Here is a 58,391-nt window from a genome sequence, read left to right on the forward strand (position 1 = left end):
GGTGGGCAGTTTGATGTATGCGATGGTGTGTACAAGACCAGATATTGCACATGCTGTTGGTACAGTTAGTCGATTTTTGTCAAACCCAGGTAGAGAGCATTGGAATGCTGTGAAATGGATTTTGAGGTATCTTCATGGTACAGTTGATATGAAGCTTTGTTTTGGAGGTGATAAACCTACTTTGATGGGTTACTCAGACTCAGATTTGGCTGGGGATATTGATTCCAGAAAGTCCACTTCTGGCTATTTGATAAAGTTTGCAGGAGGAGCTGTGGCTTGGCAATCAAGACTACAAAGGTGTGTAGCGTTGTCTACTACAAAAGCAGAGTTCATTGCTATTACTGAAGCATGCAAGGAGGTGTTATGGTTGAAGAAATTCTTGCAGGAGCTTGGTTTTAGGCAAGATAACTATTCATTGTTTGTTGATAGCCAAAGTGCTATCCATCTTGGTAAGAATCCAACTTTTCATTCTAGATCCAAACATATTGATGTGAGGTATCATTGGATACGTGATGCTTTGGATGCTAAGTTGTTGGAGTTGAAAAAGGTTCATACAGATGATAATGGTGCTGATATGATGACTAAAGCATTGCCAAGAGGAAAGTTTGAAGTTTGTTGTGAGATCGCCGGTTTGGCGGTTATCTCCACATAGTTGTGAGGGGGAGATTTGTTGGGTATTGGGCTCCCTTCCTATGTGGAGAAAAGGCCCAAAATTTGAGAAGCCCATGTCTCACTTAAACCTAGTGGAGAGGAGGCTATAAAATAAAGAGAGAGGCAGAACAATAGAGTCAGAATACACTGAAAGCCCTAACACATAGAGGGAGAGGTAGAGGGAAAATTCTGTTCACGTTTTTCATAGAGCTGTCGCAGTAAATTCGGCGCTGCGGATTCGTTCACCGTTGGATCGGGCTGAAATTTTTACAGCAGGTTCGGAACTCATTGCTCTTCATTCTGACCGGTCGGATCTTTGATACGAGGTCTGAGTTGGGAGATATTAATTTCGCACTGCAGCAGTGATTTGTAGAGGTTTTCCTCTCTTGTTCTTCTCTATTTGAAAGCTTTGTTGCTTTGTTATTTGGTTGGGTGTTGGCACTAATTTGTGCTATTGATTAAGACTCTTTTGTACTCTTGTTGATCATAGTGAAGCTATTTCTTTGGTCTGGACGACTCGTGGTTTTTACCCTTGATTTGAGGGGTTTTCCACGTTAAAAATCTTGGTGCCTTTATTTGTGCTTTTGGTGGTTTATTATTGCTGCTCTTTGATTATTGCTCCTCATAGATTCTTGCAAGTTAGGGGAAATTATATCCGCTGCATTCTCTGGTATATTGTTTGTTATTGTTTTCCCCATCAGTAAGGTACGGGTAGTAGCTCCCCCGTACCCTACCCGCTGGATAAATATTTGCCCTGTACCTGTACCCATATCCGTCGGGTATCCGTTATGCGGGTATCCGTCTATTTTTTTCATATCCGCGGGTATCCACGAGTACCCGTAGGTATTTGCAAAATTATTTAAAAAATAAATATTTAATCATAAATTCAAATAAAATAAAATAAAATACATCACTGTCATAAATTTTAAATAAAGTTCAAATAAACTCAAGTTGATACAAGTCCAAATAATTGTAAAAGTAAATATAAAATGACATTCAACACAATGGAAATTCTTTAATCAGTGCTTTGATCAACAAACTCATCCACCTTCTCCGATTGAATACTGAAAAATAAACAAAACAAACAAATAATAAACCTCAATTGTCACGTGTCAAGTATTCTTATTTTGATTCCATCACTTGACAACATGCATACCATAAACTTCATTGTCTATATAAGGTTTGATGTATATGTCCAATTTCAAAGAAAGGAGAGAGAAAAATGTCAAGGGGTAAGTTTAGCGGGTACGGGTATCCACGGATACGGATACTATGATACCCGTACCCGCCCCGTTAACATGCGGGTATCAAAAATACCCGTACCCATTGGTAACGGGTATCCATTTTTAATATCCATTTTTTACCCATTGCGGGTTTTATCCACGGATACCCGCGGGTACGGATTTTTTTGACATCCCTACTCACCACCACGGTCAGATCTAACAGACTTAATTCTTTTGTTGAGTTGATTTTCAACTTCAACTTTAAAAGATTTGAACACATCCAAAGACCGTGACTTTTCATGAATAAGAAATAAGTATGCATATCTTGAGTAATCGTCTATGAATGATATAAAGTATTGTTGACCATTCCAAGAAGGTGCAGGAAATGACCCACAAATATCCGTATGAATCAACTCTAAGACGTCTGAAGCTCTATATGCACCTAATCTCTTCGCGTTGTCTGTTTGCCCTTAATGCATTCAACACAAATATCAAAGTTTGTGAAGTCAATGGACTCTAAGATTCCATTTGACACAAGTCGTTCAACTCTATTTTTAGAGATGTGACCTAAGCGCTTGTGCCATAATGCTCCTGATTGAGTATTGTCAATTTTACGTTTAGTACCATGAGATTTTGTATTGAGGATTTCATTATAGGTGGTCACAATATCAAGCAAATATAGATTATCATAAGCCAAAAGTGAACCAGTTCCAACAATATTTGAATTAAAAGACAAACTAAATTCATTGTTTCCAAATGAACAAGAATAACCGGATTTGTCCAAATAAGAAACTGAAATTAAGTTCCGTCTAAATGACGGCACAACAAAAATGTCTTTCAAATCCAAATAAAAACCAGTACATAACAATAATCTAAAATGCCCAATAGCCTCCACCTCCACCGATTTACCATCTCCAACATATATCCATCTTTCAGAATTAGTTGGCTTCCGGTAGTTTAGACAACCCTTCATAGAAACACTGATGTTAGTAGTAGCACCTGAGTCTAACCACTAAGTGTTACTAGGTACTGACGCTAAATTAACCTCAGAACAGACCATAGCAAGACTATGCTTTAGACTTATGCAGTTGAGAACAATTTCCATGTTCCTTTTCCAGTCCTTAAAAATTGTTCCGTTGAGGATCGGAACAGAATTCATATTAGTAGATACAAAAGCAACTGAAGCTATATATATATATATATATATATATAAAACAAGAGGAATAATTTATTATGCTCACATAATAAAATAAATCATTATAAAAATATTCAACTAATGGTTTAACCCATCCCAAAACACCCAATGCACCATTAATATCAAGTCTTTGGACAGTAATATCAACTGCTAGAGGTATCTGGTTGTAATGATCAAACATTGATAATAAAGCACGTCCAACAACAAACTAATCTTTGGATTAATTTATCATCGACAAAGCAAATCCTTATAATTATCATATGTCTATCATCACAATTGTGTATGCAATCCGACCAAATATTAATCTTCCTTTGGACCGATCAATACTGCATGAACGTACATAAACACCAACATTCAACATTTTTTCACGAACTATCTACTCAAGAGAGGTCACTTTGGTAACTTCTTGATTCAATTAGTTCATTTAAAATATTAAACAAAACCAAAATTTGATTATATATTTATTCCAAAACCAAATATATTTATTTTATATATTAAACAACCAAAAATTATATAAAATAAATAAAATTATTTATATTCTAAAATATAAATCCTTATGTTCAAATGTCTTGAACCCAAAATTCAAAATTAATTAAAATAATTTACTTCAATTAGGCTTTTAAGAAACCCTAAGATTCTCAATTTGGGGTTTTTCTCCCAAAAAAAACAAAATTGGGATTAAGGGTTTCAGAATTAGGGATTTAGCATTCTGAATAGAAATTAATTAAATTAACCAAAGACAAACATGAATCAAGTATGGGTGGCTCTGATACCACATGTAAGCATAAACGCAAAATATGATCCTAATAATCAATCATAAACTCATACACAATATCCCATATTGATAATCATGCTATAAAAAGTAAACGGAAGCGTACCTGAATTGGCCATAACGATAATATTAGAGAGCACTAATGATACAGTGATCTTTCTCCTGTAGAGCACCTTTATTTCCCTTTGGTTTTCTCTTTTGATGGGGATAGGGAGAAAGGAACATGAAAAGTATGTTATGACTCTGTGTGTGCTCTCAGAAGGGGACCACGACCATTTATAAGCTGAATTACTTAAGTTTTAGTATTTCTAATTTGGTCCCTCATCAAATTAGAAATTACTAACTGGTCTCTACTCAATATTTATTTTCATGATACATGCCTTTAGCCAAATCTTTAATTTAGTCAGATCACTTTATTATTTGGCTTTATAAATAATGGTCCTAACACATTTAATTATGTGTCATATATATGCATGACCCAAAATTACTAACAAATATAACATTGTTCAGCTATCCTATCGAGCATGTAATTTTGACCGATGATAAAAAGCTTGAGTGTTTTTGAAGAAGTTTAGGAAAGTGAAGAAAAGGAAAAGAGTAGGTGGATATGAAATGAAATCTTTAAATGACTTTGTAAAATTGTTTAAGGACAAAAAAAAAACTTTAGAGAACACGTGGATATTCAAGATGAAACAAGAGATTAATTCTACATCTTTAAAGTATAAGATTATATCAGTACTTAAAAGTTTTAGAAAAAAAATAATGTTGATTTAATTGGGTCAAGTACATAAATTTAAAACTTATTATAAGATCGTCGAATTTACGGTCACATCCACATATTTGTCAGGAGAAGATGTGTTGGGTTAAGCTTCCAACTATGTGTCTAAAAGGTTTAAATTAATTAAGCTTATTTGTCTCACTTGATTTAAGGGGATATGTGTCTTCTAGGTTGATATTTTCATAGTTTTTGAAAAAAAAAATGAGTGGAAATTTGTTGATATATTCACTTACACGCTCTTGATTTTCACTTTGTCCACTATTGGATCATATTGGAATTTTGACCACATTCATGACATATAATTTTTATACTTTGATCGTTGGGATTGTCAATTGAATGTCTATGGTTAGAGAAATTAGTATCATAACCTTACTCTATTTTTAGGTTTATAATACTTTGTTTTAGCAAAAAAAAAAAATAGTATTGATTTTAATGAATAAGGCAGATGTTAAAAGATTATTGTAAGATCATCAAATTGATGATTGCTTTCACATATTTATGAAGGGGAGATGTGTTAGGTTGAACTCCCAACTATGTGTCTAAAAAGTTCAAACTAGTCAAACTTATTTTGTCTCACTTAACTTAAGTGGAGAAGGTTCATCTAGGTTGATATTTTTATAACTTTTGGAAAAGAAAAAGGAGAGAAAAATTTGGTAACATATTCACTAAAACATCTCAATAAAATTGTGATTTTTGCTTTGTCCACTATTGGATCAGACTGAAATTTTGACAACATATTTAGCACATGTGAGTTTTTACTTTGATTGTTGGGATTGTCAATTGAAGGTCTATTGTTAGAGAAACCAATCTTATATATTGTTGTTTTATATTTAGGTTTATATTACTATGTTTTTCATATTTGAGAACCTTTTCTCTTTATGTATTCGCTAGTTGTAGACACTTGTTTGTGTTTTTTATTTTGGTCTCTTGTAATCATATATATGGAGTTTGATTAACTAGCTTATGCATAAGGGTTTTATTTCTCACACCGAAAGGATTGTCCTATATTAAAAATATTGATATCTTTTATGTGATTATTATTGTCATTTTTTATTATTGTTGTTCTCATAAATTATGATGAGTTTGAAGGAATTATTTTTTTATGTATTTTGATATTTTTGGTTATTAGTTATGATGCATCGATACTTTAATTTATCTCATATGTATTCATGTCGGACACATATCTATATTTGATACTTTAGGATACTTTACATATATTTATCAATAAAGTATCTAATATATAAACCAATACTTTTATGATGACAATAATTTATAAAATTTTGTGTTGAAAATGTTTAATACATTTGATTTGAGTTTGCATTCACACAACAAAAAATCATGTATTTATAATGTTTTTAAGATTTTTTTACATTTTTCAATATGTATATCACGTATCTTGTCCTATTATTTTTTAAATAACCGTATCAATGTATCAATACATGTCGTATCTGATACACGTATCGTATTTATACATCATATATTATTAATGATGTTTTCCATCAAACATTTGTATCATTGTTATTTTTTAGTTTCTTACATTTGTGGTTACACCTAGGTTTTTTGTGCTATTTATGTGATAAGTAAATTATAAGCTATTCCAAAACACTTTTTTAGTGTACGAAATAATTATATATTATTAAGAATTTGTCACCTTAGGTTAGGTAACTTCTTATAAATAATGTTAGAGAATAAAGTGAGTTAAAATAATTTATGGTTAAATTAATTTATAAAAATCTCATTATTTTTTCAGAATATAACTTTTTAACTCTTTTACAAGTTAAATTAAAATAAAAATATTTCAATTTTTATTTCTTTTTTCTAGTAAAGGATTTTGTAAATTGTTTTTTCTACCTAAACAGACTCGTAACTGAATTTAACTGAATTATTTGTAGAATTATTATAACAGACAAATTCTTTCTCCAAGTATTTAACTGAATTGCATGTTCATATTTGGAGTTTTAGATACGATCATGTCCCTGTTGATCACGTCTTGGCGATACACATAGAAAATTTTAAAAAATAAATTTTTTAAAATTGTTATACTGCAGTTTTTGTATTTTCCTATTTCGATGAATAATTAGATATTTTTTTAATGATGAGATTACACCTTTAAAGCAAAAAACTCTATTCTTCTAACTCGAGAGGTTCATGAACATCCAACGAAAGAAATATAAAATAAAGAATCAAATAGATAAAATAATAAGAGTGAAAATAACGACAGAGATATTTGATATTTTATTATATATCAATTGAGTAGGACACGAGCAAGGAAAGAACAAAATGTGGTTAGAGTCGAAGCTTCGAATGAACATAATATGATTTTTCAAAAAAAAAAAAATTATGCTACAAGTCCTAATTATATATATATATATATATATATATATATATATATATATATATATATATATAATTTTTCAATCCTAAATTTTTTAAATATTTTTTCTTTAAATTTAACATTTTACTATTTCAGTCTTAATAATATTCCATCAGTTTTTCTTTATGCTGTAACTTGTATCTATTATAAATTTTTGTTTGCTTTATTTTTTTCTTCAATAACAAATACATGATATCATTATCCAAAATTTGACATGTTAGTTAGTTAAGAAAAATCTTGGGAGTTAGTGAACTTAGAGTTATTATAGTGGTAGAGACCCATGAAAGGTGTAACCAATAATTCAATGCAACTTTGTTCCACACTTCAATGGATCCATTATGATCATGCCCATGAAAACGAGGTACCCACTAACTTCTCCTTTTGTTCAGAAAGACGGAAAACTAATCCATATTTATTTCACACAATTTCAGCAATAAATTGACGTCAATATTGTAATTATTATTATTATTATTAACACATGAAATTAGAAAAAAAAAAATCCAATGTTTCCCTTATTTCACAACTGAACTCTACCAATGGGATATCAGCATCATATAAGGTACATAGACTAGTTGAAAATTATTTAATTAAACTAATTTGAGACCACCAACTAACTTTTTGGGAAAAGAAACTAAAGGAAAAAATGTATACATAAACAAGAATAACTAGTGGACCCTTGACCTACTTGAAAGCATATTTGAAGTGAGTACTTTGAGAGTAAGTATGAAAAACTATGTAGATTGTCTCTTGTGTGATTTCTACCTAAAACATTTTTGTAATAATTGGATTCCTACTTTCCATCATATATTAATAATAAGATGAAATTTTTTGGATAAACTTTATTTGAGATTATAATAGATTAGTTTGAAAAAATTAATTATATTTTTAATTCTCTAAATTTTCAAGTAAAATTGAATTTTGTTCTTGTGATAAATTTTGTACCAATTTTATTCCCACACTTCATGAATGCATGTATGATGTTCTTAATAGCCATTAACGTTAAGTTATTGTGCACCGATACTTCAACTTGAGTCACGTATCCGTATTTGATACTTTAGAATACTTTATTGATATTTATCTGTGAAGTATATAATTTATAAAGTCGTAGTACACTACAAGACAATCTTTTAATAATGATCAATTTTAGTGACAAAAAATAATTAGTCATTATATAGTGATCAATTTATGTACCAATTTAAAAACTAAAAATTATTGACAATTAAAATAGTTCCAACAAATTATAATTGGTCTCTAAATTAATAATTAAAATAGTTTTTATTATGAATTAGTTTCTAAATTTATCACTAACATCAACTACCAATGTTTTGATTAACAAAATAATTGGTTTCTAAATTGGTCACTAACATTGACTACCAAGGTTTTTGGTTATCAAAATAATTGGTCTCTAATTAGGAAATTGGTCTCTAACATATCTTTGGTTACTAAAATTAGTCATTATTTAAGAGTTTTCTTATAATGATATTTTTATGATGGCAATAATTTATATTTTTTATGTTGACAACTTTAGTACATCTTGTTTTAATTTGGATTCACACAGTACCAATTATATATTATTATGTTTTTAAGAATTATTTCAAGTGAGTATTCACCAAAGTCTCACATTGAGAAATATGAAGAAGAGAGCATTAGAAAAGTATTATAAAAATAAAGAGTTGCTTTTGGAATTGTCACCACAAATTAATAGGTCTCTTGGGTGGTGTAAGGGGGCTTGGATAGTTGTGTGTTATTGGAAAGTTTTCAATATTTGCTAAAAAAATTGCACTATTAAGGGTTTACAATTTTGGTTCACAAATAATTGCACTATGAAGTGTTTGCAGTTTTGGTCCATAAAAAATTGTATACTTTTTGTTGAGTGTTTATGGATGTAGGCCTTGAGGTGCCGAACCACATTAAATTTCTTATATGTTTTTTTATTTATATTTTATGCTCTTATTTGTGAATGTGCTTCCACTTGAAGAGATTATTTTATTAGTGCATAGTTTGGCATATTGACCATAATCAACATTGCGTCTTGTGCCTTTGGAGGGAGTGGAGTTTGTGTGTGATGAGATGCTCGCATCTTGTGCCTTTGGAGGGAGTGAAGTTCGTGTGTGATGAGATACTCCTAGATTTGCTCGCTTGACCCCCCCGGTAAGCAATGTACGATGAAAATCTGATCTGTACGAGTTGTGATTTGCGTGCTCTGTGCTTTACAAATATGCTCTAGATGTTTTATTCCATAACATGTGAGACTTTTGGTGAAGAGAGAATATGTTAGATCTCAAGTGAGTATTCACCAAAGTCCCACATCAAAAGTATTACGAAAAACACAATTCTTAATTATTTTTTATTTTGCACGCCTCTAAAATATTTTTCCATTTTAATTTACTTTACAACACCATTTGTTATATCATAAATTGCTTAATCTTGTGTTTGGATGAGTATTTCAACAATTCTAAGAAATTGAAATACATTGCATTTGAAATTCTTGCAATTGAATTTCCTTCATTTTCTAAATAATCTGTTTGGATAAAGTAATTGAAATACCTTACATTTCAATCTCTTGTTTGGATAAAATAATTGAATTTCTCTTATGAGATAAAATTTAGTTTTAATAATATTTATTTAATATATAATTTTTGAAATTAAATTTAACAAATATAATTGTAACCTTAAAATATTTAAATTCGGCCAAATTTTGATTGACCTGACTCGACCAAATTCGGTCAAATTTTTTGTTGATGTAAACTCAGTCCAATTTGGCCAAATTTAGGTCGGAGCTAACTCAGTCACATTCCGCCAAATTTTGGCTGGTGCAGACTAAACCAAAATTTTCAAAATTTTGGTCGAGGTCAACTCGGCCAAATTTGGATGAATTTCAAAATTTGGATGGCATGGTCTGTATGGGTTGTTAGGAATGCCTGGTTTATTAGGCCCCCAAACCCGTTTGAGTCATCAAGCCTGCTTGACTTGTCTTGGTTGTCGTGTCCGCTCGACTTGTTTGGGTTGTCGGACTTACATGGCTCGTTTTGGTAGTTGGGTCCGCTATTTCATTGGGCTTGTTTGGTTTGTCTAGATCATCTGGTCGGCCCAGCCCGTATGGGTCGTCGGACCGGCCCGACCTGTCTAGGTCATTTGGGTCGTCTAGGCCCAATTGACACTTTTAATATTGAACAATGAGGAATTCTACAAATTGTGAAATTTCAATTTTCTTGATTTTTGAGTAAATTTCAAATGCTACTATTGTAGTGATTTGAAATATCTTCTTAAAATTCCTTAATTTCAATTCCCTTTTAATTTCCTCATCCAAATAAGTCATTTTACTCCAAAGAAATTCAAATTCTCCAAATAAATGAATTATTCTCTTAAATTGCTTATCCAAACACACTATAAAAGAAATCATATATCATTTATAAAATGCGGTGATGAAATCTGTATAAAATTTATGAAAGAAATGAAATTCAATTTCGTTTGAAAGTTTAGAAATTAAAATATAATTAACTCTTAAATATTGTTAATCTATTTTGATTCATTACAAATTTAAATTAATTCAACTTATTTATAAAATATAATTCATTCATTAACAACTATTTTGCGTACACCCGATCCATATATAAAATAATATTTATAAAACAGTAAAATGTTTTTTCTTCAAATTATATTTTTCTTAAGTTTTCAAAAATATATTTTGTAAAACAAATTTGAAAATGTACCATCGAAAAAGAAAATAAAAAATATTTAATCGAAAATTACTTTTTGAAGTTTGTTGATTTGAGTAGATTTTTGAAGCATAATGAGAATTTAATTATTTGCGAAATTGTACTTGAACAGCAAAATGATCTAGTTCAAAAAAAAAATCTAATAAACTATTCTCGTCAATAAAATTCGAAATAGTCTATAACAGTAAAATAGTAAAATTTATTAACAAAACCATTGTTCTCTAAAGATAAAGATTCAATATAACAACATATACAGCGCCAACTTAATCAAATTCTTCTATAATAAATGAACAGATTAAGCTAATTATGTGTTTATGGCAAATTTTACTTGCAATATTTATGCTTAAGTGACCGAAGAAGATTCTCTCTCTTTTTTTTTCTTTAAACAAGGAAAATCATAGAATGATGTAAGACTAAACCTTTAAACATGATATTTCTATGACGCATTTAACAAGATAGCTAAAGTGTAATAACTTTACAACAATAAATTTACCAAGTAAACACATTTCAACATCAATTTTCACTTGGAATTATATTTGGTTTCCCTTGAGTTTATTGTTTTTCTTCTTCTATATTCATCTTTCTTATTTTACAAAATTAATTCACATACATAATAAATAAGCACGCTACGCAGGGAAAAGGTTAACATTTTTTTAAAGTAAATTGCTATTTTGGGTGGAAAAATCATTGACAAGGCTTAAAACAATGAATTTATTTTCTCTTCTCTACGTGATATAAGACTTAAATTTTCTTCACTATTCAACCTTTTGTGATGGTGAATATTTCCCAATGTAGTGAATTTGTTTTGATGAAAAACAAAACAGACCCATGTGACAATAACTTTACACATCGTATCCTAGGACCTTGATGTTGTGGAAGCAAAAAAGGAAGGGGTAATATACACATAAAGTGACACAAAAAACTTAACATATATAAGGTAAACAAGAAGAACTGAAACAAAAAAGAGAGACATGAAACTGAGTTATACTATCAAATCAAATCATCTCAAAATAATAGCAGAAAAGTCTTGTGATGCAGAAACATGAAAGGACCAAGAGCTCAAATGAGGAACTAAAAGAACACTTGAAATTATCATGCAGTCCTACAAGCACATGAAGGTCCTTATTAAGGACAAACATATGGGGCATCTTCTTATCATATCTTCCACCACCTTATAAGTACATGTAAATATACTAAGCAATCAAAACCTATTTTATCATATATATATATATATATATATATATATATATATATATATATGAAATCTATCAAACCAATCAAAAGCCAAGAAAAAAAAATAATCACTTGCTTTCTTTCTATGCATGTGTTTGAGAACAAATTAATAAAGAAATTAATGGAAAAACAACAACACAAGCAATATACCAAAGAATATACCGGATATAATTTCTCATAACTTCAATAATTTATGAGAAGCAACTATCAAAGAGGAACAATAATAAATCACTACAATCACAAATAAAGACACAAAAATTTTTAACGTGAAAAACTCCTTAAATCAAGGGCACGAGTCATCCAGACCAAAGACATAGTTTCACTATGACCAATAAGAGTACAAACGAGTCTCAATCAACTGCATAAATTAGTGACAACACCCAACTAAATATCAAAACAACAAATGTTTCAAATAAATAAGAATAAAGAGAAGAAAAACCTATAAAATCACTACTGCAGTGCAAAATTAATTTCTTCCAACTGAGATTTCGTAACGATGATCTGACCGGTCAGAATGAAGAAAATTGTGTTCCAAACCTGGTATAAAATTTTCAGTACGATCCAACGGTGAACAAATCCGCAGTGCTAATTTTATGGTGACAGCTCAGTGAAAAACGATTTTTCCCTCTACCTCCCTCAATGTGCTAGGGTTTTTAGTGAATTTTAACTCTTTTGTTCTATCTCTCTTCTTATTTTGCGGCCCCTCTCCACTAAGTTAACTCGACTCTGTTAAGTGAGATATAAGCTTCTCAAGTTTTGAGCTTTTTCTTTTTACGTAAGAAGAGAGCCTAATACTCAACAAAAATTGTTGAATTACAACTTTAATTTATAAGAATGAAAAATGAGAAACTTGTTCCTATTATGTCCAAAAACTCGCATCGTTTAGAAGTCAAAACCGATTTAAATACTAATTGATAACAATTTTATCATTGAACTTAAAATCGGAAAAGACTTAAACATATATTATTGAATTATTGAAAAGAGAAGAATGTTATCGATGAGAAATTTTTGTATATCAGTCATTATATATTTGTATGTATATCAACTTTATGAAAATGGAGTAATTAATAAAGTGATCAAACATTTGTTGACAAGTGGTTACGTTTTCTCCTTGAAAAAAACTGAGTAAAGGAAGGAAAGCTTTTTGTAATGTTTGGATAATGCCCAATAAAAGAGGGTAATGGCTCCTCCACTTCTCTATTTTTTTTAATGATTCTTTTATCATATTTTTTAACTTCCTTTTTGTATTCTCTTAAATTATATTTTGGATGATGTTATACCAGACGACCACACAAACCAATTTGACACATTTAATTTAAAGAGTGAGGTTTTTACCTATGAAATAATGCGATTTCAATAGGAAATTTACTTTCTTATTAGTTCATGTTACAATACATTAAAGAACAATTGAAAAAATTACTATAATAAGGCTTTGTCGATTAAAAATTCACAATTGAAAAACTTACAAAATTGTTATGATTGAGAGAACAACATAAACACTTGTTTCTTGTCTTTTTGTCATAATACATGTTGAGTTTTAAAAGTAATGTGAATGGGAGAAGTTTGTGATCTTTCCCTTTGAGTAGAGCTTTTGAAGGTTGGAAGAAATTAAAGGTTTTGTTCAAAGCTTTGTGATTGAGAGAACTTTGATTATATGATAGCCACTTGTTTGGTTGTGAACATTTGACATCTTTGGGTATTTTGTGATTATGATTGTTGTTGTTTAATTTAATGCATGGAACCACTTCTGAGGGGATAAGAAAATGTCAACCACTTTCTATCTACATGCTATGATATGAACCACTTTTAATTTTGTAGGGCAGAATAGCCAAACTAACGAAGCTTTTACTTCCAGCACCTCCAACAATTTCTTAATGTACCCCACAAAATTTTCAAAATGACCATTTTGTCTTTTTCAAAAGTGACTTCAAAATTACATAAATGTACGAGATTATTTCGAAATATGTTTTTGGAATGAAGTTTTCAAAATAAAATTTTCGAAATAAATATAATACCTTTCAGAATTAATTTTGTAGAAAAATATTATATGAAATATATTTTGAAAAGAGCTTTTCAAAATATAAAGAATACATTATAGAAAGAATTTTGCAAAATGAGTTTTTTTTTTTTCACATTTCTCTCTTCTTCTTTTCTTTTAGTGTTCTTCCACTCTTCTTCTTCCTTTGTAGTAGTGGTGATGATAATTATGATGATGGTGATGGTGACAACAATGCCATTAATGGTGTGGTGCATTATTGAAAGATATTTGAGTCATGCTCTTTTATTAAAGAGGTGTATCTAGTGATTCTGAGAGTGTAGGAAACAATAACTATCTAAGTAACATATAAAGTCCAAGAAACTGACCCAATTTCTACAATATCTAAAAGTTGATGACAATTTCTTTTTCCACCCTATACTTTCTTTGTATACTATCGTGATATTTTTTGTCGTATACTAGTATGAAGTTTTCGAAATATTTAAACGTGAAAGCTATAAGAGACTACTTTCATTTGACGTTAAAAAGGAAGAAAGAATATTTTCTCAAATTGAACGTCCTTGAAGAGAAAGAAGAAAATTATTTGATTAATGGATGTTTTTACTTCTATAAAAGTCAAATAGTCTACAAAGAAAAGAGACAAAATATTATTGATCTAGTTTTTATGTTTTTTTGGAAGTTTAATATATTCTTTAAATGATTCTCCTTAAACATGAATTTAATTAATTTTACTCTTTATAACTTTTTGATTTTAACCTTTGTGACCGCTTAATAATAACGCGAAACATGTATTAAATTAAAAAAATATACATATTTCTAAAGTAACGAAAAAAATAAAATAAATATCTTCTATACAAGAAAAGTTCATAACAGAAGTTTCCTAGTGTTAAAACAGTATCGTTAGAGACTTAAATTAGAAGAACCATATAAATGAAATAAACATAAACTCAACAAAAATCTTAAGCAAGCCCAACAATCTTGTAGAGCCTACAGAAAAGTACACTAAGAAAAAGTTAATTTTTTATATTATTGTTTTAAAGAAAAAAAAACTAACCTAATTTTCATTTTTTTAATGTGTAATTTTGGTCATGTCAATTAAATTAAAATATATAAAAAAATAGTTTTAATTTTGAAAAAAAACAGTAAATTAGTTCAATCAATCATATAAATTTAGAAAATATTAATTAAAAAAAAACAAGCTGTGAAAATATTAATACCAACAATGGATGCAATGTCCTAATAAGTCTACTGTTTATTTATTTTAAGATGATTAAGATTATTTTAACATTCATATATTAAATTAAATATATATTTTTAAATTTCTCTTTGGCTTAATCTTATAATTTATTTTCTCTTTTAAAAAAGGACTAATATTACGATTGAAAAATAATGCACCAATGCACCAAAATTGTATTTTAGAAAAAAAAAAGGTGAAAAATGAAGATGGAAGAAAACAACACACTCATGCGCACACTCAGGTAGCCCTAGCTCTGAACATCGAACACAAACACAGTCGAAGGTGTTGCCTTGGTATGTTCTTCTATCGTTCCTTTGTTCATCTTTCTCGTTTTTTTCCTCTTCCAAACACCATTTTTTTTTTATCACTGCACAAACTCGAGAACCAGTGGATTTTCTCAATTGAGTATCTAACTACACTATCTCTGTTCCATTCCACAGACCAAAGATGGTGCAGTGGCAGAGACACATTTTCCCCTTCCTTCGCCACCTTCACAAGCGAGTTGTGGATCCCCACCATGCCAATCCTTCAGCTCCAAGCCTTGTCATTTCTCGCTTAGCCTCTTCTCTTTCACAAGGTTAAGACTTTTCTCTATTGCCCTTATTCATGTTTTTACTTTTGTGGTCTTAGTTATGTGGAAGTTGTGACTTTTAAGGGTTCGTTAGGATAAACCTTGCTTTGGTTTTGTAGGTCAGGTAGGGAGGAGAGCGTGGACAATTACGACACCAACTTTGCCCTGTTTCTCAAGACCCATTTTTCTTGGTTTCCAACATCAGGTAAAATTATGTTTTGATCGCATGATCACTGGTATAGTAAAACTAAGCGTTGTTTTGACTGAATTGTTAAATCATTTTGTCACTAAAATTTATGGTTTGGAAAAAGTTCGGACATCCATTTGCGGTGTTTATACCCTGAGAGAGAGAGAAGTGGGACATGCGATGGTGATGTTATAAAAAGAGAGCGATGAAGGGAAATAAGAGTGTAATTGGGTGTGAGAGGTGTTAAAAAATTGGGGTTCTTTGGACGTCATTCAAATCACAAGTGTCAGTTTAAGTTTTTTTTTTGTCAAAATTAATTCTGCCAAACTTTAAAAGTAATGGATTCCAAGGCATTTTCTTAATCTTTCAACTCTAAAGTTTGAACCGGGAAGGTAGAGCATTTTCATGTACTATAGTGAATTTTATTTTTCCAGCAAGGATGTATGTAGTAATAATAGTAACCCAGTTAAAGTTAACTAGTGTATACTAAATAATTGCAATGGTTGTCTCTTGCAACTAAATAGTAGATTCTCAATGTTTTCTCCTTTAGAGAGGTTATATCCAGGCTAAAGATTCATCTGATTGAAAGTTAATAAAACTACTCATAAAAGAGATAAGAAATACTCTTGTAGGAAATAAGCAACCTCAGAGATGGATCAGCAACAGAACATTGCAGTATGTGTGAATATATACAGAGAGAAGACAGATGCCATAAAAGAACAGATTGGCCTTGGGATCAAGCTTCTTTCTATGAGTTTTAAGGGGGTACTGATGTATTAAAGATATTTCAAAAGCATGAAGTGAAGTAACATCGCATGGTTTGCCACAGTTTTCCTAAAGGGGAAAGATGTTGCAAGTATGGAGTAGGAATACAATTGATGAGATATGCAGTATTAAGAGAGCAAAACACCAAAAAATAGATTGAAAAAGAAGAGCATGTGTAACATTTAAAAGATGTTGGTGTTTTTGTTCAACGATTCCATTTTTTTCAGTGGTCTGTTCGGATAGTCTTAACACATTTTCCAAATTGGGTTTCAATATGTTGAACAAATTTCATATGAGCATGAATTTCAGTCTTAGCCACTAAAAAAATCCATGTAAAACAGGTATGATAATCTACAATAGTGAGGAAATACTTGTGACCATGCAGAGAAATTTTGGAACATGGTCCCCGTATATCAATTTGAATTAAATCAAAGGGATGAGATGTATAAAAATCACTTAAACTGAGTGGAAATTTCTTTTGTTTAGCATGATAACAGGTATTACATGTAAATGTCGGTCACTTGAAATACAAAGATAATGTTGCTGCATAACTTTTAATCTATCATATGACAAGTGACCCATGCCATAATGCTACAAATCAATAGGCTGAACATGACATTGTGGATGAACATGACAGATTACAGGGAAGAGGGGTGGACAAGAGTAGTAGTCATGGTGTAAAGATTATCATTCACATAAACTATATCAATCTTCTCTTTGGTTTTCACATCTGGATAGCACAAGAATTTGAACAGAAAATGAGTTCACAATCAAGAGAGGCAACCAATTTCGATATCGAAAATAAATTGAAAGGGAAATCAGGAATATACTATACATCAGTTAAGTAAAATGAGTCATTAAATTTGACAGTTCTAGAGTGAGTGGCATGAATATGTTGACATGAGGGTAATTTTGCCACAATGGGATTAATAGGTGTATACATAAGAAAATTAGAAAGTGAAGAGGACATGGTGAGTAGCACCAGTGTCAAGGATCCAAGAAGTGACTATACATAGATAAACATGATTGAAGGCAGAACAAAAAGTACTTGAGGAAGAAGGTTGTGTGGAGGAGAAGTGATTGAACCAATTTGGTTATTGTGGGAAGAAAAAGGAGTTGAGTTGCCTTGAGTGGACTGTTGTATTAAAGACATCAAGGCTTGATACTGCTGAGGAGTGAATAGAAAGTCCTGAGTCTCTGAAGTTTGCTGTTGATCAGATTCAGTGGTGTCTTGTCAGGGATATCTTATCCTCCTATATTTGTTGTCACTTTTTCTTTATGAATTTGTTTTTTATTTCAAAACAAAATTACCTTCACAACAATTCTTGTTGCTGCTCCCTAAATTGTGCAAACACTTTCTTAGACTTTGTGATCATACTCAGTTATGTTTGGAGTTTTAATAAACAGTTGTTCATATTTAATATTTCCCAAATCATCAAACTAAAACCTCGGGGCTTACTGAGCTAGTGTTATAAGTTTCATAATTTTATGTCTCTGCATGGATTGTTGTTGCTTTCCTACTCTCTTCTTTCATAATTTCATATCCGTTTCAGGGAATTTCAAGTACTGCTCCATTACTAGCAAATTCATCTGAGGAAACACCTGTTTTGTCACCTTTAGTCCCAGTTTCTTCTTTGGGTAGTTCAAAAGGTGAAGACCAGAAGCAGAAAGCTGTTACTAAGCCAGAAAAGGTTCAAGCAATATTAAAGGGAATAAAGCAGGTTTGAGATGCATATCACTGTTCATGCTTGTTTGCTTTTGGTTTTCTTAGCTGCAGTTTGTTTTCCTTCATTTAGGGCATGTTTGGCAGACCTGAACAAGTATATGTTGAGTGAATTTTGTTTGAAATGATTCTAATTTTAAGTGCTTAAAAGTACAATATGAAAACTTATAACTTTTAATATACCGAACATGGCAACATCAAAGGAAAGAAAATAGTCTTTTAATTACTTAAATAATTGAAGAGATTTCACTTTATTCATTCAGTATAATGCGTGTGATGAATGTATTTAGAAATTGTAGCATTCTCCAGCCGCTCCACAATGGTGGTTTGTGATTGCACCACTCTATGAGGTGCTATTGACAAGGCAAATAATATTTTAAAAAGGAACAACTTTTATTTTTTAAATTTAACTAATGCAACTGCATACTATTACGGAAACTGCTTTTCTCCTTCAAAACAGTTTTGAGAGTGGATAAAGTAAAAGAATTTGCTGTACTCTATTGGACTGGACTAGTTTAATCTTTCCAAGTGGAACTGCCACTGCCAGACGCAAGAATTGCACTTTCTTATGTGACAAAATACCACACATCTTTATATATGATAATATGACATAATAATGATGATGACGATGTGAATATATAACACAAATGACATACTTTTAAACAATGCTTGCACTTCTACAACCAAGCTAATAAAGGGCACTTATATAACTGTTGATTGAACGATCAACAGTTGAGTGTTGTGACAAAATCAAGGTTTGCACCCCACTTGTATACCCTAGCTATATCACTAAACAATGTGAGACTGAACCATCATCATTTAGGTACCAATCGGGGGTTCTATACTTATATACTATAGATTGGATATATCCCTAGTCCATGTGGGACTAAAGTATCTGCTTTGAGGTCACAATTTTGGTAATCCCCAATGGCAAGGTAGGGGTGATTCTAACAGTAACAAATTTTGAAGTTAATTACAATCTCAACTTTCAATATTTTAATCAGAAATTGTTAGTGCTGAAGTGCATTCCTCTCACTTTAGAGGGCTAGATTTTATCGACATTTCCCCCATGAGTCCAAATAATCCTAATCTGTTAGATAAATAACAAAAATAAGGTTGAATGTGTCTCTATATAGCATTCAAATAATTATATTCCATTTTGCCCCCTGGTTTCATAGTTCCCATCCCTGTTCTCCTTACCAATCTTTCTTTAACTGTATCTACTATATTGTTTTATCTCTCCCTTCTAGCCTTCCATGTTTCCACCCATTTGTGCGTTTTCTAGTAAGCACTAATGCAAGCTAAAAGAAAACCATTGATTTGATAACATCAATAAGTTTCATTGTATCATCACAAGTATATTCAGCATCGCTATAATACGAATATTAAAAAATTATAATGCTTTATTTCATTTATGTGGTGCCCTGCATAGCTTTTTTTAAAGAAACTTCTGTTATTTTAATCAGCATGTCAATTTTTTCTGACATGTTAGAACATATATTTTTAGCTATTGAAATACCTTCCTTGATTTGATGTGTAAACTATCTTAAATGATTGTTTAGTTCATATCTGATTGATGGTGCTTTTTACATACCCTGTCTTCGATGGTATTTTAGAGTCCGAAGAAGGTCAACCTAGTTGCTGCTCTGGTTCGTGGCATGCTTGTCAAAGATGCATTGATGCAGCTGGAATTGACAATAAAAAGAGCATCAAAAACTGTTTATCAGGTAGTAATACTAGGTGTTTTTTATTGTCACCTCATTGGACAAGATTGCAAAACCTATACTTTTAATTGCTTCAAAGTTCCTCTTTGATTGCATCAAATTTTAATACTTTTTTTTCTCAACATTTTTTCCTCCTGCCCTAGCCATTTTACATTTTCCCACTTATAACACCAATATGAAATTCTAAAGTATCATTACTCTTCTGTGCATTTTGCCTGCGTTTAACACAACAAGTTGTGATTACTTAGATTCCGGTTATGTTCAATTTCAGTGGAGAGAAAGGTTATTCTATTACTTTCTATATGGTAAAGCAAAATTGCCAGCATTTGTTTTAATATCCTACACACTGCAGGTTATTCATTCAGCCCGAGCAAATGCCTCTCACAATCATGGGTTAGATCCAGAACGTCTCATCGTAGGTAATATCTTGAAGTTCATAATTGTTAGAAATGAAGTTGTTTTGTTACATGATTTGCAATGCAATAGAACATTGCAACGTTGTTTAGTCCATGTAGCTGACCTCATCTAGTGATGAAAGGCTTAATTGTTATTGTATCTCTGATGATCCTGGTTCCTTGTTTCTCTTGCAGCGGAAGCATTTGTAGGGAAGGGATATTTCAAAAGGAGAATTGCCTACCATGCCAAAGGAAGATCAGGAATCATAATGAAACCAGAATGCAGGCTAACAGTTGTAGTGAGAGAGATAACTCCAGAAGAAGAGGCTGATATTGCTAGGTTGAGAGTTCACAACTTTAAGAAACTAACTAAGCGGGAGAGACGACTTGTGCCTCATCAACTTATTGAGACCACTCCTGTTTGGGGCCGAAAAAACAAATCTAGTGCTCAAAACTTGAGTGCTGCACCTGCATGAGCCTCACTTTGTTTCCAAGTTTTCATGCCTCATGGCATTTTTTGTGTAATAGATTATTCTTCTTGGCCATCACATAATATGGAAACAGTTGAGAGCTTTGTCTGGCCCTTGTTGCAAATGATAGAAGTTTGTGCTGGATCATGTTCAGTATTATTCTCATTTAGTAGCTTATTTCTCTTCCTGATAGGTACTAAAAGGGATATGCCCTGTTCAATTAGCAGCATGAATCTCCTCTTGTTTGGAGTTGAAGTATAACCCTGTGATTTACAAGATAAGGGTATTCTTTCATCATTTTTATAAAATGTGCTTTAATTATTTATTAACTTGTTAGCAACATATATCATTCAGCAAATGAGTTTTAGTGTTAGGTGTAACTTTGGTTTGATATGTCAAATCCTGGTTAAGGAAATGAAGAATTGGTAATTTAAAACTGCCAAGAAATGAATTCTAGTTTTGAAAGAAAGGATGATCCACTTTTACTTTCATAGGATAAAAGAGTTTATTTGGGTTCTCTTTCAAACCAAAGAAAATAATTTATGTTAACTTGTCTGTTAATTTAACTGATGTTTTCAGCATGTTATTTTAGTGAGCAAGTTCACGTAGTATTTGGAATTTCTGAATGTTGATTGCTAGTAGCAATTGCTTGTGAGCACTGATGTGAAAGAAGACTTGATTTAATGTCAATTATTGAATTTATTTTATCCCATTCTTCATGGGGTGGATCATTTAATGTAACATCTAACTCATGGTCACACATGACTTTTTCTTCATCAAGTAAATGTATAACGGTGTTTTTACAGACTCAACTTCGCCATACAGAGAAAACATATTTTTTAATTCCAATTCAGGTATTTATTTGTTGCTTTTTTTCTTCCCTTATATTGCTTTTACGACGCAAAACACAATCACCATATTTTTCTTTTCTGCAAACAATTTTATTTCTCCTTTTGTAGTTCTATTATTGCAGAAATCATTATGACTTCTGGTGTTGGGTTTCTAACATTCTCCTTAGAGATGGTGTTGTTCCTGTCAACAATGATAGGCCCTTCTCTTCCCTCACAATGTTCACGGTAAGAAAGTGGAAAAATGTTTCGAGTAATAGAATAACTTTGCTTGAAAGAATGAAATATGTATTGATGAAGATCTAATAAAAAATTCAGTACAAATTTTGTTTAGAAACCATAACTGGAGGAATATATTGCTTGAAACTTGACTAGAACCGAAAAAGCTATAATTGCTTGGAAAGATGTGACTGAAGGAGTAAAAAACAAATGTTTGAAGCTATCAGATTACTGAAAAAAGGTTTAACTAATAATACCAACGATGATCACCAATGTTAATAAGGCGGGTAAGATACAATGTCAACAAAGCGGGTAAATATCCATATTGAACTCGTTTTTATATCTGTGCGAGTATCTGTTATATGGATACTTGCATATTTTTTTAATATTCACGGATACTCGTGAATATTTATATCAAAAATAAAAATAAAATTAAAGTATTTAACAACATAATTTAACTATAAATTCAAATCAAATACAACACATAATATTTATAAATTTCAATTAAAACTGAAATAACCTATTTAAATAGTGTTAAATGACAATTTATAAAAGAAATGAAAATTTAAAACCAATTGATAAAAAATAACCATTCAAAATGAATGTATTAATATTTTAATCATATTTTTTTAATTTTTTAAAATTTAGATTAGAGTATAGCGGATATAAGTATCCACGGGTACGATATTATGATATCGGTACCTACCCGTTAATATGTGGGTATAAGAAATATTCGTATTCATTGTTCACGAGTATATATTTATAATATTCATTTTCTATTCGTTACTGATTTTATCTGCATATATCCACGGATAATATTTTTGATATTTCTGATCACGTAGAAAATTGTAAAATGAAAAAAAGGACTATTGAAGAGAATGTAAACTACAATAAAAAACTTATCTCTTTCAAAACCATGAACATTCTTTCATTTTGTCGCATAGGTCTTACTATACCCGATTTTTGTGCAATATTCTGATCACCAGCTTGATGTTCCGAAACTTTAAAATCATTCTTCAATGGCTGACAATAATCCCTCTTTCTGCAAGAATTTGATCCGATATTGTTGTTTAAATCTATATCAACACTAGAAAAATCACGGTATGTCATTTTTTGTAGCCATTCTATGTCATTTTCAACTCATAATGAAATTCTTACCTACAATATATCCTTGAGACAAACCAAAAACTCTTAAATGAGAAAGCTTTTGCTTAAACGGATTGAAATTAGGAGACCAAAGACATCTTTTAAGAATTTCTGGTTTCAAACTTCAAGAACCTGCCTTTATATAACCTTTTGAAGATCATTCATAGCCCCAGATACAAATTCAAAGACTAATATAGAGATTTTCCAGACACCAAGTTTCCTTTTTAAATCAAGAACTATGAAAGGTGCGTCTGCATGCAAGATAAAATAAACTTTCCATGTAAATCACTTTTGCAACCTTCCTAACCAGCTACATATTCCTCTTATGAAATTTTAATTCCAATGTCTACCTTTAAAACAAGTTAGAGGAAGCAATTCTGTAGTAGATACCTTTAAAATCAACAAGTTTTTCTTTCTACACATCATCAATTCACATAGATGAACTGCACAAGGTGTATGTTGTTGTTAGATAGAAAAATATAAGGGTAGCAAAACTTCAAAAAATAAAATTAAAGGATTAATCCAAAAACACAATAATTAAGGGATGGCCGCAAAATTTATTTTGAAGTCTCAATTCAAACACATTTATTTTTAGGAGGAGTGCCGAGAACACATTGGTAGGAAGTTCAATCTTCAAAGTATTCAACTTCAGACATACATACACACTTAATATATCATCTCACTTAATAGCACACAATACACAATAGATGGCTGTGTAGTTATTCATATTTCAACCACTTGAAAATCTAAAAAAAGACAAACTTTTCTTCTTCGTAATATTACTATGAAATAGTTATCGTCTTTCTTTTCCTCCACCTCTGATTGAACTGCGGAAGTCCTGGTTAACCTATAAAATTAGGAGCACAATTACATGTACAATTTTAACTAATTTGTTTCAAATAAAGTAAGCAAAATAGAAGGACATGCACCGATGTGATATGAGCGGGGTTGTTATGTAATATCTTATTATCAAATAATTTTGAGTTGAATTGTGATTTTATAACATTAATCTTACAAAATAAGAATCATTGACTTTGATACCACTGGATTTATATATCTTATCATATATGTTATAGTTATTGAAAGATTATGGTGTTATATATATATAATAATCTTACACATATCAGATATTTGATTTCACTCTTAATCCAAAACCTTAAGAATAATATTACGAGTCTTTTATACTATTTAACTTTCTATTTTATATTTGAGATTTTTTGACTCACTTGAATTATTCTCAACATTTTACTAACAAAAAATATTAGTCAATGTCTAATTTAGATATCAATTTATAAATTTTAAATTATTGGTAACTAAAATAATTTTTAAATTAGTGTTTAAATTATTCTAGTTACTAACATAAGTCACCACAATTTTAACTACAACAAAAAAATAATTCTAAATTTTTATCTAAATTAATTGCTAACTGTTATAAAATAAAGGTAATAAGAGAGACAAAGGAGAGGAAGAATAGAGAATGAGAGAGTAGGGAGCAACTTCTGTTTTTATGTGTGTCTCATTACTGATAGGACGAGTCCTATTTATAGGTACAATATGGTAACCCAGAAAGGATATAAAATCAAATAGTAAATACAAAATATTACATCATAAAGAGTAATGAATAATATGATTATCAATCATATGAGTGATTGTATAAATCAATGGACGACCATTAATTCATAACACTCCCCCTTGGGTGTCCATTGATAAAAGAATGTGCCTCGTTAAAACCTTACTAGGAAAAACCCTTTGGGATAAAAACCTAGTGAAGGAAAAAGAGTACATCATTCTATATAATATTGTTCTTTGCATCTTCTAATTTCTCCCCCTCATGTAAACTTACATCATTAAGATGGCGGAGTCCAATCCTATGAACCAATTGCTCAAAAGTTCTCCTTGGCAAAGACTTTGTAAATAAATCTGCTAGATTTTCACATGAGCGAATCTTTTGGATCTCTACATCACCATTTCTTTGAAGATCATGAGTGAAAAAGAATTTTGGAAGAATATGTTTTGTTCTGTCTCCTTTAATATATCCTTCTTTCAATTGAGCAATGCATGCACTATTGTCTTCATATATCGTTGTTGGTTTCATTTTTCCCAAGGATAAACCACAAGTTTGTCGCACATGTTGAATTATAGACCTTAACCAAACACATTCACGACTTGCCTCATGTAATGCTAAAATTTCTGCATGATTTGACGATGTTGCTGTTATTGTTTGTTTCACAGATCGCCATGAAATCGCTGTGCCACCACATGTGAACAAATATCCTGTTTGTGATCGACCATTATGAGGATCTGATAAATAACCTGCATCTGCATAACCCATTAGATCTAATTTTGAATCATTTGGGTAAAACAAGCCCATATTCATAGTGCCTTTAAGGTAACGGAGTATTTGTTTTACTCCATTCCAATGTCTTCTTGTAGGTGAAGAACTATATCTTGCTAACAAATTTACAGCAAATGCTATATCGGGTCGAGTATAATTAGCAAGATACATTAGTGCTGCTATAGCACTAAGATATGGTACTTCAGGACCAAGTAGTTCTTCATCTTTTTCTTGAGGTCTAAAAGGGTCTTTATCAACATCTAATGACCTCACCACCATTGGAGTGCATAGTGAATGTGATTTGTCCATATAGAACTTTTTAAGCACTTTCGTTATATAAGCTTCTTGATGTACAAGAACACCTTTGTTTAAATACTCAATTTGTAATCCCAAACAAAACTTTGTCCTTCCAAGATCCTTCATCTCAAATTCTTTCTTTAAACAATCAATTGCCTTTGTGAGCTCATTAGGAGTTCCAACTATGTTTATGTCATCTACATAAACAGCAATTATGGCAAATTCATTCTCGGATCTTTTCATATAAATACAAGGACAAATAGGGTCATTTTTATACCCTTCCTTTAATAAGTACTCACTTAGACGGTTATACCACATACGTCCTGATTGTTTCAATCCATAAAGGGACTTATTCAATTTTATTGAATAATCCTTTTTAGAATTTGCTTTGTTGGGCACATTAAATCCTTCAGGGAGTTTCATATAAATATCATTTTCCAAAGAGCCATACAAATAGGCTGTAACAACATCCATGAGGTGCAAATTCAAACCTTCTTGTGCAACAAGGCTAATTAAATATCTAAATGTTGTTGCATCCAATACTGGAGAATATGTCTCCTCAAAATCAATACCAGGTCTTTGTGAAAAACCTTGAGCAACTAACCGTGCTTTGTATCTAACAATTTCACCATTCTCATTTCGTTTTTGTACAAAAACCCATCTGTACCCAATAGGTTTTACACCCTCAGGTGTGCGAACTACAGGTCCAAAAACCTTTCGTTTAGCAAGCGAATCTAATTCTGCTTGGATTGCATCTTTCCATTTTGGCCAATCATTTCTTTGCCGACAATCTTCAATTGTCATTGGTTCTTGATCATCATTGTCACTTATGACATCCTTTGCTACATTATATGCAAAAACCTCGTCAATATTGACTTTATTTCGATTCCATATTTTATGATTCATGACATAATTTATTGAGATCTCATCATTTTCAACAATTTCAGGTACCTGAGGTTCTTCTGGAACCGAATCATTGATTATGTCAAAAGAATCTTTTGGGACTTTTACCCCCTCGATTAGGCCATCTTGCCTTTTTTCCCTTTTTCTCACACGAGGATTTTTATCTTTGGAACCCAAAGGCCTACCACGCTTTAGGCGTGTTTGAGATTCATTTGCTATATTAGATTGTCCAACAGGAATATCAATTCTGATTGGAGTATTAGCAGCGGGTATATGCGACTTAGTTACCCTTTTTGTGTCAGTAAAAGCATCTGGTAATTGGTTGGCCAATTTTTGTAAATGAATTATCCGTTGAACTTCTAGTTCACACTCTTTTGTACGAGGATCAAGATGAGATAATGATAATTCATTCCAACCAATATCTTTTTCCAGTTTCTTTCTTTCTCCCCCTAACGTTGGAAAAATTGATTCATCAAAATGACTATCAGCAAATCGAGCTGTAAATAAGTCACCTGTTGATGGTTCAAGATATTTTATTATCGATGGAGAATCATATCCAACATATATTCCCAAACGTCTTTGAGGACCCATCATAGTCCTTTTTGGTGGGGAAATTGGGACATATACAGCACACCCAAAAATTCTTAAATGAGAAATATTTGGTTGTTGACCAAAAACCAACTGTAAAGGAGAGTATTTGTGATAACTTGTTGGTCTGATGCGAATCAATACTGCAGCATGCAGAATTGCATATCCCCAAGTAGTCATTGGAAGATTAGCTTTCATAAGTAAAGGTCGTGCAATCAATTTTAGACGTTTTATCAATGATTCTGCAAGTCCATTTTGAGTATGAACATGTGCTACTGGATGTTCAACTTCAATTCCAATTGACATACAATACTCATTAAAAGCATGAGATGTAAATTCACCAGCATTATCAAGACGAATTTTCTTAATTGGATAATCTGGGAAGTGGGCTCTTAACTTGATCAATTGTGCTAATAACTTAGCAAATGCTTGATTTCGAGTTGATAGTAAACAAATATGTGACCATCTAGTGGACGCATCAATTAATACCATGAAATATCTAAATGATCCACATGGTGGGTGTATTGGACCACAAATATCACCTTGTATTCGTTCTAAAAATGAGATTGACTCATTTCTAATTTTTTCTGGTGATGGTCTTATTATCAATTTTCCCTGCGAACATGCAGTACATGAGAAATCATTGGACTGAAGAAGCTTTTGACTTTTAAGTGGATGTCCACATGAGTTTTCAGCTATTTTTCGCATCATGATATATCCAGGATGACCCAACCGATCATGCCAAACAAGAAATTCATTCTTATTTGTAAGCTTCTGGCTTACAATAACATGCGTCTCAATCGCATTAATATATGTGTAGTACAAGCCATAAGAGAAGGCTGATAATTTCTCCAATACACATTTTTTATTTGACTCAATTTGAGTGATATAAAGATATTCAACATCTCCTTCATTATTTGTCTCAATATGATATCCATTTAGACGAATATCCTTGAAACTTAATAAGTTTCTATTGGACTTAGGAGAATAAAATGCATTTTTAATATGCAATCTTGTACCTCTTGGCAGAAGTACTGTAGCTCTTCCAGAGCCTTCAATTATATTTGTAGTACCAGAAATAGTACTAACATTGACTTCTCGCATTACCAAAGTAGAGAAAAATTTATTACTCTTGAGAATTGTATGAGTTGTTGCACTATCAGCAAGGCACAGATCCTCATCATTGGTGTTAATGCCAATATTCATTCTTCATATAAACATAAATATCAATATTAGAGATTACTTTGTAAGAGGAGAGAAAGAAAAAAAAAATAAAATAGAGGATTTTATTCATAAAAACATAAAAACTTGTACATATAAAAGCAACATGAATTAAATATAAAACATTGTCTTAAAAATTAATCATAAAATAAAACTATTTTCTAACACTCCCATCACCAATAAGGTGATCAATGCTTCCATCGGGTTTAGAAAAGAAATCACCAATATCAAGATGAGTAGTATCCATATGACCATAATCAGAATCACCATCTTCATAAGCAAAGTGTGTTTCTACATTCTTCTTTTTAAGTGATTCTTGGTAGAGTTCAACAAGATGCTTTGGTGTATAACAGGCACGGGTCCAATGACCTTTACTACCACAACGGTAACATATATTTTCAGCCTTTTTGCCATTATTTTCACCCCTTTCTTTTTCCTTTTTCGCATTCTTGTTCCACTTCTGTTGATGAAGTTTCTCTTTGAAAATTTCCTTTATAACCATGTCCACGACCATGATTAATAGCACGACCACGACCACGACCATGGCTACGACCACGGCCAAAATTACGACCACGATTATTATTATGGTCTTGACCTCGTCCATGATTATATGGATCAGATGTTGCTGCATTCACTTCTGGGAATGGAGCAGAACCAGTTGGTCGGGCCTCATGATTTTTCATCAAGAGCTCATTATTTTGTTCAGCCACAAGAAGGCATGAAATCAATTCATAATATTGATTGCTCCATTCACTTCTGGGAATGGAGCAGATTAGGCGGATCTCATGATTTTTCATCAAAAGCTTTATTGCTTTGTCCAGCCAGCCATGCATAGGCATGAAATAAATTCACAATATTTGTGAAGTCTCTTTTCACAATATTTTTGTTATGAGCAAATTAGTTGCTTTATTTCTTTATTTAATGGTATCCCAATATCCATTGCATCTAAATATATTTCAACATTTAAAATCCAATATAAGGAATTCTTCCTTACAATATCAAGGGTCACAAATCCAAATTTTGCAACGTTTCGCGTGTTTAAAACTAACACATAAAATAATAATATTAATAATAATCATCATCATCAAAATAATAATATTAATAATAATCATCGTCATAATAAAAATATTATGACAGAGAATTTTGCAACGTTTCGCGTGTTTAAAACTAGCACATAAAATATTAATATAATCAAATTTCATGTATGAAATTATTAAAATCAAATAATAATAATAATAATATGACAGAGAAAAATAAATCAAACAATTATCATTACACAAAAAAAGAAAATGAGATAAAGTTTGTGAATGAGAAAAAGATTAGAAAGAACCTCGGTTAAGGAATATAGAGCGTTGTTCTTAGGGAGAAAAATAAAAAAAATATGCCTTCACGCTCAGTTGGATAACCCTCGTGCTGATAACGTGTTATAAAATAAAGGTAATAAGAGAGACAAAGGAGAGGAAGAATAGAGAATGAGAGAGTAGGGAGCAACTTCTGTTTTTATGTGTGTCTCATTACTGATAGGACGAGTCCTATTTATAGGTACAATATGGTAACCCAGAAAGGATATAAAATCAAATAGTAAATACAAAATATTACATCATAAAGAGTAATGAATAATATGATTATCAATCATATGAGTGATTGTATAAATCAATGGACGACCATTAATTCATAACACTAACAATATTTTAAATGAGTTTTGCATGACCGAACTTCAGCATACTCAACTTTTTCGTAACTTTTAAACTAATGATATGACTCACCTAATATTACGTTTCATGAGGTGTAAAAACCCTTTACATTTTTTTTTTTCTAAAACACCTTAATTCAAAATACAAAACTTATATTTTAAAATATAAAATGAAAAAATACGTTACAAAATTAAGTAATCTAAAATACAAAAGAAAAAATACATTTTAAAATATACAAACAAAAATCTATTTCTTTTAATAAAATAAAATACATGAAATGATACTTAACATTTCTCACCACACCTAGAGAGGAGGAACATACTATGGATTTGTAGGATAAAAATATTAATATTATGATTGGTGATATTGATATGTGTAGGAAAAAAATTTTAATATTGTGATCGGTGATATTGATGTGTAGGGAAGAAATGTTTATACTGTGATGAGTCATATTATAATTCATTTGTGGGGTTGTAGGAGTTGTTGAGGAGGGTTTATCATTATCTATTTTCTTTTAGAATTATATATATATATATATATATATATATATAATTTTATTATAATTAATTATAATAATTCAAATGAACATATTTTTTTTATAATATATATTTATTAAAATTTATTTTAGTTTGTAGAAATATTAGGCTTAAAGTTAAATAAAAATGAGAAATATTCTTTATGCAATGATATAAGTGGTTGGAGAAACATTGAAAGTTTCGGTATATATATATATATATATATATATATATATATATATATATAAAAGATGGAGGAGCTTTATTCCCGGTTTCTGTAATTAAAACTAGTGAAACAATTTATCAGAATTGTATAGCTATATTGAAAGCAAATTCAAAAAACTTAAGATTTGTTCGGATGTAAATGATTGATCTAAAGGCTAACCTATCCATATCAGCAGCAACTTCGTTTGTATTCAACCTCTCTTCTTCTTCTTTATGTTAATATCAACCCTAGAAAATGGAGACAACAATGCAGGATTGGAAATTTTCTATAATATAACCAATAAGATGGAAATTATGCCACCATCATTGTAAACTACAAAACCAATGTCGGTGAAAAGTGTACTCTGTGTGAGAATAAGAAGCGTGAGATTAAGATGAAGGAGGATTAAGATGTAAACAAGAAAAATACTTTTAATTAGTTTTGTGATTATATTTAATTATAGTGTAGACAACATTATTTACAAACTTTAAATTCTATTATATGTCAGAAATGTTTTAATTAATAATTTTAATTTTAATAATTTTATTTTATTTCTATTATTTTAGTAGGATACATTTATTTTAATTAATATATCATTTAATAAAGGATAGCAGGAATGCATAAATGAAATTCAAAAAAATATTGTAAAATTCAAAATAATATCCTAATTTACATAACCACATTTTTATAATTGTGACTTAAAAGAATAAATAACAAAAAAAAGTTGTATTATGGGCTTGGAAAAATGTTGTCTATCATCATATCTTATTAGGCAATTGTTTTTTCACTATTGTATGCTAGGCAATCATTTTACAATTTTGTGGGCTAAACGAAAAAAATTATTGTCTATAGTAGGTCACATTATCCTTGCAACGACCGCAAATTTGTTATCAATTTGTTGTCTAAATTATTTAGCTTTAAGCCTTGATTTTTTATTTGTTGTCTAAATTATTTAGCTTTAAGCCTTGATTTTTTATTGTTGCCTATAGTCATTTTTCCTTTAGTGAGATTTTCATATTAGCAATCAAAAATTTTTGATCACTAAATATAATGCTTTTATTAGTGTAAAGGACAACCGTCATATTGAGGACAATTGTCACTCTATTGTTTGCTATGTTTACACGTTTCCATTTCTCTATATAAAGGAGAGTGATCTTTTATTGTAATGCATCAAATCAATATAACAAAGTTTTGTTATGTTCTCTTCAAAACTCTTTCTTTTGTTATTCTTCTGTAATATGGTATCATAACCAAGGCTTGAAGCCTATCCTCGTGAAATTTGATAATTGTTTGATTTATTATTCTACTTGTTACGCTATCAAATTATATATTAATGTCTAGTTCCATATCGTAGGAGATAAATGTGTACAAACCTTACCTTACAAATCGATTTTTTAAGGTTGTGTTAGACTTAAAATCCATATATTAACATTGTATGCGGAGCCATTAAGATTCATTAATGGAGTCTTCTCAAAATCATGTATTCTCCATCATTCCTTCATTTCATCCAATATTTGAGAAAGTCAATGATTCCAATTTTCTCTTATGGAGCCAACAAGTTGACTCGATGATTAAAGCACACAAACTACAATGTTTTGCTACGAATCTAGTTATTTTGACGTGTCTTCTCATCGAAGATGATTGCACACGATGAAATGAAAATCCAGAGTATTGTAGTTCGGAGGAGCAAGATCATATTCTCTTGTCTTGGCTTCAATAGACTCTTTCTCCATCTATCTTATCTCGTTTAATCAATTGTGCTCATTTATATCAAATTTAGGAGTAACTTCATGAGTATTTAAAAAAAAAAATGTTTAAAACCAGGATAATCATGCACTGAGCTTTGCACTACAATGCTTGACACAAAAACTGTGTCCAAGTATTTTCTTTGCATCAAATGTATTGTTGGTGCTCTTGGCTCTTACGATGATCTTGTTCTACCTCGTGAGTTAAGTTTGCCCGGATTAAGGGTTGAATCGAGTCGATGCAGGCCAAGAGTCGAGTATTATAGGTGCGGACTGAGGGCCAAGTTTAGTTGGCCTATACTAGGGTCAATCTAAGTCAGCTTATGCTAGGGTCGGACCATGTCAGCTCTGGTCGGGGTCGAGTCGAGCAGGCTGACCCGAGGTCAAGTCAAGTCACCCGGGGCAGGGTCGAGCCGAGCCGACCCGAATTGAGGGTCTTGTCAAGCCATCCCATTTGGAGGTCGAGCCGAGTTGGGTTCAGCGAAAGTTCAGCTGTGTTGACCTGGACAAAGGTCGAGCCGAGTCAGCCCGGACGGACGAACGTTGAACCGAGTAGGTCCGTGTCGATTGTCGAGTCGATTCGACCTGGGTCGAACGTAGAGCCAAGTTGGTCTTCGAGTGGAGTCGATTCTAGCTGAAGTTGAGGCGAGTTGGCAGAAGCCGAAATCGAGTTGAGTTGGCTTGGGCCGAAGTTGACCCAAGTCGGCCTGGGTTAAGGTTGAGTGGGGTTGGCCCAACCAATGGTAGTCAAGTTGGCTTGGATTTTCTAGTCGAGATGGCTCGAGTCAAAGGTTAAGTCGAGTCGCCCTAAGCTAAAGGTTGAGTTGAGTCGGTTCGGGCAAAGACTGAGTTGAGTTGGCCTAGGTCGAGGAAAGTCTAGTTGGCTTATTTCGAAGTTCAAGCCGAGTTGGCTCGTGTTGAAAGTTGAGCTAAGTCGGGCTCAAGGATAGAGTTGAGTTTGCCTTAAAATATTAATTAAATTACTTTATTCTAATAAGAAGATTGAAATCTAAGATATTTCAATTACTCAATCCAAACAAACTATTTAAAAAATGAAGTGAATTCAATTATAAGTAAATACTATGTATTTCAATTTCTTGGAATTATTCAAATCCCTCGTCCAAACACAAGGTAAAGCAATAGTGAAAGGGTAGGTTGCAAGCATTGAGTATGGGGTTTATCCATGCAAGTGAACTAAAGCAATACAAACATACTATATTTACATCAGTATTTTATTTAAGGTATGTTTGCAAGAAACCAAAACAAAGATAATAAATGATGCAAAATGTTATGCTTTGTGGGGTGATAATATAAAATGGGCTTATGCTATTCCAGACAATGGTACATGAGGAAATATCTGTATGTGGCATAAAAATCTATTCACATTGGAAAACTATAGCATAAGCAAAAGCTTTCTAATCATAAAGGGTAATTGGGGAGAGAAAAAATACCTTGTGAACGTTTACTCAACTTGTGTGTACAATGAAAAAAAGAAAATATGGAAGGAAATAATGAAGTGCAGAAGAAGTGATAACAATAAATTGTGGTGTAGGAATGAAAAGGGTTAGGGTTAAACCACAAGAGAACTGTTCCGATCCGACCCAAATTTGTCTGGCAATAATGGTTAGGAACAATGATCGTGTTTCTCAGATATTGTCCGCTTTGGAGTGGCGTGGAGCTTCGTCACGATTTTGTCTTTAAAAGGCGCCTCAGAAGGTGAAAGGAAAAAGGAGTATTTAAACTGTGTTTAACCTTGATTCCTAAGCGATGTGAGACTAATTGGGTGTACAAGAACAATATATAGGAGATACATTGAGGCAATACAATTGTTTGAATTACCAATTATTTGGAGAAAATGTACTTGATATAGAGCGGGTGGAATGACAAAAAGTAAACTAGATAGAGTGCTAGTGTCGCTCGAATGGATCGATATCTAGCCTCATAGTAATTGGTTGCTAAATGAGCAACAAAATCTGTGGTGAAACAAAACTCTAGAATTAATTGGTTGGAGTCAGGTGATTTTATCGCAAGGTTCTTTCACTTGACAACTCATTGGAGAAAGGCAAAGAACCAGATGATTGGTGTGACCATAAATGGTGAATTGTGTGAGGACCTAGAGGTGGTGAAAAAAGGGATAAAGGCTTATTATGCAGAAAAATTAAAAGAGAAAATACAATTCATTATAGGCCTTGGAAATGTTGAATTCAGTGGAACTTCTGATGAAGATAATCAACCGTTGACAAAAGAATTTTCAGAAGAGGAGGTTAAGATAGTTGTATGGAAGTACGAAAGTAATAAGAGTTCGGGCTCAAATGGATTTAACTTTAATTTTATGAAGAAATTATGCAACAAAATTAAAGGAGACATCCTAAATGACATTAATTGTTTCTTTTCTACTAGAATATGGCCTGTAGAATGCAATTCATCATTTTTAGCTCCTATACCAAAATGTGATAACCCATAACATGTAGATGAGTATAAGACTATTTCCTTAGTAGGTTGCATCTACAAGATCATATCTAAAACTTTGTCCCTAAGGATGAAAAAGGTACTACATAAGGTTGTGGACCTATCTAGTTTGCATTCTTGGAGAGTAGAAGGCTACTTGATAGTGTGGTGGTTACAAATGAAACTATAGATGAAAATAGAGGAAAATGATGGAAATGAGAAAGTGCACGATTCAATTACATTGGAGTTCTTGTTCGATATGATGGAAAGGATGGTTTTTGTAAGAAATGGATTAAATGAATAAAGGAATGCTTACAATCATCAATCATCCACAAATTGATCATAATTTGAAAGACATCTAAGATCATAATGTGATCAAATATGACTCAGTGAGGGGAAACATAAAGTTTTCTAATTTTGGCTAAAGTATTGTTGGATGCAACTAATGGTTCTTATTCTGTTCTATATATTTAACCATTAGTTTTAATTTCAATTTCTAGTGTTGTATATAAATATTAGAAAGGAAAATTAGGCTGAATAAAATACCAAACACTATAAACATTTATATCCTAAAAGGGAAGTGAAAATTGTAGTATGCATGACATTGAGGAATGGATGTCTTGTACTTACCAAACGCCTCAGGAAGAAGAACTTCATATACTCATTACTGTCATGGCTGATAGATTACCTGAACATATGAGAAAAACTGAGTTCATAGGAAAAACTATAATATAAGGATTCATTGTAGCAAGATATGTTCACGAAACAACCTTTGGATAGTTGTGTTGAGATCATCGTGAAAGGTTAAATCAGAATCCTTCGATGTTTTAATCTCCAAAAATATTGGCACTTTTGTGACTCCTTCAGAGAAAGTTTTCATATTGGGGCATTTAGCTACCATCACAGTTTTCAAATATGAAAATTGCAATGTGGCATTTCCTGAATAAAAGCATATTAGCTTTGGTAAGAAATTCAGCTTAATTGATCTTAGCCGTCCAAATACCATTTCATCACACCCATCTTCATCTTCCTCTTTTGCAATTTCTTTGATTGATTCACACTCCTTTATGCTTAGAGTCTCAAGTTTCACCAAACTTTTTAGTGTTGCGAATGTGAATAAATACTCCATCTTTTCACAGTGCTTCACAGACAACTTTTTAAGATTGATGAAAGACACTGCACACGAAACTATTTTTTCTACCCGAGGGCAAGTTCCAAGCTTTAACCATTCAAGCTTTGTGGAGTACGGTTGTACCCACGTGTGCTCTAAACCTATAGACTCTAACTCACTTAATTCCCACAAAGATAATTGTTTCAATCCAGCAAGTACATTGTCGTGAACTTGAAGCTTTTGAGAGGGAAATATCTCCTTCATGCCAAACCATTTCTGTACTGTAAGATAAAATAAATTGGGTACCTTGTGAAAGAAATCAAAAGGCAAACTATCTTTCCCATTGTTATCATCCTCAAAGGACAGTATAAGAATGAATAATTTAGAAAGGTCTTGTGGCCAACGTGCATCACTCATAAGCTTAATGTTTTCCTCATTCAGTGTCAATCCCATTAGTTTGGGAGAAACCTAGCAATTGAAGTCAAACAAATTCATAAGACAATGTGTTGAGCTAGTTAATGAAAAGAAAAGGAAACACAAAGGGTTAAATTCTAATGCTTCATTACCTTTTCAATCGAGAATAAAGGTTGTTGTAGCGGCTTAATTGGAGCCTCTATAACTTCATCTTTATGACTGTCATCAGAATCTGATGTGAATAGCTTCAGCTTAGGACAACATTCCACAAGTAACGAACCTAACAAGGGACATTCTAGATAATGTTTTCTAGGGTAAAAGCAACTCAACAGTGGCATGTTTTTAAGATATAGAAATGACAAACGAGGGAATTCAAACATTATTGTTGTTCCATTATCTTCCCTTCCAACTATTTCTACCATTTTCTCACACCTCTTTAATTCAAGTGACCACAACTTTCCAAGATTTTTGGCAAGTGATAAAGGGAATAATGTTACTAGGCTTCCACAACCATCAACATTCACTTCTTCCAAATTGGAAAAGCTCACAATTCCTTCGAGATTTTTCTTCCATACGCATTTTAAATTTGACAAGTGTTTTAAAGTAAGTTTTTTCAAACCAAAGATTATTCCCCTTGTCTCAACCTCAGTCTCATCAGTGTCAAATATTACTTGCACTACATCGGAGCTATGCACATTCAATTCTTCTAAGTTCCTCAAGTAAGGAAGTATATGAGATGGAATTACAATAACTCTCTTGCATGTTGCATCAAATTCCAATTTCTTAAAACTGCCAAAGAAGTTAATCGAAATAACTGGATTTTTGTGTTGCACTCCTGTCCTCTCAAGATAATCATCTAGAATCATTCGCTTTGAATAGTCAAAAAAATCCTGAAAAAGGAAACAAAATGAGATGTTAATATACAAGCACATGGCTCCGTATTTAACTGAGATCATATTGTGAAATCTAAATTATTTCATATTAGAGCTCATTTTTCTTTCTATTGTCCAGTTAAATTATGAGCTTAAATTCTACACCCACTTTTACATTTTCAAATAAAAATGAGCTTAGATATAAAAGTAACATCATTTGAACGAGTTACTTAGGTCACCTTTGTAATAGTCCTTATTTTATATTATATTATATTCTATCATTATTATTATTATATTATTATTTATTTTTATAATGTGTGCAAAACCTTTAAACTGAAAAAGGAGCAGAACAACAATAAAACATAACTAAAGGTATATTTTGAAAGTGTATTCCGATAATAACCGTTTGGATTTGGAATATAAGAAATAAAATTATCTTTAAGAATGCACTCTGGATAAGGAAGCGATATTTTATTTAGCACATATTAAAGTTTGGACATGGTAACACATAAATTCAACAAAACATTCTTTTCATATCTAATTGGTATCTTTGTCTCCTTATTTGTACAAGATCCATATGGTAGCCAATGAAGGAAGGTGTGAACTGGGAAGTAGGTTTGGTTAGTTTTTGGAAAATCTCTATCTGATTTGGTAAGGACCTAATACACTAAAATAAGGTACTTATGGATAAATTTGTAGAATATATTTGCAAGGAACTAATTTTGTGAAAGAAACTTATCTAGCTACTTCTTGGGCAGACCTATTATATCTCTACATATCAGAAAGTAGAATTAAATATAAAGAATTAATTTAAAGAAAATTAAGAGTCAGAATCTATTATCCTAAATTCCAGTAAATAGAAATATAATTAAACCTTCAATTAATAATGAGAGAGATTCAAAGAATTATAGAACTAATAAAAAATAGTGAAAATAACTACATTGCGTCTCAATAATGATTTTTAGATTCCTAAATTATCTATTTTTTAATGAAAGTTAAATTCCTTAATTAATTAAACTCATGTCCTACTCATACTTAAATGAAATTTTAAATAAAAGGACATTATAGGGGGTTCTCGTGCAAGCACTCGTAAAAGAAGGAAGATAACATTTGAGCACGAATAGATCGTGAGAAAGAAAAAAAATAAAATACAAGAGCATACACAATATAGGGTGGTTCTGAGAAGATTCATGCAAGTTACTCTTTTTGTTCAGTGAGGGAAAGGATAATAGAGGGAAATATCTTCTTAATTAGTATCATTAAAGAAACTCGTTAATTTTCCAGGAAAAACTCGTTAATTTATATTAGCGTATCGCGTATGTGTGTTATGTTAGTAGATGATAATAATGTAATGTTATTAAGTTAATATATAAAATAAATTTATATTTATTAAAAATAAAGTGAAATGAATAGAAAAATTAATTATTGATGAATAAAAAAAGATAAACAGTTTTATAAAAAATAAGTAAAAATAACCATTAATTTTAAAAATTTAATAAATAATTATATTGTAAAAAGTAAAATTGGTATTATAACATATAAACACAACAAAGAGAATCTTCTTTATATATTGTTATAGATTAAAGAAACTATTTTATTGTTTAATTACCTGAGAATTTATTTAGTGGTGGTCTAAAGTTAGTTTGGATATTTATAATAAGTAATTTTTTTATAATAAAATATATATAATTAATATCCACACAGAGAAGGTTATGAAGTGTTTGTGACTAAAAAAACAAATAAAGATGAATCTAAGAAATAATGGAAGATAACCAGTCACCAGATAAGCCATAATGGGATATTTGGTTAATGAAATTTCCAATCAAACAAAGGGACGAGAAAGGTGGTAATTATCGAAGGATTTTACAAACACTTGAAGAATTTTATGAGCAGATTCGTTGATAATTATTTGCAGAATTTTTACTCCGTTGGTAAATTTTATAAGACTTTATTGATGGATTTTCTAATGTTGGTAATATTGATTTACAAACAGATTCTAAGAATTACTAATGGATTTTAACTGTTAATAATATCAAAAAAAAATTTAATGAAAAAATGTTATAGTTTTGGCATAACAAGGTTGTGTCACTAAATTAGCCAGATACAAAAAAACATAACAATTGAATATGGAGAATGCATTCTTACCTTTGTGTGAAATGACTTCTCGATTACTGTGTTGAGATCATTCTCCAAGAGTAAATCAGAATCCTCAATTGATGTATGAATGTTCTTAAAACTTGTCACATTAATGATTCCTAGGGAGAATGTTGTCATATTGGGACATTCAGTTACCAACACGTTGTTGAGACACGAGCATTGCAAAGTGGCATTTCCTGAATAAAAGCTCACTAGTCTTGGTAAGCAATTCAGTTGAATCAATGTGAGTCGTTCAAATACTATCTCATCACAACCATCTTCATCTTCATTTTTTACAATTTCTTTGATTGATTCACACTCCCCTACAATTAGGGTCTCAAGTTTCACCAAAGTTTTGAGTGTTGAAAATGTGAATAAGTACACCATCCTTTCACAGTGTACCACTTGTAACTCTTTAAGATTGATGAAAGACACTGCACAATAAACTATTTTTTCTACTCGACGACAATGGTAAAGCTGTAATAGTTCAAGCTTTTCAGAGTATGGTTGTACCCATGTGTGCTCTAACCCTACCCAATCTAAATCTGGTACCACATTCAAGAATAATTGTTTCAATCCTTTAAATATTGTGTCGTGAACTTGAGGCTTTTGAGCGGGAAATATCTCTTTCACACCAGAGCATGTTTGTAGAATAAAGTGTTCTAAATTGGGTACCCTGTGAAAGAAATCAAAAGGCAAGGTACCTTTCTCATTGTTATAATCCTCAAAGCACAACCAAAGAACCTTTAACTTGTAAAGAAGGTCTGGTGGCAATTGTGCATCACTCAACAACATAATGTTTTTCACATTGAGTTGAAGATTCTTCAATTTGGAAGAAGCCTAACAATAGACCAAACAAATTCAAAAGAAAATATATAGTTGCTTGTTAGTTAGAAGCTATAGAAGGAAAATATATAATGAAAGAAAAGAGAGCACAAAGGTGTCAAAGTGTTAATGGTTCATTACCAATATTTCAATTGAGAACAGAGGTTGTTGTGCTGGGCTAATTGGAGCCTCTATAGCTCCTTTTTGACCATCATCTAAGTTTGATATGAATAGCTTCAACTGAGGACAATAACTGATATATAATGTATCTAACAAGGGACATTCTAGATGATGTTTTCCGAGATAAAAACAACTCAAGAGTGGCATAATGGAAAGAATTAGAATGGACAAACAAGGGAATATAAATATAACCGTTGTTCCATGTTTCATTGCATCTCCCTTTTCAACTATTTCTACCAATTTCTCACACTCTTGTACTTCAAGTTTCTTAAGCTTCTCAAGATTTTTGGCAAGGGATAAAGAGAACAGTGTTACCAAGCTTCCACAACCCTTGACATATACTTCTTGTAAATAGGGAAAGTTAACAATTTCTTTGGGATTTTCATTCCACACACATTTCAAATTTGGCAAGTTTGTTAAAGTAAGTTTTTCCAAACGAAAGACCATTCCGTTCGTTTTGACATCAGTCTCATCAATTTCAAATATTACATGTACGGTATCAGAATCATGCACAAGCAATTCTTTTACGTTCTTCAAGTAAGGAAGTACGTGACGAGGAATCAAAATATCCCTTTTAAATGCTGCATCAACTTCCAATTTCTGTAAACAATTAAACAAGTTGTCTTGGAAAATAGGTTTACCGTACCGGACACCTTTCGTCTCAGGATAATCAATAAGTCTTACATGCTTTAAATATTCAAGAGCAACCTAGTAAAAAAAAAATGTCAGGAGTGCATGGCAATCTATAATTGAATGATGATATGAAAGGTCTTTATACTTTGATTGAATGAAATCCTTATGTTAAATATACCCCTTTAGTAACTATTTCTCCTTATTTTGATGTACGATAAAGATAACAATTTATATGCTAAATTATGCTAGATATTTGGATATCAATCAAACTTGACTATGCAAAGAAGAAACCTTAACCTATCAAACTAGGAAATAAATATACTTAAATTAACATATGTACATGCTTCATATTATATGTTTCTGGCGGTGATATAATTACTAGATGCAAACATTTTCAATGAAATTAAAATTAGATATTTTAATGTGTACCTTGAAATGTTTCAGCAGAGTTGTATTCAAATCACCTTCCCAATACCATTTCTCTTTTTCTTCGACTACAACATGTATTTTTTGTAGTTTTGGAGTCCTTTGCAATTCACAAAATTTTGTCATTTGAAAGCATTCACTCACTATTAATTTTTCTAGTAGTGGGAATTTTATGTCACAATTCTTGACATTAGAGAAACTTATGAGATTTTGTAGAGACACCAATTCTAATGACTTCAATTGCTTGAACTCAATCTCTTCCACTTTTTCCTCTACATTATCTGCAACAATTTCCACAATCATTGGACATGAAATTACTTTCATCGTGTTGAGTTGAACCAAGGTTTTTGCAATTGAGGTTGTCATTAAATTCCTCATCATACAGTTTGTCACTTCTAAATATCGTAAGTAACTAAAAGATATCGGGGATGACGCTAGATTTCTCAATTTTGTACATTGTTGAATGATCAAGCATTCTACCCTTTGAAGAAGCACATTATGCTCAAATCCAATCTCTTCTAAAGGCCAAATGCATTTTAATTCCAACTCTTTAAGTTGCATAACAACACCTATTTTTTCACGTGAAATAAGACTTTGAGGAGTCCAAATCCTTTTCAAGTTACTGAGTCCCAATTTTAACCTTTTCAAATTGGGAAGTCTATGAAGAAACCAAAATAGAATTTGATTATTCTTTAATCCATACAAGGAAAGTCCTTCTAGTTTGTGCATTATGTGAACATTAACAATGTACTTCTGTAACCATTCTGCTTCTTTCAAGCTAAATGACATATACTCCAAGTTGTATATCACCTAAGTAAATAAACTTGTCAATATCAAAGTATACATTAAAATGTAATGATGTATTATTTTGCTATAAGAAAAAAAAAACATAATCTCACATCTTTAAGAGTTGTTAATTCACATTTTTCATCTAAATAAGTCATGTTCTATATTTCCTATACAAAAAGCTTTAAAAGGAACTTTTGTTGCTTGAATCTAAACAAAATTGTTGTACCTTTTTTGTAGCTAAAACAATTGGTTGCACTTGTGAATTTGTGATTTTTGAAGTCAGCCCTTCCAACCTGCTACAATCAACTATATCCAATTTCTTCAATTGTGGCCACTCTAAAGTGTGAGTTCTTGAGTAGAAACTTCTCAACCCATATAAGTCCATCAATGATAGAGTGTTTAGACGAGGGAACTTAAAGTTGATAACATTTTCGCTCGAATGTTTGTCCCAAACAATAATCTCTTTCACTGCCCAACAAATATGTACCTCAAGGACTTCCAATTTTTCTAGATCAAGGGCAACAGAAAGTGGAAATATATATTTTAAATTTGGACTCATGAAAACTCTAATGCTCCTCAAGTTATTATATTTTAGTATTTTGCAAATGTCATCCTTCCATACATTCACCAAATTTGGCAGCATTTCTAGAATTATGTTATCCAAGTTTGTTTCAATTAGATCACAAGTTTGTGGAATATTCGCAAAGTCAAATATGTTTTCTACCAAGTTACAATTTGTAATTATTAAACTATGAAGACTTTGAAATCTTTGCCCCATATAGCTTGGAAAAATTGTAACAAGTTTGTGGCACTCTCTTATTATCAAAGAGTCCAAACTACAAAAGGAATGCAAACCAATATGGGATTTCCAAATGGTGGCAAGTTTCTCCATGCAGATGATCTCCATTTTCTTCAACTTTGGAAAAACATCAATATACTGTTATAACAAAAAGTGATTGATAGGTGAGCAATTGAAAGACCTAAACAATTCATACGATAACAACAAGATACTATTAATCAAACTCAATATTAAATGAGTGCACACACCTCTACATCTTCTGAATGAAATATATCCTCCATCACTTCACATTTACTTACAAAGAGGCTTTGAAGATTCACTAGACTTCCGGCCATGGAGCATGATAGTAAATACTTTAAATTTCCACAATTTATGACATTCAATGTGAGCAAATTTTGAAAACAATGGTCAAATTGATCACTCCATATCTTTTTAATGTTGAGTGAGGATAACTCCAACCATTCTAACTTGGGAAACGAAACCTGTGTGAGCAGAAATGGTCACAACAATAAGACTTGAATTTGAAAGATGGTTTCCCTAAGAGAAATGATAAAGCTAAAATGATTATGATTGTTTATATTTTTGTAAAGGAATAACAACATAAAAATTAAACATTACATATGTAATTATGATAAGATTATGACAAACCTTTTCATTGAAGAGTGGAAGGCAAGAATTGGTGACCTTGTTCTCAACGTCAGTGACAATATCCTTGTTTATATCTTGCAGGTCTTTCAATGATTGTGGACTACCAAACATCTTATCAATGACATATAAACAAGTAAATATTGGTAAAGAATTTAACGTTAGAAGTCGTAATTGGGGAAACTCAATCTTGTCATCAATGACAGTATGAGTTTGTCTTTCTTCTGAAACTATCCCCTTGAAAGAATCACAATCATACACTTCAATTGTTTCAAGCGCAATGAGAAGTCTAACAATGGAAAATGGGAAAAGGTTTACCAATTTAACACATGTTTTAATCTTGATGACTTTTAAACTGCGGAAAGAGGTCTCTGCAAGCCAATTGCCACATATTTTCTCCAAAGTATCCATTTTGTAAAGCCATATGGACTCCAATTTGGGAAAAACAAATAAAAGTTGAAATTGATCCACTGGGTTGATAATATACTTAATACCAAAATTGTTTACAATGGATAAATGTTTCAAATTTGGAAATCCTTCCACATTTAATTCATAGTAAATATCTTGAACATCATTGAGTTCTCCCAGTAGTAAACATTCAACACTTTTGAACAACATTTTAACCCATGTTTCAGAATGAATATCAATACCTTCTTTTAAGTCCAATGCCAAAAATTTCACCTCCTCGTACTTGTCAGGAATTTTGAATTCTCCCACTTTAAGCAAGTTAAGAAAGTCGAACTCACCAATGACAATCTTGTAACTATTCAAATTGTCAAAAAACAATTGCAAAAAATGGGAAGAACTTTGAATGCGTATGTCTAGATTTTGCAATTGATTCAAGTGCCTCAACTCAGACAAACTAGCATTTTCACTTTTGATATTTTCCTCAGCCCATAGTATCGGACTATCTCTGGTATAAAATTCCTCTAATGTGTTAATCCTTGGTATGATATTGGACCTAATTTCTCTCAGTTTTAAGCAATTGCTTATGTCAAAAAGCTGAAGTTTATCCAATTGACCAAATCCAGGAGGCAAATTTTCAATATTAGATCCTAAAAGACTAAGAATTCGTAAGTTCTTTAACTCACCAATGATTGATAAGTTCTTTTCTAAAGTGCATCTCTCCAAACAAAGCATTCTCAATTTTTTTAGGCATTTAATTGATGAGGGTAAGCAAGAAAGATTTACATTGGTCAAAACCAACACCCTCAATCTAATCATAGATTCAAAAAAGTGATCTGGTATTTCTAAAGATTCATTTTTATTGTCAATATGCAAGACTTCAAGTCTAGGACAATGTATACTCTCAGGAAGCTCATTGATGTCACAATAGAGTAAAAAAATGGCAGTGTACCTTTTAACGTCATCTTCATGAGGCCACTCATCAAGTATGGCATCTTTCATAAAGAACACATGTTTTTCTTTAGATGATATTAAAAGAGCAACATCTCTCACAATGTCATGCATGTTGAAGCGATCAATAGAATAACTTCTCACCAACAAACTTGATTCTTCTAGCTCATGTATCATCTCCTTTACTCGCTTCCTTGCTTCTGTAATAGTGTCGACTCCTGGAAGCAAATTTAAACCAATGCAGAATTTCACCAAGTCCATAATCAAAGCATCATTTCCCATTCTTGCACAGTGTAAGAAAATACACTTGAGCTCCTCATTTTCTAGATAATCATAGCTTAACTTTATAGAGAAGTTAGTGAATCCCCATTTTTCTGTAAAACTTTGTCTTTTAATTTGTTGACAAACATCATCCCATGTGGATAAGCTTTTATGCTTTAGTGTCCTTCCTATGGAAACTAATGCTATGGGAAATCCGGCACTCCATTTAGCAATTTCAGTAGCATTCCTATCAAATTCAGAATTTTTTACATCAGCAACTTTCTTAAGCAAAGTCTCTGCCTCCTTTTCTTCAAGCACTCCAACAGAAAAAGTTGAACTCAATTGCACATCCATTTGGTTACACAACACTTGTTTATTTCTAGATGTAAGAAGAATTTTGCCTCCTTTGTAACTACTAGATAATTTTTCCCTTTTCATCTTATTCAAATAAACTTCTGGCAACTTTTTTGGTTTAGTCTTATTGTAACCAAAATTAGATATGTTATCATTGTAGCCACCATCAAATATGTCATTGACCTCATTTTGGCTTACATCATCAAGATTATCATCATTACACGGAATCCCAAGTTTATTCAAGTCCAATCCATCCCAAAGATCATCAAGTATAATAAGGACATTCTCCTTTTCATTCTTTAACCTCTTTCGAATATGATCTGCTCTTGCAATCTCACTTTCCTCTTCCAATCTCATTCCTAACACATCAGCAATTTGTCCTTGAATTTTTTTAGTGTCGGGATTTCTTGTAACATTTGCCATAACCACTGTTTTGAACAACTTCTTTTCTCGAGTTTTCTTAGCAATTTCTAGGACTAAAGTGGTCTTACCCACACCACCAGGCCCATAAACTCCAATCATATCAACTGTAGAGTCTTCCAGTGCTTTCATAATCATCTCCATAGTTCTAGTTCTTGATGCAAAGCTCTCATAACCAGTGTTTGAAAAAACAACATTAGTGGATGGACTTTCACGATATGAAACATTCTCAATTTTAGAAGTTTTCCAAAGCTCGTCTCTTATTATTTCATCAACCATCTTTGTAGCTTTTCTTCCTAGCTGATACCTCGAGCGGAAGTTATTTGGAAAAAAACTAATTGAGCAAATTGTCTTTTCATGACATTTATCGTTAATATAACTTTTATATTCTTTAATCTTCTCATCCATTTCCTTTAAGCAATGTTGAATATCATTTTCAATTTCTTCTGCATTCCTTAATGCATTGTCAACTCGATGTTGTAGTCTTTCCTTGTTATGTTCCAACTTCTCAATATAAAATTCCAATTCTTTAAATTTGTCTTTATAACTAAAAAAGTAGCCCAGTTGTCGTTTGACCACATGTCCTACTATTTTCAAGCCACCTTCAGTTGTTGTAGAGACAACTGCATCCATGATTCCTTCACAATAGACACTTTCGTGTTGAGTTTTAGCTTCTTACTACTATTAGTAATTTCTTTCCTAAATATTACAAATGTAAACTTTTAAATGTTATTATAGAAAAAGAAATAGATAAAAAATTGAGCGAACAGAGCTAAGTTTGATGACACATTTAAAAATTCATCTAAAAAAAGCATATAAACCTAAAAGTACAACATTAAAAAAGTACTATAAAGTTGTCAATGCCAAAAAAATTGTATAAGTGACTTTTACGGTTTGTGGAGTGATGCAAATTAATTCCGATTGAGATTCTTTTAGCTTCACTTAATGTTTCTATATGAATTTATTTTTGCTGGTAAGTTCGGTTAAAATTTAAAAAATTAATTAGTTGTAAGTATGAACTAATTATAGCCTAGCCAAAATTCATAGTTTTTCAATTCAAGCTTATTGCTACAAAATTAGAAAGTGTGCAAAATTTGGGTGCAACGATTAATATATATCAAGAGATCAATTTCAAAATCCTGCTCTATCTCTATTATATTTCATGGTTTTAACTTTTAATCCAGAAGTTATCCAATTAGTTAATAATAAATAATATTTTCAAAGTATTTTTAACAAAAAAGTATCATGTAAACAAAAAGTCCAATAAAAACTCAATCTAAAAATATATAGTTTTCATTCTAACTTATATGTGTTCTTTTTAGTTCTTCATCATTTTTTGATCATACACTCATTTCTTATTCTTTATCACTTTTCTCATTTGGTGATAGGGTATCTTTGTTTTAAAGTTGAGTATTACGTTTCTCCACAGTTTTCCAAAAAGATCATGACGTGAATAACACCAATTACCATATTTCCATTAATAAGATGATAGAATTGAAACAAGTTTAAGATATTGTTTACCATCTCTCAACATACCAAATGTATCTCTCAACTCACTTAGGGGTTTTCTCAATCTCCAAAAACCTACGCAACAACGTCACTTTTTCGATTACATTACTTTATTAAATGAGACTAATGATAATTCTTATGACTCCACAGTGGTAAAGGAATCTTATTCAGAAATGGAGAAAGAAAAAATTGGTTTGATAGCAATATTACTAGAAAAAAAGAACAAGAAAGATAATATTATTTTGGGAAGATAACTAATTAGGAGACATCCCTTTAAGACAATTATACTAGAATTTTTGCTAACTCAATTCAAAGGGGTGTAACACTAGAGGCGTGCTAACTCAATTCAAAGGGATGTAACACTAGAGGCGGCAGGAATATAGATTAGTAATTAATGGAAGTGGAACATATAGTGGAGAAAAGAGTAGTTTGAATGGGGGAAGCCAATTATAGAAGAAATGTTGCAACAATTACATGGTTGTACACTCTTAAGTATAAGGATGATGAATGGGTGTGGAAGGGAGAAGAAACACAAGAGTATATAGTGAAATATACATACAAGATGTTACAACTGACATTAGAAGGGATGATAAGGTTTTGTATAAGAAATTCTGGAAAACAAAAGCATTACCTACAAACTAATTTTTTGCTTGGAGACTTTTTTAGAATAAGTTAGCAACATATGATAATTACATTAAAGGGGAATCCAACTAGGTAGTGTAAAATGTGTTATGTGTGAATGTAGTGAAGAATCAACAAGCCATATGTTCTTTACTTGTACGATGGCTACCTAAATTTGGCAGTTATATGATAAATGGATTAGGATACAATCAGTTCATAAAAATAAAGCTAAGGTTCACTTTTTAGAGTTTGGGTTGGTAGGATTTAGTAGTAAATGCAATAGTGTATGGAGGATTGTGTGGGTAACAACAATATGAAATATACGAACACAAAGAAATAATGTTATTTTTAGAAACCATAAAGTCAATGGTGTGAAGTGTTTACCTTAATACAAATTAAAACTTTGAGAAGAATCACATGTAAACACACAAAAGTAAGTTTGTCACATTTGGATTGGTGTTTGAGTCTAATTACATGCCTTAAGTAAATAACATTGTAATGGGTTGTTAGTTGGGGAGTAATAGGAATCCAATATATATAAATGCCTTTCTGATGAAAGATATGGTCACATAATCATATAACAAGATCAATCACTATATATTTAAAAACATTTAATAATTGATTAACTATTTTAATGAGATATCCATATTTCACAATATAATAAAAAATATTATCACTAACAAATAAAAAAGACCTCACAAACATGATAATTTTAAATAAATAGAATGGCTCTACTATTCCTAATTTATTCCCAAACAAGATGCCCATGAGAAATAAATTTTAGTATTAACTCTAACTTAAATTAAGGAAAGCTTAATTAAAAAACATAACTGATAAAAAAATAAAAATAAAAACTGCATTACGCAAGTCAGTCTGAACTTTTTGTCCAAGACACATGATAATTATATGAACATTAATAAAACAAATCCTAATTTATGTCAAAAATGAAAACATCTCCTAATTTTTAACATTATTGATGAATATTAATATAAACTTTTAAGAAAATATTAATGCTTATTAAAATACAAATGATACTGAAAATATATCATTAAAATAAACAGCTAATATTTGTTACCTTCTATCAATCTGACAGTACTGATCACTCAATGCGTGCGTCTGAGTCTTTTATAGGTTCCCCGGAAAAAGAAGATGTTATGAACTTCGGTGAAATACTTCGAAAACCCTTGTAATTAAGAAAAGTTGAAGTTAAATAATGAAAAAGGAAGGAAGAGAGATATCAGAACTCGGAATGAGAAAGTGTGAATAGAAGAACTTACAGATTGTGTTGATCTAAGAAAATCAGCTTTTACAGAAGAAGATGAGAGATTGAAGAAGAGTTGGTAGTTTGAAGAGTAGGGTTCTTTCTAACACAGAGTTGAACATAATTTGAAGCAGATGTTAGCACAAGAAAGAGTTGTTGTAAGAATAAAGGAAAAAGAGAATGAGAATGATTTTAGCACAAGAAAGAATATGGCTGGTTGTATGTGGATCCCTCTCATTTCTTGTGATATAAAAAAGTTTATACCGAAAGAAAAAGTAACCATGAATAAAAGCATAATTTCACTCTTCTAATGGTTTTACAATAAAAGAAACACTATTCATTTATTTTTTTAAGTTTCGAGACAAATATATTAAAATTTAAGATAAAGATAAATTTTAATTTTATATTTAAATTTAAAAATAAAAATATATTTGACCAAAAATTATTTTTTCTTTAAAGTAAATATCAATTCACTCAAAAAGAAATTGTTAAATTATTGATAAATTTGATCAATAGAAATAAATTTTGCCAATAAATTATACTGAAAAATTTTAAAATTTTAATTATTAACAAAAATATATGTTAATAAATCTGTTTGCGAATTATAATTTTTATTATTTATGAAAATAATTGTCCATAAAATCTGTTTAAAATTTAAAATGTTATTATAGATGGATAATTTTGTAATAAATTTTGTCAATTAAAATTAAAGTTTTCATTTTTAGACTTTAATCATTTAACGGTAAAATTTATCAGTAATTATCTTTTTGAAAATTTGTCAATAATAAATTTTTATTAATCTGTTAGTAATTGACATTTATGAAAATACGTCGACAATTTTATTGATAAAATAATGTAATTTTTTTAAAATTTGATAAAATATTTATTATAAATTAATTATAAATAATAAAAAGGAAAAAGAAAATAAGAGAGGAAAAGTGATTAAGAGGAAAAGAAAAGAAAAGAAGTCGAGTAGGAAGAGTAAAAGTAGTATATACACAACTTAGTTAACCTCTTAAACACGTTGCCGACATGAGATGATAAAGATTTACACACTTAGGATAAATTTACATGTAAGCTTCGTCTACATAAATTTAATTAGCTCTGCACCAAAACACTAAATCCATTTTTTTTTTAAAAAAGAAAAAATATAAAGATTTACCTTTGAGATAGAAATGGTGTCGGTGTCTGAGAAGTGAGAAACAGTTAGTGCTTGTGAAGATGAATCATTACGAGCCTTGGAAGAGATGTAAAGAACACAGTTATTTGTCTATGTACTTTTCTAGTATAAAGCTTAAAAGAAAAAACATAAAGTTACTCGGGAGAATAAAATGGGAATCATCTAAATGTAAAAACGACATTTTTTTTAATTTTCTTATTTTATATTTAATATAAATCTTACTTTTTATCGTTTTATAAAATAAACATGCTCAGAAATTATATTTTTCATGATTTTAAAATAAGGATGTATCTTTTTCATATTTTTAATAAATAAAATGTACTTTTATAGTATTTTAAATAAGGTAACACTTATTTTTTTATTTTATTTATAAATGATTTAATTTTTTATTCATAAAAATACATTTTATTTTAGAATTTTAATTTATTTATTTATTTATAGCTAATATAGTATTTTGAAATAAAATAAAAGGGATAACTATCTATTTTAAAATCAAAAGGAATGTAAATATTATTGTGTTAAAATTAGTAAAAGACAAATACCCAACTTAAAATTAGAGAAAATGTTAGTATTATTTAGTAGGAGTTAGAAAATAGAAGTACAATTTCTTCAAATCTACATTAAGAAAAGAATCGCATCTAAAACTAACCTTCTAATAGTATATGTTTCTTCTTTTTGTTATTATTTTAGTTAATTACATTTTTTGGTAAAAGTAAATGAAATTTATTAAGTATATTAATTGTGTGATTTAAGTCAAAATTTCAATTTCGTAAATTATGTTATGGACATTATTATCTCCGTCTGATTTTCTTGATTCTCTGTTATTATTTTTTATTTAATTGTTATTCTCTGATTCAATTTCTTGATTTTATTTTGATTCTAATAAATAAATTAGAATCCACAACTTTTCTCTGCAAGACTTATTTCATTTTACATTTTATTTCTCCTAAGTACAAAACTCAAGGTATACAATACATACATTCTCAAATCCGGATATTGAGATTGACACGACGACCTTAAAAAAAATTAATTTAAGATTTAAATTTATAAAAATTTAAATTAGATTTTGTAAAAGAAATGGATTTAGATTTCGCAATTTGATCCAAATATTGAATTTGTAACAGATTTGAATAGGATAATCATAAAATTAAAGATAATGATATTTTAATAAACCAAATTTTAAAAAAGTTTGCAAAACTCTTTTTTAGATAAAAAAAATACTATTTTATTATTTTATTTTTATTAAAAAATAAAAAATTAATCTATTTAATTCTATTTATAAAAAATATATCAACAAATAATTTTCCAAAATCCAATCCATGACTATGTTTTATGAGAAAAATTTTATAATATTTTTTAGGATTAAATATGATTTTGCTCCCTTAACTTTTTGAATTTTGAAATTAGTCCATTCTAAAATTTTGACCAATTTAGTCTTTCATCTTTCGAAATATATGGATTTAGTCCTTTTAATCAAATTTTGTTAGGTTTATTTGATGTTTCGTACACATTTGAGGATTGTGTTTAAGTTGTTTATACAATTTGATACATTTTTGCTTTAATATTAAGTCAAATACTAGTATGAAACACGTTTGAAATATCAAATAAACTTAACAAAAGTTGATTAAAAATGACTAAATCCACGTATTTCGAAAGATGAATGACTAAATTGATCCAAAATTTCAAAAATAAACTAATTATAAAATTTACTGAAAGTTAAGGGACCAAAAACATATTTAACCCTATTTTTTAATAAATAGTAGTTAAACCATTTATAAAGAAAAGTATTTAATTTTATGTTTTAAAACTTTAATTCTAATTTTTGTTAAGTTTTAGTTTTAGATAATGTGAAATTTTAAATAAAACAATGGAGGTGGGTGTTACTTTGTTAAAGACGTGACAAAAAAAAAGTATAGATGTCATTTTATTAAAAATATAAAAGAAAAGGTGTTTATTTTAAAATTAAAAAATTGTAAAGTTCATTTAACACAAGGTAATTGCAATCTAATGTCTTCCATTAGATTGCATTACATTTACCTGCTTAACTACTATCCAATCTATCTAGTCTTGCGTGCTTTCCCCAACTTTTTCTTTCTTTTCTTAACAGCCTTACGGACTTTAGTTTTCCGTGCTTCTCTTTTCTCCTCTTTCACCTTCTTCTTATTATCTTTCCTACCCTCTTTTCTAGCAGCTTTTTTATCTGCATGATCCAGTGCTTCACTTTCGCCATCTTCCTCCTCGTCATCGTCAGATTCAACCTCAGCATCATCCTCCAAGTTCTCAGATTTATCGTCAGAAATGATCGATGAATCTTTTGTGGCACTTGATTTCTGCTGTGAAGACCGAGTTAATGACAGAGCATGTTTAAGCCCAGTAATGGTGAGGTAGTATAAATCTTTAGTGTCCTTCCAACTTCTTATCCGTTGTACATCCTCCTCAGCATTCTCAACATCATCAAGTGTCTTTGGAATGAAAGACTGTAACAACAGTTCAAGAGATTAAACATGTAAGAAGGAACAGAAAAGATTAACAACAGTACAAGAAATTAGCCAACAATTCAGTTAAGGATAATAACTATAAAATGAAATTGAGATAACAAGGAAAGTTACCTGCACAAATACAGAGTCTGCAATCTCATCCTCTACAGATACATCACCTCTTGCCAAAATTTTTCGTTGCATCTAGAAATATTTCAAAAACCATTTAAGGTCTCTTCGAAGTTGGTCACTAATCATAAGCCATAATATAACAACAAAGCCAAATACCTCTTCCAAGTAACCATCCAGAGCATCATCAGCTATTGTTGCGTCAACAATAAAATCAAACAGTTCTCTTATTGTCATGACCGCAACACCATGCTTTTTAAAGAAATCCTGCAGGCCAAGAAGGCACTCATTCATACCCTTCACATTCCGAGGAATCTATAATTACATCTAACAATTGGAAATACTTACAGATACATGAACACAATCTTCACGCAGAAAATCTAGGGCATGGGGATGTTCATGTTCGACGGCTTGAGAAACATCAATAATATACAAGTGACCCTGTCAAAGAAAGAACATGTAAATTGACTATTATTGGCAGTTTGACATTCATTCAATGAAATATCAACTGGAGAAAGGAATTGTTCACCTCATAATATAGTATATTATATTCACTCAGGTCTCCATGCACCAATTTGCATTTCTGATACAATGTCCGCATTGCAATAATAATCTGAAACAAGAAATACTCAAATGAATGATAATCAATCACTAAATAAATGAAACAGACAAATTTGTAATTAATCTCAACCCCTAATAGAATGCAATCAAAAGAGTGTTTTAAAAAGTGTCCTCTTCTAGACTAGTAACCAAATTAGAAACCGTATACTATAGTATCCCAGCATCATAAAGTTTAAGACACTCGTTAAAGGGTTCTAAGTACAAAAACCAAAGTAGCATCAGAGGAATATTGCAGCGATTGGACATACCTCAACATAGCCTTCCCGCAACTTGTCTAAAGATAAAGCAGCATCTTTAAGACGAGGGGCAGCCCAATCAGATTTTCCTTCAAAACACAACAAAACCAGAGATTTTAAATAAAATGTATTTGTATTTATTTTTTCTAACCTAAACTGTAGTCTGCCTTAGCAGAATTAGATGATATATGCAGTAGCAAGAAATTGAAACTTCTACATTCGATAACAAAAAAAATTTAGTGCTGAGGTAACTACGAGTAGTTATACCTTCAATACTACTAAAAAAGAACAAATAAACTATTCATCACACTTTTCATTCATTCTTCTTTTTTTAAATTTCTTATCAAGAGCAGACATTTATACACTGATATTCCATATAATCAATGATAAAATAATAGATAATTGAGATCAACAGATCACATATAAACAACTAATCACATTGTTCACGGTAACATCAGATTATATTCTTGAAATTCAGAACAAAAGTAATACCTATAAATTCCATAACCAGAACATTTTGTCGCAGAAGATATGGTGTAGGACACCTAATTCCTGCTGCCTTAAGCCTGCAATCCAAAATAAACAGGGTAAAAGAAAGAAACAGTCCAAGTAAGCATGTAATCAAACTTTTGTTTCTCTTATTGGAAACAACCAACCGAACAAACCCACAAGCACTCAAAGAGGAGGCACTTCAAAGGAAAAAGAAAAGGTAGTGCATGCAAAAATTGATGCACAAAAGATTGCCTCTTCAGCGCACATTAAAACTTGATACCGTTAAGAGAAACACATAGTTCATAGAAGAATTTGCACAAAAAAGGACCAAGTTGCTGGTTCTAGTAAAAGCCATCATAGAGTACATCTAAGGTCCATAGTGCGTCAAATCATAACTTACAAGAGGGTTAAGTAACAATAACCCCAATGATGTATTGATTCTCTCTTCAAGTATTCTTCCTTCCCTTGTTATTTTGACAGTCTAATTTAATACATTGTATTGTACTCCTTTTGATCTTGGATATAATATAAGCAAAAAAAAAATTCAAACTAATTAAAAATGTTAGTTAGTAACTTTTGGTTATACTAAACTTATTAACAAAATAACCAATGTTCCTAATTTACCCTTCCTTAGAACTTGATATCAAGTATAAAAGAGAGTCATTGGAAGTAAAAATTTCAATTAAATAAAGGGTCTTCTAGAGATAGTTTTGTTTAAATGAAGTAAAATTAGTTGAGATTTGCTTATACTCAGGCTGGAGGGACTACTTTGATTTTTATAAGCATTTTAGTAGAAGGGAAAGAAGTAAGAAGAAATGCGTACCTCATAAGATTCCCCCTTTCTTTCTTTGCCCATATTTCTACCATCGTCTTATTATGCTTGCAGTATCCATTTCTAAACCGGAAGTCTCCTTGCACAAATCTAGCTCTGTCCCTGATATCACAAGATCAAAGAACGCAGTTCATAAAATCAAATAACTTTGAATGAAGAAACTGTTTCAAGGCAATGTAGCAGAAATATATTACAAGCTGCATTTTTGCTGTGCGTATCTAATGAATAAATTAAGAAAGTATCAATAATCCCTAGCCCAGAGCTTTCTATAATTCTTCAACAATATATCATATAGGTTAACAGAGAGAATACAAAACAATACGACAAGTACACTTGAATACAAATTTTAGTTTTCTCTTTAAAAGAGAGAAAACAAAGGTATGATTGTCTGTACAGTTCCTTCTTAACATTTCAGCCTTCAAGACAATTTACAGTAACAGAAGAAGCTGAAACAAGCTAATATCTGCCATACTTACTTAAATTCCAAAACAGATGTTTTGTATACTTTTATTGCAAGTTCTTGATCACCAGATTTAGTTGCATGATAAACATTTGCCTGTTAGAAAACAACAACGTAAGAAACAGAAATATGTTGGCTTAACATCACATAATCAATTATCCAAACCATGTTACCGTCATAGAACCTATACAGTAAGATTGAGAGAAAAAAGGAAATAAAAGCTCCTGGCACATCACGTACTTCCTTGCCGGTTGAAATGCATCCATTGATATCATCAAAGACACCTCTGTTCATCATCTTATACAAAACCATGCGTGTTCTTTGATCAATTGCCTGGAGGAAACTTTAGAGTTACTTGCATAATAATTGTAAAAAAGGAATCAATAAAAGAACAAAGCTCAATTTAGGTGCCACATTTCATGAAAACACCATTTACTCACCTGTTCAACAGTTGCTCGGTCTGCTTTATCTGTAGTTTTAGTCTTCCCAATAGCACTTTCTCTAACGCTTCCACGAATTGCTGTGATCACAGAGTTAGACATGCCAACATTCATCCTCCCTTCCCACTCCTGCACCACGAACCACCTAATTTAAAACTACAACCAAACAAGCATACCACACAGAATTCCAAAAAACACCATTCACCACACAACTTCAAATTCAAACTAGTCCATATTAAAGGAACACAAAAGAGCCAATAAAACAGAAGTAAAAAAGACAAGATCATGCACCATGCTCACAATTTGAAAAAATAAAATAAAATAATCTTTAATAGGTAAAAAAATGTCCCCTTTAATGTTTCCAGTGGATAATCAAGAATGGCACACATTAACAGGCACGAAAACTTCTGATAAACCTAATCCTCGTTTAATTAATTCGCAAGGTTTATGAACAATCATAAAAATAAAAAAAAATTCAAACTTCTTCGCCGTACAAAAGAATAAAAAAGGGACCCCTTTTGATGTTTAGAGCGAATAAGGGATACCATTTAGCTATTAACCATTATCCGGTTCTTCTTCCGTCTAACCTTCTCATCTTTACTTATGTAGGACTTAGTATGCAACTCACGTTCTATATTTCCATGTAGGACTTAGTATGCAACTCACGTTCTATATTTCCATGCAGGACTTAATATGGGACTTATATTCATTCTTATATTTCCAACATGAATGAAAAGGAATAAAAAGGTACGTAAGAAAACCAACCTCCAAGGGTGAGGCTCGAATGCGGTTGGAGAACCTTTGGTTGCGATTGGTGCGAGGTTGAAGAGTTGAGAAATAGTGGTGGTGGCCACCGTGAGAATTGGGGCGCCGCGAATTGAGGAAAAAGGAGTAGCCTACATCCTCATCCTTCGAATCCAACAAGTCCAACGCATCACCGATTTCAGAATCCAAAGAACTCGAAACCTCTTCATCTTCTACTTCATCTTCAATTTCATCTTGTTGATGTTGTTGCTGTTCTGAGTGAACATTGAGCTTGTTTTCGACATCGTTTTCCATGAGTGAGTGAGTGACGTTGCTAATCAAGCAAACGGCCTCCTCTGTGCCAGAGGCGGCCATTTCAGGTTTGGAGGAAGAATAACCCGTTACACTTTTCCAATGTGATTCAATTCAACATTTATTTGTAGGATATTTAATATTAATATATAAGATTGAATATATTTTTAGGAATATATAGTATTTTAGTAGCTGGATTATATTTATTTTTATATAGCTAAACTAATAATAAATATATTTTAGTAGCTGGATTATATTTATTTTTATATAGCCAAAAATTGAACGTTCTTTCATTTTCACATCTCTTTGATCTAATAGTTTCTTTTTTTTAAATATATTCTACCAAAGGTAATTAGATATAAAAATTCTAAATAATCAATATTAAATTTAGAGTAAATTTCAAAAATTTTATTTTTAATTATTTGAATAAGGTGTGAATTGATATTGACAATGGTGGAGCATCTTAAGGGTTGGGAGGCGCCATGGCCCCCTAGATTTTTTATTTTTTTAATATTATATACATTTTGAAAATTTTGATTTTTTTTAAATTTTTTTAAATTATAAGTAATATATTTTATAAATGAATGAAAATTAAATTGTTTGTATTTTTATTTCTTTTATAAAATATAACCAATTAATGTTAATAGATAATAAAATATAAAATTAAATATATAAATAA

General features: G+C 31.0%; 3 protein-coding genes across 7 annotated transcripts; 1 reads left to right on the top strand and 2 right to left on the bottom strand.

Annotated features, from left to right (window-relative positions):
• The first annotated feature begins 15,350 nt into the window (after window positions 1-15,350).
• Window positions 15,351-21,338, top strand: LOC114186307 (50S ribosomal protein L22, chloroplastic-like). The gene is made up of 7 exons (XM_028074365.1): window positions 15,351-15,471; window positions 15,619-15,755; window positions 15,869-15,954; window positions 18,255-18,422; window positions 20,041-20,151; window positions 20,501-20,567; window positions 20,739-21,338. The coding sequence occupies exons 2-7, from the start codon at window positions 15,626-15,628 to the stop codon at window positions 21,017-21,019; spliced, it is 843 nt and encodes a 280-aa protein (XP_027930166.1). The 5' UTR covers window positions 15,351-15,471; window positions 15,619-15,625; the 3' UTR covers window positions 21,020-21,338.
• A 2,502-nt stretch (window positions 21,339-23,840) lies between these two features.
• Window positions 23,841-50,005, bottom strand: LOC114183052. 5 transcript variants are annotated; one of them, XM_028069895.1, is made up of 13 exons: window positions 49,806-50,005; window positions 49,604-49,711; window positions 44,011-45,581; window positions 43,611-43,844; window positions 42,790-43,500; window positions 41,778-42,584; window positions 40,677-41,423; window positions 39,720-40,550; window positions 36,855-37,592; window positions 35,948-36,756; window positions 35,808-35,865; window positions 31,165-31,232; window positions 23,841-24,073 (listed from the first exon to the last, which is right to left on the bottom strand). In XM_028069895.1, the coding sequence occupies exons 3-11, from the start codon at window positions 45,538-45,540 to the stop codon at window positions 35,862-35,864; spliced, it is 6,411 nt and encodes a 2,136-aa protein (XP_027925696.1). In that variant the 5' UTR covers window positions 45,541-45,581; window positions 49,604-49,711; window positions 49,806-50,005; the 3' UTR covers window positions 23,841-24,073; window positions 31,165-31,232; window positions 35,808-35,861. The 5 variants fall into 5 exon arrangements, with proteins under 5 accessions (XP_027925696.1, XP_027925691.1, XP_027925692.1 ...); XM_028069890.1 differs by having other exon boundaries at window positions 44,011-47,036; XM_028069891.1 differs by having other exon boundaries at window positions 44,011-47,097.
• Window positions 50,006-52,891: 2,886 nt separating this feature from the next.
• LOC114183058 (serine/threonine-protein kinase rio1-like) lies at window positions 52,892-57,809 on the bottom strand. Its single transcript, XM_028069907.1, has 12 exons — window positions 57,422-57,809; window positions 56,657-56,785; window positions 56,457-56,549; window positions 56,233-56,312; window positions 55,748-55,858; window positions 54,925-54,998; window positions 54,445-54,521; window positions 54,105-54,188; window positions 53,924-54,016; window positions 53,735-53,842; window positions 53,579-53,650; window positions 52,892-53,446 (listed from the first exon to the last, which is right to left on the bottom strand). Exons 1-12 carry the CDS (start codon window positions 57,773-57,775, stop codon window positions 53,027-53,029), a joined length of 1,695 nt encoding a protein of 564 aa, XP_027925708.1. The 5' UTR covers window positions 57,776-57,809; the 3' UTR covers window positions 52,892-53,026.
• Between the last annotated feature and the right edge of the window lie 582 nt (window positions 57,810-58,391).

Source organism: Vigna unguiculata, chromosome 5 (assembly GCF_004118075.2).
Source record: "Vigna unguiculata cultivar IT97K-499-35 chromosome 5, ASM411807v1, whole genome shotgun sequence".
Classification (NCBI taxonomy): domain Eukaryota; kingdom Viridiplantae; phylum Streptophyta; class Magnoliopsida; order Fabales; family Fabaceae; genus Vigna; species Vigna unguiculata.

Coding starts and splice junctions, on each gene's coding strand:
- LOC114183052 (XM_028069893.1), bottom strand. CDS start 47,031: ATGGATGCAGTTGTCTCTACAACAACTGAAGGTGGCTTGAAAATAGTA. Junction 42,585..42,789: donor TTGTTTTAGCTACAAAAAAG/GTACAACAATTT, acceptor TTATTTACTTAG/GTGATATACAACTTGGAGTA. Junction 37,593..39,719: donor AGAAGTCATTTCACACAAAG/GTAAGAATGCAT, acceptor TTCCTTTTTCAG/GATTTTTTTGACTATTCAAA.
- LOC114183058 (XM_028069907.1), bottom strand. CDS start 57,775: ATGGCCGCCTCTGGCACAGAGGAGGCCGTTTGCTTGATTAGCAACGTC. Junction 56,550..56,656: donor ACCGAGCAACTGTTGAACAG/GTGAGTAAATGG, acceptor AGTTTCCTCCAG/GCAATTGATCAAAGAACACG. Junction 53,651..53,734: donor TGGATGGTTACTTGGAAGAG/GTATTTGGCTTT, acceptor AAATATTTCTAG/ATGCAACGAAAAATTTTGGC.
- LOC114186307 (XM_028074365.1), top strand. CDS start 15,626: ATGGTGCAGTGGCAGAGACACATTTTCCCCTTCCTTCGCCACCTTCAC. Junction 18,423..20,040: donor TATTAAAGGGAATAAAGCAG/GTTTGAGATGCA, acceptor ATGGTATTTTAG/AGTCCGAAGAAGGTCAACCT. Junction 20,568..20,738: donor TCCAGAACGTCTCATCGTAG/GTAATATCTTGA, acceptor TTTCTCTTGCAG/CGGAAGCATTTGTAGGGAAG.